The sequence below is a fragment of the Xiphophorus couchianus genome, chromosome 5 (assembly GCF_001444195.1).
Source record: "Xiphophorus couchianus chromosome 5, X_couchianus-1.0, whole genome shotgun sequence".
NCBI lineage: Eukaryota > Metazoa > Chordata > Actinopteri > Cyprinodontiformes > Poeciliidae > Xiphophorus > Xiphophorus couchianus.
Window position 1 is genome coordinate 27,114,995 of NC_040232.1, and position 72,089 is coordinate 27,187,083.

Consider the following 72,089-nt stretch of genomic DNA (forward strand, 5'->3'; position numbering starts at 1 on the left):
TTTATTTATATATTATAAACAAATAACTGCTGAGTCATTCATTTCACCCAAATTCTGTGTTTATACTGCGGGACCAGAAGTAAGCTAGCTTTAGTCAAACATTGAATCAAAGGGTTAAGAGAGGAGACCGGAAGGAACCTCGTAATTTTTCACAGGTAGCCATTTTGAAAAACTTGATCAGACATCACTAATCCTTTGTACAACGGTATAAGACCAGGTCAGATTAAAACTAACCTGTGTAATTCTGTTAACGTCACTAGAGTAGGTCACACTAGAGAACAAGTTAGTTAACTTTTGACCTTTTATTTGTGAAGTGGTCGGAATAAGCTATGCTAACCATGGTTAGCATTCACACTTTGGCCAAAAGCTTGGTCACAAATTCAATACAGTTAATATTTTGTTATGGTGTTATATATTACGTACAGTGTTTCTGTAGCACCTGATTTTCCATACTACGTTTATATTTGTGTTCTGCCAACCTTTGTACGGAGAAATAAGAAAAAAAAAGAAGATTAATCTGCACAACAACATCAAAATCAATACAAAAATAACAAAGAAAATGGCTAAGTCACCACATTAACCATAAAAACCTCGAAGAAATTATAAATCAATTCAGTTCCTCCTCCTGCTGTCTTGATATCTGCATATTTACTAACTGCATCCAGTTAGTAAACTCATCCCTCTTATCCAATGTTTTCCCTTCATGTTTAAAAAAAAAACTAAGAATCTGGACACACTTCGCTAGAAGCATTTAATACCTGTGCAAACACAATTTGATTACTACAACCCAATCTGACAGATTTTTTGAAAAGGCTCTCACATGTCGCTTCCACCACTGCTGCTGCAAAATCAATGAAATTACGACTTAAACACTGAAATAATGATAACATTAGTTATCACCATACTATGCTATGCAGACTGTTTACTCACCTCCAGATGCTGGATACTTGAAAGTGGAACTGAATTGCTGTCAGATTAATGTGGCTGATAATTATCAGATCATAATATCACTCAAACATAGTCAGCTTATGCTTTACGAAGACATATTAAATTGGGTTGTTTTAAAACAGCGGTTTCCGGTCTGGTGTGCTATAAACTTACTTGAATTTTATTTTTTATTTTTAAACAGACTGAAAAAGTCCAAACATGGCTGCTGATACCTTCTGAAAGCCAATCTCCACAATGAGGCATTTTATCAGGAGCGAAACAGATTCCTGCGACTTTAGTTTCTGATCCGGAATAAAGACTCGGTTTGTGTTGACTCTCTGCCAGACGCTGTTTGTTTAGTCTGAGGTTCTCTGGGTATTAAGCCGTACGTTCCAAGCTTCCCAGACACCAACGTGAAGCTTTCGTCTTTCTGCTTGACACGTTATCACGTAGCTACAACCCACAAAGAACAACCAAAAACACACAAACCCCATAACTAAAGACCTTCTAGGGAAAGGTGTCCTTTTTGAGGTAATACCAAACCTTTAAAGAGGGACCTCAGAGAGGAGATCAAACATCACAAGATAAACACGCCCTCTCGTTTGTCTTTTTTAGCCCTGCTCCTCTGTGAGCCCCAGTTGTAAGGTGACACCTCTCCATCACGGCCTCCAACAGACTAACACCTGTTCTCGGCGTAATGAAGTGAATCAGAGCGCCCGAATTAACGTCCGCGCCCCGGCGTCACCGCGGCGCTACCTTCGACAGGAGCAACTTACGCAGGTTGTGGCTCCCACCACCAGCCCAGGTGATCGTTGCTATTCCGTTCGTGCCCTCTGCCTCCACCACCCGCCCCTGTCTGCTGTAGCCTACATAATGGTCCCAACCCAGGGAGGAAGCAGGCATTTACTTATACAAAACCTAGAGGAAATCCCTACCAATCCTCAGGGCTCACGTTCGCCGGCGCCCAAAACACAAAGGCTATGCAAATCTAACCCAGCCTGCGTTTATCTACCCTCGGTTTCCGCTTGCACCACGGGAACCAGCATTGTGCCTCGCGTGGCGATTATCGCATGTAATTTACATAGAATACGCGCAGGAAACAGCGCGCTGATCTCTAACAATGCAGGAGGAGAGAGAAAAAAAAGGGGGAGCCTCTATCGGCTCAGGAGCTATCTGACTGCGCAGCAAAATTACAGGTTTTAGCTGTGGGGTATTAAACCTACAAGGTGTCTGGTGTTCAGGGAACACTACGCCCCCCCCCCTCCTGCCGCCAAAAATGCTGCTTGTTTTTCTGCCTTGTTTGTTTTAGAGCCCGAGTCGGGCGGCCCCTCCGTTCCGGGGGAGGCTGCGTCTTCAGCCGGGCTAATCTGCCCCTCTGCCTGTGTTTCCTTTGTCACCGAAGCCGTGTACCAACACAGCGAGGTGCAGCCAGATTTGAGGAAGTGTTTTGGTTGCCGCACAAAGACTCTCATGCTAATATGCGCGAGAGAGCGCGCGCGCGCGAGCTTGTGACTGACATGAGGCCGTGTTGTGATCGCGAGGAATGGCAGTCATAACACTGCGGCATGGCTTCCTCCGCACAAAGGCCGGCACTGTAAGTTCTCTGTCAGGAACCTGAGACATAAGGGCGAGATGAGAGATCACATTCCTGATGTGGACGCTTCACCTGAACAGGGGAGACTGGCTGCCTGTACCGCTCTCTGGCCGGGGGGAGCAAATAGAGGTCACCGTGCATACCTTCTGCTCAAACAGCAGCTGAATGTTAAAGGCCCCGATGTGGATTTAATCCCTTCAGCATTTAAAAAATATATAGTAATAGTGTGTGTGTGTGTGGGGGAGGGGGGAGGGGGGGGGGGGGGGGGGGGCATAAAAAAGCCTTATGACCAAACAAAAAGACTGAGTGGAAAACAGATTCCAGGTTTCACTTTGTGCAGACGTTTCTTTACCTTTGCATAGCTTCCCTCCCAACGAGGTGGAAAGGATTGAGCTCAATCTGGGAATTCTGAGGAAATTTTTCAAAGGAGCGTTCTTCCTTCCTTTTTTTTTTTTTTTTTGATGATTCAGATATTTGTCTCGGATTATTGATGACGCAGTATGAAATCGCACAGAGACAAAGCTGTTGGCACCAAAGGTTGCGACGTGGACCAAGGTTTAAATTAAATGTGGCTTGTTACAGTTGTGTAATTGGACACTGAACATTTCTGAAAATGTATTCAGTGAGTGTCGTGTGTAGTTTGGACTTGTTGACCTTGAACATTTTGTTGTTGTTGTTGGTTTGTTTGTTTTAAGGACTATTACGCATAAAAGATGGTTCCTTGATAGAGGTGGCAGTTCTGAATCCAACTGAAAATGTAGGCGGCACAAGATCGTCCCAGTTTATGCATATGCATCTGTATCAAGCTTTATCTGATTTCCCTTAAACTTTTGATGCATTTAATTAATAAAAAAAACCCAATTAAAAAACAGAATAGAGTCCAATCATAAACTAGATCCAAGCAAGGGGGAATTGTCAGGTTGTGATCACTCACATATTAAGTTGTAAGTTTTTAGGAAACACTTGTGGTGTTTCCTAGAAGTTGCTGGGAATTTAAGTGTCTGCAGATGCAGACAAAAAATATTTTAGCTAAAAAAATCTCTCATAAACATATAGGTATGGTAAAATTGACACATATATTGTCATTCGGATACATATTAACCTCAGTCCAGAACAGCATAAGAAGTGAAATTCTGGAGAGATTATGCAAAGATCCTTCTCTATGTAGCTTTTACATTGTGACAGTTTGCATAATCACTACTTGCAAAAGAAACAATTCTTCCAACACTGATTTAGCTAAAAACATGTTTCCCCCCCCTACTATATAAATGCTTTTATTGGATGAACCGAGCTGGATTTTTCTTTTTTATTATTATTATTTTTAATGAGATTATGCTAAAAAAAAAAAGTAGAAAAAAAATACTTTAATGTCTGTAACAGGGGTGCCAACGACTCCGTCTGTATTTGTTGAGATCGTCTTTAATAATAACATCCTTATTGCCAAGTCTGTCTTAGGCAGACACCCCATCTGATTCTATTCTAAGAAGAAATGCAAAAGTACACAGCTTTCATTAATACAACACTGATTCATTTAGAATGGCCCTCTGAAAGTCAGTCACAAGCCTAGCATGGGTTTCTCAGAGTACAATAGGCCCCCTTACAGGCTTATCATCCTCCTCACTTTTATCATCATAATCATTGGCGGTATGATGCAGCTCCGTCATCAGTTAGAAGTATGACACTAATGACTTCCCCCTCTTCTTTTCTTTTTTGCTATTCTAGCCACAAAAAGAAAAGAAAAACAAAATCTGGCTAAAAGTTAAAAGCGGCAGCAAACAGGGGGGGGGGGGGTCCATTTTAAACGGCACCTCTGCAATGCCCGTGTTTTGAATAACCATGAAAATAAATCCGGTTACACTGGGTTAGCATTTGACATGGGACGTGAATGCTTTAATTTGCCCGAGAGCAAATATCTACAAAGCTGAGATTTATTTCACCACCGTTACCAAAAGAACACACAACCACAAATATCTGACTGTTAACAACTGCTTTGGGGTTTATTTTACAATTGAGAAAGAAAAGGAAACAAACTATCTGGTGCTAAAAAGTTTGTTTTGTTTCTTCTTTTTTTTTTTTTTTTTTTTTCCTTTTTCTTTTTTACAATATTGTCAATAAAACATCGAAATGTATAGTCATTGTGCATCGCTTATTTATTTTTCCACACCATTTCATGCATCAAATTGGATGCAAGTATAATTAAAATCATTTCTGTAAACCGAGCCAAAGTAGCTTAATTCGTATTTTTCTTTAAAAAATGACATTTTGTAGCTCTACAGCATATATTTGTGTACACCATCTGTTTTTATGCTATTTTTTTTTTAATCATTTTTCTATATAAAATGACAATATAAAAGTTAGAGAATGCACACACCTTAAGATACAAAGAATGTGGAGCCTTTTTAAATGGTATAAGATATGTCTCATGGAGCACTGACATTTCACTGGTGGTCATTTACATGTAACGGACTGTTCTCTTTACAGCTGAAGAAAGCGACACAATTTAGAAAGAGAAACTCGTAACAAACCATACAACTGGAAAATTGTTATAAAGTGATGCTTCACAGCAAGGAAAGTTTCTTTTTTTTTGTCAAGAGCAAACTTTGCATACCGATGGCTGTTCACTTTCACCGATTGACTTGTAACCAAGAAGCAGCATTTTAATTTTCCAAATTATCTTTTTCTTTTTTGTTTTTCTTTAAATACACCAACAGATTTATGAGCAGGCTATTCAATGGTAAAAAAAAAAAAAAAAAGTGGAGAAAAATAATATTAATAACAAGGAGAGGAGTTGGGAAGGTGGGAATGATAATCCTCGGATCTTTCCAAATCAGATTTTAAGAAATGCGAGATATTTGAAAACACGTCCTCTTCACAAATTGAACTGTCTAAGGTGCTACTGTACTTCAGTCTTTCAGGGTATATCCTCCTTTCATTCTTTTGGCGTACACATTTAATGTCCCTCGTCTTGATATCAAGTATTACACAGTCCTGACTTCCACCAATTTATGCCACTTTCGCCATCGAAGCAGTAGTTGTATTTTTGCCATGAACAGATTCAAATCTCATGTTTAACCTTGTTTCACTAAAATACATGCACAGGTCAGACAAATAGCATATAAATATTTTACAAAATAAGTGTAAAAAAGCTTGGCAAAACAAAACAAAACAAATTAAACAACATTGAAAGAAATGGTCCAGTCAGGCAGTCGTCAACTAAAAATAGTAAGACTGATTTTTTTTTTTTGCGTTTTTTTTTTTTTATCCTTTCTTCTGGCGGCTCAGTTCGGCCCAGTGCAGTAACTGTGAACAATGTCATTTTAGTGCAATGAAATTCTAGTCAGTTCCACAGCTGTCAGTCTTTTCCCTCAGCAGCTCATGGATTTGCTTGATTAAACTTTTTCCATTTTGTCGAGCTTCTCCAGTTTCTCCAGAGCAGTGACAAACACCAGGTGGTCCTCTGGAGACTTGCCATGGGTCTTGCTGAGGTGCAGTTTGACTGCGTGTTTGCTGACGAATGTCCGATTGCAAAGTCTGCACTGGTACACAGAGCCCGTGTCGTCCTCCGGTGTGGTCAAGGCTGACAGTGGGCTGCCGAATGTCATTTTGTCTGTAATCACCTTTGAGGCAGCCTGCTGCTCCCGTAGGTGCTCTGCTGACAGTTTGGACAGGTCCTTCAGGCTAAAGCCCAGGTGAGATTCCAGGTGGCCGATGTAGGAGGAGGGAGTCCTGAACTGAGAGGCACAGTCACCACAGAGGAACACGGGCTGGCATGAGTCCATGTTCTTGAGAAACTTGGTGCCCCCAGTCCGTCTCAGCTGATACTTCACATTTGCCAGCCAGTGAGATATGGTGGTCATTGAGAGCCCTGTGAATTTACAGATGTGGACCCTTTCCTGAGGGCCCAGGTCAGTCATTGCGTAACGGCCCTCTGGGGTCTCCCTCAGGCTAGAGGCAAACTGTGCTTGCAAGATGAGAAGATGCTGAGGATTCCAATTGGACTGCCTCCCTTTCCTCTTCTGTACCGGTGAGAGGTCCTCCAGGGCATCCTCGAACGCACTGCCATCGGCATCAGACTTCTCTGAGATGGAGGAGGGAGTTGACGATTTGGGCGTCAGTCGTCCTGTGAGGTTCTTCACCATATCTGAAATGTCCATTAGAGCATTCTCTCTCAGAGGAGAGGAGACAGATTCAGGGAGGGAGATAAGGGGCTTGTTGCCGTTTACACTATTGTTGGTCAACAACACGCTGCTGCTGTTGGTATTGTTACTGCTATGAGTGGTGGCCTTATTTTTACTCAGGTCTATGGGCTGGTCGTTACTTTCATACAGCTGAAAGTGGTTAACGGGCTCAGTCGCCTTGCTTTGAGGAGTTGGGGTAAAAGCTGGTTTGTCCATCATGCTGTTGCTGATTTTGTAAAGCATGGACAACGGATCCGCTGCTGGACTCACAGGTTTAGAAGCCTTTCCCAGATGCGTGTTCATGATTGACTGGAGTGCACTCAGAGGGTTGATGAAAGGACTTTCAGGTGAGTGGTCCGTGATGATGCCAAGACTGTTCCCATTTGTTACTGGAGACTGGGATGCCTCTGAGCCATTTTTTGAAGTGTTGCTGTGGCCATCCAACAGACTCTCTTTGGGCTCCTTCTTACAAATAAGCTCAGAGTCTACACTACCTGGGCTGATACTTCTCAGGCCAGACAGTTTACCTACAGAAAGGTCGTTTGGAGACGGTAATTGCTCCTTCTGCTCTCTCAGTGCAGGAGAGGGCGATTTTACTAATGACGGTGGCCTACAACGCTCTAGACTGACCAGCTTTTCCTCCTTTTCTTTCTTCACGGTGGCAGTTTTTCCTGTCACTTTCTCAACAAGCTCCTCCATGGCAGTGACGTTGCTCCTGAGGAGAGTCGGGGAGGAAGGGCTACGAGGGGAGTGGATGACGGAGTTGGAGTCACTCACAAGACTTCGTAGCCCACTATTAAACATTGGCTGCATCTGAACACTCTGGACGGTTGGGGGAAGAACAGTAGCTGAACTTTTAATTGCACCTTGCAGCTGGTAGGCAGCATGAATGCTAGGATAGCCACCCCATGTGGGAGTGCCCGTCTGGGCCTTGCTGATGGCACTGGATACAGTGTTTTCAAGAGACTTTAGTATATCTAAACCCTCTTTAGGCGTTTCCTCCAGATCTTCTTCTCTAAGGTATTTATAAGATGTAGTATCAGTTTCTGATTTCTCACTTGCGTCATCTTTCTCCTCCTTGATTTTTTTCTCAATAGGCTCACATCCTTCAAGTTTTTCGTCCTCAAACCCCTCCCTTTTATCCTCGGAGCCAGAGGAGAGGGCAGGGGATACTGGTTGGGATTTTACAGTACTGGGAACAGGGAGTCTGGTGGTGGTTGGTGGTAGTGGGATTGACTGAATCTTTTCTTCTACCACTGGATCAAAGACCAGTTGTTTGCCTTTCTTAGATGCAGAATTTGTAACCTTCAAAAAGTGACCTGTAACCATCATGTGGGCAGTCAGCTGTTGGAGTGTGTCATGCGAGCTCCCGCACTCCATGCATTTAAGGATCTGCGCCTTGCGAGCCTCAAACTGCCATGTGTAGCTGGCACCATTTTGGTAGCCATAGCGGTTGTTCGGCGTCACGTAGGGGTTAGCGGTAGCTTTCGAGTCTTTGCCCATATCCCCAAGAGACACAGAACCACCACCACCACTACCAGCATGGATGGAGTCTGGGGAGCATGGAGAGACTATAACATCTTGAATAGCACGTTTTTTAGCTGAAGTTGGCACCAGCTTAGTAGCCAGGGCTGGCACGGGTTCTTTGAGAGGCACTTTCTGGTAATGCTTGGTCTTGATCATATGTACGCTGAGATCTTGTAGGGACTCAAACGAGTGGCCGCAGTACATACACTTCAGTACTTTCTGAGCATCCTCCTTCCCCTCCATTTCCATCAAGGATCGCTTACGTGGTTTGGACCAGCGCTTGCCCTGGTCCTCCTCTTTGTCCTTGTTGTCATCGCGATAGTGGCCCGTCTCATTCATGTGGACTGTCAATCCCACTAGCGTGTCATAAGCGGCACTGCAGTCTTTGCAGCGAAACTTGCTTGCACCAGTAAAAACAGAGCCATAGAGCTTGTTGTTCTGCCGGTAGAGCTGCACTGTGCTGAAGAGGCTAGGCTCGGGTAAAAGGTGGTATGGGGTCTGTTGAAGAGTTTTGGCAAGTGCTGCCTGGTGCCAGTCGTAGGCTACACCACTTCCGTTGCTGGCTCCACCGGCACTGCTTCCACTACTGCTCGTCGCACTGTGGCTACTTGCGGAGCTAGTTGTCGTACCATTGGTGTTGGCACTCACGTTGCCTGTGTGGTTGACAGTGTTGGTGGAGCTTCTACCATTGTGGTGACTGTTGGCCATGTTCACCACACTGCTCTTGTTTGTGGTTGTAGTTGGCGAGACAGAGACAGCAGAGACAGGCTCTGGAGTCGTGTGGGCAGCGTTGACACTGCCAGCTGCAGCAGGCTTTGATTTCATGATGTCCATTGTGATGCTAGACCAAGAGGCATCTGAGATGAGGTTTGCATAGACGGCTTTCATCTGTGCCAGGCTGTCCTGGAAAGACAGGCCGTTGTTGGGACGGTAGGGTGGAGCAGAGCCTTCCCTCTCCTGACCATCCCTGGAAGAGGTGCTCTTGATATCTGCAAGTCTGTCGCTAGCATCACTGAGTGGAGACCCGTATCCGGCGTCCGGGTTAGTACCATTGCTAAGTGGAGAGTCTCTGTAGCTAGGTGGCTGGCCTCCATCTGCATCCTCCTCTTCATCATTGCACAGGAACTCTGTGTCCTGTCCATCTAAAGAGAGGCCATCATCCTGCAGGTGCTCTTCCTCATCATGAGTGCTTGCCTTAAGCTCATCCTCGGGCATGTATGCTGGAATGCAGAAAAGAAAGAGAAAAAAAGAGGTCAGCTCGGTGAAATTAAAAATTAACGCCACGCTAACAGGACCACTGACAAAATAACAAGGAATGAATACTCAATGATGGAAAATGCAGGCTTTTATTCTCATCCAGAGTGTCTGTGTGTGTGACTGTATGCAGGCGTGAGCTTGTGTGTATTTTACACACATGTGGCTCTGAGAGGCAGTGGTGAAAAAAGCCTCCGAGGGAAAAATAAATCGCTGAGCTTCTGACAGTTGTCCTTTTCCTTCTCGGCTATCTATTCTTCCACACGTGTCTCATGTTCCCCAGGAAGACACTGGCTGTTTGGCCTTGTTAGCCCAGCTGCATGCTCGCATGCTCAACTCCTCTTTCACTCCCCCACCCCATTCTTTCTCTCTTCTCCAATGATTTTACTTCGTTTTATTCATCAGGTTTCATAAAGTCCACATCTTCACACACTTAAGTTCCATCAGAAATTGGTAGTTGAAATAAGTAAAATTCTACTTTGGAGCTAGTCTAGCTTTTTGTAATTCACAAATTGTGAGTTGATTTTTACAGGTGTATCAAGAAGTGAGTTAGAAAATGTTCCACTTTATCTGCCCTGACCCGTAGCTAGTTTTTTTTTTTTTTTTGCTGACCTGTAAATGCACTTTACTCAAGTTCTACCAGGATGCACAATCTCTGGTGTGGAGACTCGCACTTTTACTTTTTTACCAAAAACAGGAGAAGTTAAATGTGTATGAAATCATTTGAAAGACAGCTATTTCTAATTCATACACTCATTCACAATTCATCTTGATTTAAACAGGGGGTGAGACATCACAAATGATTAGCCTACCCTTTACCACGACCAGAACTAGAATTGGCTAAAATCTGTATCTGCAGGTTAACGTTTCACAAAAAACTGGTCAAGGAAAACAAGTCTGGATTTGTAAATCTCAGCTTGAACACTGAGGTCAAACTCCTTGTTTGCACACACAATCTTGGTCTCTAAAGCTAATCCTGAATGCAGAATACCTGCATGTTGTCAGGCGTTGCGGTTGTAAAGTGAATGAACAACGGTCCTCTGGGTGGAAGCTGTTACTATGGGAAAGAGACTCAAAACTAGTTATTTTTAGAATGAGTGAGGAGTTTTAAAATGAAGTGAGATGAAGCACAAAAAAGTAAGAATGAACGTGCTGACATCTTAATCAGCAGATGACAAGAAGGGTAAGAGTAAAACAACAAACTTGTCCTGTTTTATCCTTTTAAGTCTTCAAAATGTCTTAAGAGTCGAATGAGTCTCCTACATCTGAGTCAAGGTAAGATACACTTCTCTGACTAAGAGTTGTGAATGCTAATCAGGCAAAGCGTAGATGTTAAAAAATAGCTCAAAATGTAAATTCTGTAACCGGAAATCGGCCACAAAACCCGTCCCCGCAAAAGACGTGTGCACTCACATGCTTGTGGTAGTTAGCTAAGCATCCTGTAAGCTACAGAGCAAGAAAGTGAGCGAGTAAGGAAGGGATAAGTGAATGAAAAGATGTGGGGAAGAAAGGAAAAGTGAGCAGGAGGAGGTGGTGGAGGGAAGGGCTGTAGAAGGGAGAAAAAAAAAACATAGGGAGAGGAGTAAGTGAGTGAAGCAGGGAGACAGGAAAGACAGCCCCCTAGCTTCTTCCTTTATCTCCTTCCTGCATGGTGAGATGTGCGTCCTAGATGCCAGTATCAGTCTCTCCTGATGAAACAGATGTGCTGTCAACTTCAAACGGCACGCTAACCTGTCACATCATAATCTAAGTGGACATAATACCTGATATATATACACTGGCACCATTTACTGCTGCCTGAGAGGAGATGGGTGGAGGAGGGGGGTGGGGGAAGGTGAGCAGCTGCACCATCAACTGTGACTGCATGATGATGATGATGCGCATGTGTGTGTGTGCGCGCGCCTTTGTAAGTGCGAGTTTGTCCGCACGTTTACCTTCCCGTGCATATCTGTGTATGCACTTTTTACACTTCATACGTTTGCTTGTAGAGCGCGAACCCAGCAGCCACCAGCCATAATGTTGCCTATAAGTCTGAGTTCGCCGGGTACCCAGTGATACATCCCTCCCTCAAATGAGCAACATACTCCCCTAACGCCTGACAAGATTTCTGTGAAATGAGAGCACTACAGGAGAACCTGGCTGCGCTTCAATCCAACTGACAGACTGAGACCGAGACAGTTTCTAAAACTCCTGAAAATCCCTAACACAGCAGATTAGCATTATGTGCTCTTCTCCCTACAACACATCTGCAGAGCGTCTTCTGTTCCAGTACCTCTCCTCTCCCATAACACGTTGCCAGAGAAGCGGGCTATCAATACGCATCAGCCATTTAAAACAAAACAAAAAAAAACCAAAACACAAACGCATTCCGGAGAATGGCTGTCCGCTCTTCACGAGCTCGGCGGCACAGTGGAGACATGCGATAGGAATTACCTACGTGAGCAACTCATGTCTGCTGTAGCCAAAAAGAAATAATTAAAAAAAGAGAAGCTAAAGCCCAATATTTGGCAGTGTTTAACACACACAGAGAGCAGGTTGAGAGGCAGCGGATCAGAAATATCCCTGGGTGAGTGACAAAAAAAACAGAATGCGCCAGGGAGGGGCTTGCAGCGATGAGCAGGTCACCAGGGAACCCTTTGACGATCCCTGTCAATCAATTCCTGTCCTGCCATGTTGTCATGGAAACAACAAAGAGAGGAGATATCAAAAGCATGCAGACAAAAGACTGGCAGCAACCGACATCTGTAAGAATCACAGGCAGCAAAGTGGGCGGCTTTGCATGCCACCAGCGAGCGATATTAGTGATGAAATGTGGTTAGCGTGAGCCTGATCGCTTCATCTGCATCTGTTCGGACGGGACGATGAAACCCAGCACGTGATGAAGAGAGATTATCAAAAGCTGCACATCAGCTCAATCACTGCAACTTGGAAGATGCATGCTTCTGACTGGTGAGCAGATTAGGCTTCTCACTCCCACCCCTTCTTGTCTGGTTCTGGGCGCACATACGCACAGCGAGCATCGGCAGCGACGAGGACGGGGCTCAGGGAAGGGGCACGGGGCTGGCAGGGGCCGTCCCTGATGGTTTGGTTTGCAGAGCGGGTGATGCCTGTGAGCAGGGCCATCTGCACGGGCGCCAAAGCGCCTGTCACGTTTGCTGGGGGACACGCCGGCGTCAAGTAGACAGGCGGCAGTGCGGACGGGACGGCGGAATCGCTGTCAGAAGCGGCAGCGATCAAGGCCGCCACCAGCCAAGCCAGATCAGAACCATCACACACCCAGAAAATACATAAATATATACATATTACCACCCCTCTTTTACTGACCTACTACTAATGCTCTATTGACAAAGGGGAACACAAAACGACACCAAATTATTTTGTAGCCGAGTTTCTTGCACAGGTACTCACAGCCCTTGGTGTTTCTTCCACCTCACGGAACAAGACGTCTACCTCAGGGGCCTCCAAACCAGGTCCTCAAGATCTGCTGCACTGCTTAGTTTAGATGCAACCCTGCTCCAACACAGCTGAATCAATTAATGGCTTGTTAGAAGGCCTTGCCCAAACTTCATGGTATAGCTGACAAGGTAATGCAATCATTTGATTCAGCTACGTCTAAACCCTGCAGGACAGTAGATCTCAAGGAACAATGTTGGAGAGCTGCGGTCTACATCCAAAGCAAAGTTCATTACCCTAAAAAGACTAAACGTCCCTATGTACTTCAGTCAAAGGTGAACAGTCGACAAACGGTAACGCGGTTTGGGCATGTTTGTTTTTGGGCACAGCTTTCACACAACAGTGCAGATCACCTAGGAGACGCCCTACCCTCCACCTTGTTTCAGTATAAGTCACGACCCTAACCCACAAGATTTCCCAGTCTCTCCCTAGATCCTCTGTTCTGCTTTTTGTATTGCCACACTGTTCTCCAGACAACCTTCTCTGAGCACAATGATGATTAAATTTTAATCCTGGGTTTTTAGCCATTTGACGTTCTTAATATTACAGTAGTTATTTAGTGAAAAATAAGAATCGTACAAATGGCTCACTGTGTCAAACAAACATTCATCAAGATTACTCATGTCTAGATACAAAAACCGGATGGTGGAAGTTGACTAGTTTATGATAAATATGAACTTTGCTGTGCGTGAGTATTTCTGGAAAAAAAACAACACACACACAATAGCAATCTTCTGACCAATCACAACACTTTGCACATAGGTCTGTGGAAATAGTTTGACCCAGGTCTGATGTCGAATAAAGTGACAATTTTCATCACTTGAAAATTGATGAATTTGTCCGTTTCGACACTTCGGAGGAAGTGTGTGGGAGCTTTAACCCCACAGTGAAACATGGTGGTGGCTGCATCGTGCTGTGGCGATACTTTTCTTCAGCAGGGACAGTGAAGCTGATCAGAGTTGATGGGCAGATTGAAGCAGGCAAATGGAAGGCAATTCTCCCCTTCAGCAGAACAACCCTAAACATCCAGCCAGAACCGCAGAGGAATGGTTCATGGCAGAGAACTACGTGTTACTGAGACCCAGTCAAATACCAGTTGAGAATCTGTGGGGGGAAAAAAACTGAAATGGATGTTGCAAACGTACATCTTCCTTCCACTTCACAATGACACTCTACTTTGTGTTGGTCTATTACATAAAATCTGAATAAAACACATGAAGCTTTTTGAAAAATGTCAAGGTCTACGTATGCTGAATATGCTATAGAGATGTCTTAAAATAGCCTACCACACAATAACAATGACTTGCAAAGGTTTCTATGTCTCAAGCTACATAGAATAACACCGATACAGCCACCTACTACCCTACTACCTTGGATAAGAACTTTTAAAAGAATCCATGTATGTGTGTGGGTCCTGTCTTTATTGTTATATAAATGAAAGTGTTCCAGAAGGACTACTTCAAAGGAGGTGTATAATTGTAAAGTGCAATGTTGTTTTCACAAATAAAAACGTAGTTCTTATTGATATTCAGACATTTTCAGCATTGCCATGCGTTCTCAGTTGGATGCAAACATGCTCCATTCCATTGTAGCTTTGGCTGTATGTTTAGGTTTGTTGTTTTACTAGAAGAGGAACCTCCAGCCCAGTCTCAAGTCTTTTGCTTAACATCTTTTCTTCCAGAACTGCCCTGTCTTTACCTTTGTTTGTCTTCCTAGCAACTCTGACCAGGCTCCCTGTCTCTGCAGAAGAAAAGCAACCCAATTCGAGATGTTGCCACCACCATGTTGCCCCATTGGCAGGATGATAGTTTTCCACCAAAAGCGAGGACGGATGAGCAAGTAGGCAAAGAAACATTCTTTTTCCATACTGGAATTTAATCATCAGATTTTTAATGGCTGAAAAGTCTGAAAAAATCTCTTTTCTTCTACTCTGCAATAACACGCAACTTTATCAACATGCAGGATTTTGGTTGTGAGACGAAACGTGGAAAGGTTCAGCGAGTACCAACGTCTTCGCCGGTTTGTTTTTGACGACGCTGAACGGCTTAGAGACTCAACCAATGGCTGAACCTCGCACTGGAACACGATCCAGTTCGGGTCCTGTCTGCAACACTCCTCCTCACGCATGCCGTAACTCATCGGACGTCTTGGATTTTGTAAACACTCCGAATGGAACAGAACCAGCAGACATGTCAGCCTCTTGGCAAGAAACATATCACTCCTTTTCAAAACTTCGCTATCCTCCACGTCCTCCTTGGCTTTATTTTTTCTCTGTTGCCTTCTCCCTTTTCTTTGCTGAGAGTCTGCTGGTTGTTAAATCAATATAACTCTCTGTCAGGCCCGAGGAGCTTCACCATTTGGCCGCTGTCAAAGCCAAACAAACCAGATAAAAAAGGCAGAAAGGCGATGAGACGGGAGAAGGAGGGAGAGATAGGGGATGAAACGATTCGGCTTCCCCCCCACTCCTCCACCGCCGGGGCTCTGTTTCCCCGACATTCCCCCCCTCCTTCTATTTATTTACACACATTTCTTTATTTATTTGATGTGGGTTCGGGAAGAGGGGGCAATCACTGCAGTCATTTGCGGCACTAATGTCCAATCACGCACCCCTTCACTCATGTGATTTAAGCAGTGCAGGAGTGGGTCCGTGGCAGGGGATAGTGGGGAAGGTGGTGGGTACAGGTTGGGGAGGGCCGAGGCCGTTTAGGCCGGGCCCCTAATAGGAAACTGGCAGTCTTATTCCTTCCCCAGATTCTGTTTGTCACCCCGCTCTCCATTACGTGCCTCTCAGCCCTGATGGCTTCGGACAGGAGCTGATCAAAAAGCCATCGCTTGACCTACACGCCGTGGAAGAACGCGGCCCACGCCCGGCGCAGGCACGGGGCGAGATGAGACGGAGGCTGGAGAAGGAGGAGGAAGAGGAGGAGGAGGGTGTATGTCAGCGCATGGTGCAGAGCAGAGAGGGGGGCCAAGGGAGGAAGAGGGGGGTGCGGGGTGGGCTGATAGCTCTCGGGCCAGGACAAGAGGGCTGTAAATAAAATGACATTATTATTTCCTCTGTCCCGTCATGTAGAAAAGCCAATTATGGTAATGCCGCTGCCGGCGTGTCGGAGGGAATGCTGGGATGTGCTTCCCGTGAAGCGGCTAACATGAGAGCAATGCCCCTGATCAGGAACGCGGGCCCCATCCTGACAAGAGACAGAGCAGATAGGAGGAAGAAGAAGAAATAAAGAGAGCGAGAGAGAGTGAGAGAAAGAGAGGGGGAGAGAAAGAGATATGAATCAAACTGCAAAAAAGCTGCGTGTGGGCCTTGTTTTCCTGAACGGATAAATATTGAGCTATTTGCAGCAGAGAAGCTGTTTAGTCTGATGATCCAGAACTGAAGGAGAGCAGGAGTTTCGTCCCAGTCAGAATTCAAATGGAGATGCATTGATCCGATTGTAATATTTGTATCAATCCCAATATTGACAAAAATTGTGGATATTGGGTATTGATGACAATGTGCCCTAAGGGGCAGATCTATACAGTCTAATTCTATAGTTTGTGCTCTGAGTGATAATTTATTGTTTATTTTGCATCATATTTAAAATTCCTAATCAGACTTTCTGAACCGTTGGAAAAGTTTCTTGCAGTTTATTTTTTACATGTTTGACCAAAGCACTCAACTTATTGTTTATGTCAGTTTCAGTATCTTTATTGTTTATTTTACATTGGCTGACACTGCACTGACTGAACAAATAAAAGTTGTTTTTACATGTTTGACCGAGCTTGTGATATATATTGGTATATTGAAGTGTGTTGTACTGGTGCAGAGTTATCAAATAAATATGTATTTCGGTACAGTTACCTATGTGTTTAAAAAGATGACAATTTAGCAATGTTTTTCTGTATCGGATCGGTATCGGCCGATACAAAACCTCAGATATATCGATCGGTATTGGCAGTGGAAAAAAAATGGATCGGTGCATCCCAACCACTACAAAAAAAAAAGAAAACAAAAGTTCACAGGATATCAACAAGTATCAACAAAGTTCATAAGGAAGGATTTCATCCGGACCTCATTATGTCCGGATGAATTATGCAAAGACCACGGTGAGCGAGCCGGATACGCAGATCGAAGGTGATCATTTACTTTCCCAGCTAATTCGTTCTCAATCTCATCCGAAGGCCTCTCCCTGCCTACAATTCCTCGTGTGCTTCATAGGAGAGCTCTCCTTAAAATAATTCCTCAGCTACCTTCCTCCTTTTCACTAACCCTCCCTCCCCTCCTCTGTTCAGCCTCACTCATTCGCCCACATGGGCCCCTCCCAAGCGGAATAATGGGAGCATATGGCCTAGGCAGCACCTACAGGGCCTTAAATAACTACTGCAGCATTCCAGCTCGCTGTACCAATTTATCTCACCACCCCTCCCCGCTGTTTCAAAAAAAAAAAAAAAAAAAAAAAAAGCACCCCTAGCTCGAGTTTGAGCCGGGGCAGACGGCGACGGATGGGACACGTTGCTCCTCAGACACACAGCTGCTATTATGGACTGATGCAAAGAGTGGTGTGAAAGTGAATAAGTGCTGTGCAAACAGGATTAGTGTGGAAATGCTATTTTATTGGCAGATATTCAGCGAGCTAACCGCCGGCTTTCCTGGTAATCGTTCGCGCTGGTGGCTCTATGCAAACGCTTCAAGTCATGTCGAGTTACACTTGGCCTGTGGCATTATGGAAAAATCATGCTGCGGATGCTTCCGACAGCAGACTGTGTGTTTTCGCCTCGCGAGCAGGTAGGGTGACGAGGCGGCAGCAGCAGCAGCCTGTAGAAGTTTGCTTCAAATCTGGAGCGGCAAATTCAACGAAAGTCGAGGGTAGAAGTTGCCATTGCTTAAACTTCACAAATGTCCCTCACAGATAGGTTTCAGATTGAATGTAGTTAAAACTCTTTTTTAGCAATATTTACACAAACTTCAGTGTATTTTGTTGGGATACTATATGGTAGATCAACAAGAAGTATAAATCTGAAGAGGGAGAAAAAGGACACATTCAATCTGAAAAGTGTGGCATACATTTGCATTCAGCCCCATCGAGTCAACACCTTGGACAAGCACCCCTTTCGCCCTAATTTCAGCTTTGTGCATCTAAGTAATGTTTCACAAAAAGCTCAGGCAGGTTTTCTAACAAGTGTCGTTTCAGGTGTGTCTTGGATTTAGCTCAGCATGATTCTGCCACCACCTTGTTTTATGGTGGGAATGGAGAGTTCATGGTAGCAGTTCACGGCCTATTCTTGAATAGTGGTTTATCCAATCCAGAGGATCAGTCATACACCCATTCAAGCATTGATTTCCTGGGACAGACTAACAGACTGCCATACAATCGTAACCATATGACCCTGTGACAACCAGGCTAGGCGACTGATGTGCCTTGCTCGGTGACACAACAACTGTGACGGACAGACAACGAACATCTACCTCTTGAGCTACCGTTGCCTCTTCAGATTTTACTCTTCCTGTCACTTTAGGTGGACTATAATCTCTTGGCAGGTTTGTAAATTGAGCCATACGCTATTCAATGTAAAATAATGGCTGGAGCATTATTTTACGTAATGTTCAAAGCATCTTGTAGACGTTTAAGCGTCTATGAGACGCTTAAACTTCTCTAAACAGCAGACCTGTTTTCCTCAAACACACCGCCGAGGCTTACGCAGAACAGCTGGATATGATGACACATGATTTTATTTTGGGGTTTTGGAATAAAGTTGCCAAATACAAATGCACGCCACACTTTTGAGATTTTCATTTGTACGAAATTTGAAATATCTAAGCTTCAGGTCCACGTTGTTGTACTGAATAAACTTATTCAGTACAACAAATTCAGTCATGCTGAATAAATTTGGATGTGCTTTCTGATGAGGCTCATTTGTCATATGAGAAGTGCCTCTTGGAAAATAACCCTTAAGCTGGAATTAAGCTTTTTTTTTATTATTGGTCTAATGTCACATTCTAATTTTAAATGTCATGTTTGCAATACCTTAAGCAGAAAATCCATCTACCACACACCAGACTTTGTGTAGTTCATCTGTATAATGTGCTTCAACTAGTGACAAAGTTCCTGAAATAAATAGACTTTTCAATAATATTCTGATTTACTGAATGGGTCTATCAGTAAGACACACAGAAGTTTGTGATTAGGATGCGACACGTCTGGCATAAAGCATATTTTGAAATCTTGTGTCAGACATCTGTTGCCCAACCAGAACAAGGTCGGTCTGGGTCACGCACTCGTGTAAACACGTCAATACGTCCGAAGACTTGCGATTCGGTGACCTTTAGAAAAATGACGCGGGGATGAATGGCAGAGTATAGACGGGAGCATTTGTCTACATGATCGCGTCCGGACAGGTGTGAGAGCCATTAAGTCAAAGGCCTGACCCGAGTGTGTGTGTTAGAAAGAAAGAGGGAGAGAGAGGGCGTGAGCGCGTGTGGGGGCGTGTATGTGTGTGTGACTAAAAGGTGCTGCTGTTTTATTTATAGAGTGAGCACTATTTATACCCAACTCAAAGATCAGTTCAGAGAAGCTGCTCGTGGGCCAGAGCCAAGATCACTCTCCATTACCGAGCACGCACAACAACCCACACGAACACACACACTAATAACGCGCTCACACACTCCCTTATAGCCCCCTGTATGATCTGCAGCCTCCGCGTCCAGCGCGCCGTATGCACAGCGTAAGCATGTGTTAATGGGTGGAGGGCTTTCTGACTGAGAGTGCCTTCATGGAGTACAGCAGGCTTTAACATGTTCGGGGATCAATAGAGTGAACCAGCGCCCAATCGATTGCAATTCATCTGTCTCTCTTTATTTATTTATTTTTTCATATTTCACTCTCACGCGCTGCACACTGAGCTGCAGCTGTCCTGCGGGGCAATGCATAAATAAACGGACACGCATTTGCATACATAAGGGCGCGCGAGCACGACCATGCAATACACGAACACACACGCGCCTTAAAAGGGACGCCTCCTCTGCGTATAAAAAAAAAAAAAAAAAGTTCAATAAACCCGTACGGAATTTATTTATTTTTATTGAGCATATCACCTTATCCTGGTCCTCTCTGCATAACAAGGCCCGTATAATTAAACCATAAATTTCAGCGCGCTCCTTTAATTACCACAGACAATGTCAGGAGGCAGCAGAGTAAACAAATGGCTTTGAAGTGAGCAAGGGAAAAAAAAAACAAAAAAAAAACGCTTCGACACAGCAACGAAGAAGCTGCTCATTTTTGGTTGGGATGTTGTTGCACTTGAAAAGGATGAAATGTTCAAAAGGGTGTGCGTGCACGAGGGGGGGTGGAGGGGGGGGGGGGGGGGGGGGGGGGGCACTGGAAGAGAAGGGAAAGGGAAAGGGGGGGCGGTGGGGGACTGTATAGTTTTTCCTCCTTTGGCTTTATCTAAGAATGCTTTTGAGGGATGCGGTTTTACCTCGGAGTGAAGGGAGGGAAATAATCAGCGTATCAGCGCAGGCGTGACAATGTGAAAATATTTATACGTGGATGGGAGTTGAGTGCACTTCTAATAAATATGTGTGAGTGTGCACTGTTTTTTTTTTTTCTTCTTCTCCTGAACACGCAGAACCCGTGTTTGTGTTTGCATGTAATTTACATCGACTCTTGTCCCACTTGAACGCGACTGCAGATGCCTTGTGAAGTGTTTGTCTTATTTAATATATGTGAGCAAAAAAAAGTGTGTGTGTGTGTGTTTGTGCATTGTTTGTGTGTGTGTACGTTTTAGGTCAAAGTCAACACACGTCAACGCCGCTTCTCAGCAGCTTAGCTAATTACACGAGAGCCCCGAAGGCCACTTAGAACAGGTTAGCTAATTAACAAACAGGCTGATTGCAGATTAATTGAGAGGTGTTCTTAATCTTCACCCCTAACTGCAATGACAAATGCTAACTGGCGCTAATTAGGCTGGTATGGGGAGCAGAGAGTGGAGGTTGTATTTACAGTTGCTGTGGCTCATATGGATGCGTTCGGTTCCCTCCCTCAGATCTGCTGACAGGTTAAGCAAATAAAACCTACGTAAACCGACAGGCTAAAAAAAAACAAATAGTTGAGGCGAATATTCAGGACAAAAGCTTTAGGATTTTATTTGATAAAGTTTGTTATACTCAACCCTAACCCGTAGTATTTGTTGTACATCTCTGTGGCGTTAGCATGAGACATTACATTAGGTTCATGACAACAACACGAGAGAAGATTTTGGCAATATTTTGGGAAAAACTTTGAACTCCACATACTTTTGCAAAAAAAAAAAAAAGAAAAAAAGTCCAGGTTTTATTTATCCAGAGTTTGCTTTTTGATGCACTCAAAATGCTTATGTTTTCTGTTTTTACAAATAAAACCTAAACTTTTTTTAAGATCTCAAAACTGTGTTTTAAAAAAAATCTATGGTCAGACTAGAATTGTCCAGTTCGGGTTTGATTTAAAACGACAGGTTGGCCTGTCATGACACCAAATCTTACTGGACGATAAATTGTCCCACAAATTATTGCGATAAATAATAATATTGTTGTTTTGAAGCCATTTTCCAGTAATATAATAAAAATGTCATTATAACGCTCTCTCTACTTCTAGTAAATTAAATTTTATGCTCCATATTGGAACTGTAAGACGTTAAAATTTCAAAGTAAAACACAACAACTAAAATAAAGAAATAAAAACAACACACAACCTTACACAAATTATGATATCACTCTAAATAAAACTGCCATAATTATAAAGGAAACTATCAAGCACATTTTAATTTATCAAGCGATTAACTGAGCTATTGCTACTTGCGACATGCTTAGCGAGAGGATCAAACGTAATCCAGACAAAAACGTTGAAATAGCTTTTTAGTTTAAGCCACAAAGCAGACGCCACTTTTATAGTTGTTAGCTGCTAGCTCACGGATTCTTCCTAACCTGTCAGTCACTGTCAAAATTTCCGTTTTCTGCTGAAAATCCAGAAATGCCAAACAATTTAAGAATGGTGAAGGATCCCTCAATTCTTCCATAACTGTTGTCTCTCCCAGTCAGTCAAGCAGGCGATAGCAAGCTAACTCTGTCAAAACAAGTCAAGATTTACTTTCTCTCTTCCTGTAGGATGAGAGTCTCAAACATAAATACAACAGAATAGCAGCTTTAACCTCCTTCACCAGATGATGTCACACGATGACAGCAACTAGACTTGATTTAATGGAAAATGCAGGGCCATTTCAATACTATAAGGTCTTGTTACGGTTCTAGTAAATAAGTTATTTATTGTTGTTGATCCCACCTCTCTTTCACATCTGGAAACCCTCAACCAGGTCACCTGTGACAATTTCCTGCTCTTCTTTGAAACTTCCTGTCTGATTCCCAGTAAAAGCACACCGCTGTAAGGACATAATATTTGCAGCTGCCCTTTTGGTGTGTCCTTACTTGTGTGTGTGTGTGTTTGTGTGTGGGCGCTGATATCTAATGGTTTTTGTAGAACACGAAACCTGAGACGATGTCAACACAATGGGTTACCGCCGGATTACAATGGCAAAGTGAAGAGGGAGCGGGCCCCCTCGGCAGGGATTTGAACCAGCATCCATCTGTGGCCGATCAGCTGCCGTAGGAAATGCGGCTTGCTCTTCTACGTACACACACACACACACACACAAGGAGAGAAACCAAATCTTGCAATTTTCACTGCCGCGAAAACTACTCCCCCAAGGTTCGACTTCTTAAAACTTCCATATGGCCGGATGAATTTATCATCCAGCTCCTCTGTCTATCACCACACCTGTGCCTTTTAAGCCCCCCATCTCCCACCCCCGCCTACCCACCCCAAAAAGAACATACACTCAGACTCCACCTGGCCCCTTTCAACCTCTGACCCCGCCCTTGCCAAAGTTTGTCTCCTTCTGATAATCCTTACCTCCATTGACTAACAGGTCTGTGTTGCTCCTACCACCTGTGCTTTTAAATCCCCGCATCAAGGCAAACACACACTCGCACGCCGCCAATAAATACACTCCACCCCGTGCACACGTCCCCGCTCAGGTCACAGGAAACACACATAAACACAGGTACGTACACCCCCACGCACACGCGCACCGTCCCCGACGAGACAACAGCAAGCAGCAGCTGCTTCCATCTCCTAGCAACAGCAAGCCTGATAGATGACCCTACGATGGATAATTACCGTAAATCACCGCAGCTCACATACTAAAGGCAAGAGACGGCCGAGAGAGCGTTAAAAAACAAGGAGAGAGAGAGAGAGTAAAGACAGGAAGAAAAAAAAGCTCAGAACTGGAGGGCTGGGACTTGTCATGTGTGCACTAATGCACTTTGATGAGCTGAAATTCAGCTGTCTTTTAAAGCTCACAGATGCTAAGTGTTGACTGCACAAATGCACATATTACCGCATGCTTACATATGTGCAATTCGTTTCACACTGAGACTACAGGCCACGCTTGGAAACAGATGTGCTTTTTTTTTTTGTTGGTTTTTTACAAATAATTCAAATCTAAGACACATAGAAAAGAAAACAGGAAGATCCTGTGGAACAGATCTAAAACATCACAATGTAGAATAACATACAGCACTCCCCACAGGTATTGGTATCTCTGGAAAAATCTCTGCAGTAACATCTAAAAATAAAATATTTTGTTGGAGTAACAGAATTTCACACTTAAAACGCCAGAAAACCTAAATCAAACCTTTGATTTCAGCACCTTTACATTATTTTCAACTCTAATAAACCTTAACGCATAAATTAAGTCAATCACCAAACTACGGCAGCAATCTGCCGCTATATCTGTGGGATATAAATATGACATGACAATGTAAAAACGGAACAGTCAAAGGAACACACCATTCAGGTAATGTAGATTACCTGAATAGTGTGTTGATCTTCATAAGTCGGGAGGTGGTTTTAAGAAAATACAAATGGTCCTCAGCCGTTTCTAGTGAATTAGGATCAAAATGTTTAAAGCAACTGAAACTGTGACAGACATGGCAGGATAGGAAGACAAGTTTATCTCACCATCACCATCCACAACAACAAGGATACAGAGGAGCCAGGTTAGGAATAAATCTCCATAGCTCACTGTTAAGAGAACTGCAGCATTGGGGGGGAGATTATGCCACTGCAGTGAGAACTAATCTATTTTGAGACTTTATATGCGTCGTTAGTAGGGTGGTAATAGTTCTGGAGGGTGCTGCATCAAGGGATTTAGCCACCATAAGGTTGTTAACCAGTTCAGTAGGCCTTTATGACTGATATACAAGAACATACTTGAATGAGATGGTGGAGAGTTGCCTAAAACCTGGTTTGTCAAAACGTTTCTCACTTTGATGAGACTAAGCTCATAAATATTAAAATAAGTTTTCAAGAACTGCCATAAGGATCTGGATGAAGCACAGGCAATATTATCAAAAATAAAATTGTGAAAATGTTTGTTATTGTTTCATGAGTAAATTTTGATGTGCTGAATGTGAAAAACGCTATGAAATTGTCTTTTGTTTCTGCGACAAAAGGGAGCTACAAACCAGACTCTAATTTTAGCATAGTTAGCAGCTAACAGTAGGCCTGTCACTGTATTAGCGTAGTTTTTAATTACGGTAATCACTTGTATTGCATCTCTCACATTCCTTTTTTAAATTCCCTACTGATTAATCATAGTGCCTGATGTCAGAAATTTGGGTGGAGACGAAGCTATATGAAGCAAACTGCAATTTCAGCGAAGCTAGCTGCTAACAGTAAGCGAGGCCTTGTACTCACAGTTTTTTTTTATTTGTATTTTTCTTTGTGAAATACTGCTTAAGCTCAAAGTAAAAAAAAAAAAAAATTCTTAAACAAGTTTTAGGTATCTGTATTAACCCTTTAATTCATGGACTGAATTATTCATGAACGTGAGAAGTTGTGTCCCGCTGCTATTTAAAATATGCGTTGCCCACTTGGTCGGACGGTTTGACGACAGCGTTCTATAAGTTCTGCCAGCAAAGCAGCAGCACATCAAGCTCCCTCCAGAAGTTCCAAATAATCACGCCCCAAAGAAAGTTTACCCCGGCAAACTCAATATATGCACATGCAGCTGCTCTAATAACTTCATCTTCATTTTCAGCTCTCCCACACACGCAATCTGTCCCAGTCCTTCCCTTCTTTCTTTTAAGCCCCCCCTCCTCTTCTACTTCCCACCCCCTGCTCTCCCTCCCTCTGAGAGTCCTGGCTGCTGCAGACATTTGATCTGGCTGCCTTGTGATAGATTGACAGGTAATGAGGAGGTTGAAGGGGCGTTGGAGACAGAAGCAGGTGTTCAGCACAGTCTTTTTGGCCAGCGCTAAGCTGCCATGTCCTTCACTGCCGTACCGCACCACTCCGCTCCCTCTCTTGCTCATTCTTTCCCGTCGTCTTCTTCTCCCCCCTCCATCCATCTCCTCCCCTTCCCCCCCACTCTTTTCTTCCTGAGAGAAGAGGACTATGCAATCCATCACGGGGTGACACGGTCAGACATAGTCTGTCTTTATATGGGGAAAAACGCATCGGCCGTGGAAATAAATAGAGAAACATCAAGTCCCATGTTGGCAGCAGCAAACTGTGCCTCGGACGGATCAGTCAAACCCCTTCCAGGACAGGAAGAGACTGATTTGGCACATGCTACATATAAGAAGACAGATATGGGCTTCTCGGGTGCCTAAGTGACAGCTAACATCATTTCTATAATGTTGAAATATTTACTGTTCTTCTAGGATCAGTTTCATCCGCTGGATTGTTTCAAAAGTACCCTTGAAAGGGAAAACAATGAAATCTCCACATTCAGACAGTCAGGGAACTCTTCCTAACCGTGCACACTTAGCAGCTGTCAAAATGACATTATATTAGAAGTGGGCCGACTTACAGCCTTAACAGTATGTGGTATATCTTTGCAGCCTTATGTGAGTCACTCTGTATTTTGACCCGCTCGGTCCTGCTGACGCAGCAAAGCGCGGGCTTCGGGCCGTACATCAGAACAAACGAAGGAGAGAGGTGAAGACGAGAGAGGACTGTGATGAGTGGGTGGAAGGGGCAGAAATCTCAGGGGGGAGGGAGCTGAAGTTAGAACAAGAAGGACTCACAGTAGAGATCGATATTTTGAAAGTTACTTCAAGGTGTTAATATTGTTTTATAAACATTTGAGGTGGTTTTGGTTGGATTTCTCTAGTTTAATCTCAAGTAATTCAAGGAGGAAAACAGCAAAACACGCCGGAAGAAAGGAAGAGTTTGTACCATAGAACTTCAAAATTTAGTTCATTTTTGCTCAAAAGGCCTAATTTGGCTGTAGTTGGACTGAGGTCTCTATTTTTAACCCAAACGACTGTCCTCTGTTGTAAGAAACTTCTTTGTTTGCTTTCTGTGTGGCCAATTCCCACCGCAGGTCTACGTTAGACATGGGTCATGTACTAAGGTTTTTTAAAAAAGTCACGCACAAAGGAAAGAAAAGCACTGAAGAGCTTCTGTCACATCTCCCCCACGGTCTGAGGTACTTTTTGTGAAATGCCACAGAAAGCACAGATGTGACCACAATTTCCTCCAACTAAATGTAAAACCAAAGCAGCACTGCAAGGCCTCTCTCTCCCAGCAGTTGCTGTGCTCTGATGGCCATCTGGGTGAGAGAAAGGTAGTGATCTTTTCCTCTGCATACAAGACATAAAGTTCAAGATATCCAAAATTTCTGGTCATAAAATACACGGACAGTTATGTGGAAATCTCCTCATAACCTGCAGTGTAGAAACGAAGCCCTACGGTTGGGAAGCCATGGGAGGCTTGCCTGCTGGTCACCCAACTCCATGTTTTACCCAAGTAGACAGTTGAACTAATTGATAAAGGTGCAGCAATCAGGATTCGGAGATCAAGGCATGTTTTCAAGAGAGCAGTCATGGTAAAACAGGGTTTCGTTATTATCTTCAACAAACAAAATCATTATGGAGTTCACATTTTAAACTGACCAAAGTGTCTTCTTTTACTGAGTACTGTGGTTAGCTTTACAAACCGTAGAGACAACAGGGTCTGACTGTAGAACATAGACTCTTTCCAAAAGATGTCTAAATCCAGAGCTAACGTGACCCCCAATTCATGATATTACAAAAGGTTAAAGATTCAAGGGGAATCTCGAGCCCAATCTTTGGCCAAGTTTAATTTAAGGTGGAACCTTTGTTATAATCATGAGGGTGATGAGGCAAGAGTTACTCAGGGGAGAAACAGGGATTCAGACTATACATCCACCCCTCCAGCTTACTACACAGCATTATAGAACATGTTCCCCTTTTAAATCAGGGCACCAAGAAGAAACCCTCAGGCTAAATCAGGGAGCATCTGCATAGACCTTAAAGCAGCCCTGAAGGGAATCAACAGCACTACACTTCAAATAATCACATGAAAGTTATCCAAACCACCCATCTAGCTTTACCTGGACAGTCTTGCAGACGTTGGAGTTATTTAACCAAACACTTGGAAAATGAAGTGTAGAAATAAAGAGGACGCCACCAAGCTTAAATTTAGCCTTTCCCAATTGTCACCCGACTCAAAGAGAACCTGTTTCCCAACATCAAGGAAAGAGAAAAAGTCATTGACGTGCAATCACATTCAAACGCTTTCGCCTGTCAGTTTATAACTCTCCTGCTCACGCACACACGCAAAGACAAACTCGCCGCACGAGCAGACCAAACGCCGTCCAACACACACACACACATACACCCCCACACAAAAAAAAAATCGACACCCACATGTATACACACTTTTTAAGCCCTCGGCTGGCATCAGCTGTCACACAACCTGTCTCGGAGAACTAAGCGGAGACAGACGCTGTCAACTTAGAGTGCCTCAAATGCCCACATCCAGCCAGGCAGAGGAGAAATCAAGCCCGTCTCCCAGTATAATTTGCGTTAATCCTTCGCAGAAGATAGTGAAGTCTATGGCATATCTGCCTAATAGCATCAGTCACTGGCAGGTTCTAATCTCATATTTAGACCTATTTCCATCACGGACTGACGACAAAAGCACCAGCACAAAGTGTGATTACCTTCTCTTTTTTTTTTTAACGTTTCTGCATGACTTGACTCCTGATAATAGTGTTGGTGATGGGGAGGGGGAACTTTGAAAAGCCCTAACTTTAAGGTTCTTTTCTTAGTCCTGCAAGAAGAAAGTCATTTCAGGCGATTACAGGAGACAGGTGGACACAAGCTGTATCAAGAAACTAAAAAAGTGGATGTAAAGTGAGTGAAATCCTTTCAGTTCCAAGCTTGCACCCTCTCACTCTCGCCCATGCACACACACACACACACCCCACGCACGCATCCATACCCCCTTCACACACTCAAATGCAGACACTCCTTTTCAAAGCGTTTTACAACCAGTGGTGTTTGTCCTGCTCTGCTGGCTGCTTCACCACGTGCATTTGAATGCTGACTGGAGTGCATCCCTCTCTTTCAGACAGCGCCATAAAAGACGACGCACACAATAAGGGGGCTCTTTTCAGCCGAGTGGGGCTGCCTGGGGGCAGGGAAGCACCTCCGAAAAACCGCCGCAGCGCCTCAACTCTCGAGTCACAATGAGGTGCTAAGCCCTGACGAACAATGACAGATTATTTATAAGGATGACAAACAAGAACTGAAACAAACTATACAAAGTGCCAGAATGAAAAGTACTTTAGCTGCAGGTTTCCCTGAAGAGAGAGCGCGGCATGTTGACCGTACGGCTGGCTGTGCGTTTTGTCTGCAAATGCGGCCGCACAGAAGGAGGCAGACGCGTACAAAAAAAGAGAGGAAGGATGGGAGGTAGCGCAAGGATCCTAATGAAGCCGTAAATCCGAGACCGGTGAGAAGAGGGTACGGAGAAAGATCGCATCAGTGGAGACCAATGCAGACAGACACACTCACACACCGATGAGAATATATATATATAATTAACAGCAAGATGCAGAAACATTACCAACAATAAAGGCAAAACTATGTGCCACCTAAAAAAAGGTGCCAAGTCATTTTGTCGCTTTGTAGTTTTGGTCGCTTGGTAACTTAAGGAGACGGGTCCATCATGGATGTTTTGTTCAGTCTGCCAGTCAACTCTTACCCAGAGGCAAGATATTGTTGCAACCAAATTTAGCATATACAGTATATATATACTTCTTTATCTTCAGCTGGATTCAGTACTTTCACATCTATCTAGGAACTTGCAGATTTCTATTTTGTGCTGCAATTCTGCTAAGAAGAAACGAACAGGTCCGAATCAGAATCGACAGTACTGACCTTAAGGAAGACTGGAAATCAAAATGGACTAGAAAAAGCCTGATCAGAAACTGAGCGGAGTCAAAAGCTTTCAGAAAATACTACAAACTTCATTTAGATGATAGGTGAGATTTGAGCATTTTTATGAGGATTTATGCTCATTATTCACAAAATAAAACTATAAAGGCCCCAAAAAGGAGGTACTAATTGTGGAAGGGCCCCTAGAAACTCACACGCACTCATCTAGAATCCATCAGCCCCCCCAGCCCCCACTTCCCCACCTCATCAATAGGCTTAGGGTCTCACTTCCCTGCTCATTGCTGCTCATCTGAATAATATCTACTGTGATGAATGGCACCATAACTCTGATACCCACAATCAATCTCTGCTTTAAAGAAGCATCCATCCCCTAAAATGCTGAATTGGTAGAAGGTGCTGGTGGTGGGGGAGATGTTCAGGTGCTCTCTTGGTTTGGGTGGGAGGAAGGGCAATTGATGGCCTAAAGGTGCTGACAGAGGAAAGGGCATGATATGATGGTTTTTGAGCGATTGAGTGATATCTGTCAGTTCATATTTAGCTGCAAACCTGAATATGGGACAGATTAAAAAAAAACAACTGGTTTTCCTCTTTTGCTTTCTACTTTTCTGGTGTTTACCCACACAGAATGAGACGAAAATTGCATAAAGACGGTCCGAAATAAAGCGAGGAGCGGAGATGAGGATGAATACGTTGAGCCAAAACAAAGAATCTACCAACATTAATGCAGATGACTTTAGGTGATTGCTCGTCCAACCAGAATTGAGTCATGAAATCAACTTGCGTCTGAATGCTGGTTACCGAGCGAAGACCTAAAATCTGTCACAGTGCGAGTGGAAACACCTTCTACAGCACGCAAAGAGGAACAGTGGGGGGAAGGGAGGAAGTGTCTAAAGAGCAAACTATCCGCGACTTGTTTGAAGGGTCACTCCTCGGTGACGCAGCTGCTGAATATTCCCCTTAATGATGAACCATGTCTTTTAACCCCCACAGAGAGAGCAAAGAAGCGTCATACTGTCAGTAGGGCGCCCCCCACCCCCACCTCTTCTTCTTCTTCTTCTTTCTCACCTCTCATTCACTTTCCCCGTCTCCCCTCCTCTACCTCGATCTGCGCCGTGTTAGATTTTGAATAATTAAATGGAGAATTCCACCCAGAGAGAGCTCCTCTGCTTTTCTTGAGGCTGTCTGGTCTGCCAGGATGAGGCTGTCTGCACCGCAAAACGATGTGCTTTCTGTTTAGAGATGAATAAACGTTTGCAATTGCCATCACGAGGTAGCATAAAAAGGGGAGGGGGGGCAGGACGAATTCCTGCAAGCTGCATCTCGACGGTTTGTATCGGAAGCCCCCCACCCTGACTGTTCATGCTGCATTGATTGTTCTTCTTAACCTTTAGAAATGTCCCTGCATTCAATACTGAAAGTCGCTGCAAGATGTTTGTGGTAATAATCCCGGTAAAAGCTGTACAACTTGTGATTTATTTAAAATATAAGTATAACAGCTTAAGTTAGCTGTACTATTGTGGATTAAGGTTCCCAGTAGAAACGATTTTCATTTTCACATTTGATGTCGGAAGTGCAAAGATAAGTTTACATTTCTGACGTATGTTTTAATGTAGAGATTGCGTCCTGCTGACTCTTCTTCTGATAAAGTTGCTTATGTGTAGCAGTAGTGGGGCCCTCAACAGCGACCCCTTCTGTTCAGGAGAATTACTGCAGTATGTGTAATGCACAGGTGTAAACAGTCACTCCACTATTTTGGTGTAACAAGCAGCTTAAGCTTTCAAATGTGCAGCTTTTTTTCAGTCAAGTGAAAAGACTTTAATGTATTACTTAGTGACAAAACTTCAAACAAACTCTAACCAAAATAGTTCAGCAGCTGTCAAGAGACTGAAAAAAATAAGAAAGAAGCACAAGCTAACCCCCCCCAAAAAATGTCAACATGAGGCAGCATCTAAATTCTGGAAATGTTAAGTCAATGGATGGATGAAGGTCAAGCAAAAAGAAGAAGGAGCCAAAGCAAACTTTACAGTTTCGACATAAAGGAGAAATGTATGTGGCAGTGGATGATTAAAAACAAAGTTGAGTGGATTGAAATTCCTGTTTATCCATTTTCACAAACACAAGTAACATAAAACTACAACTGCGATTTGAAGAATTTCTTTTCAGTGCAAAAAATCATCCAAAAATCATCTACTTGAGTTTGCAGTTATTAAATGCAGTTCAAACCCAATAAAAACAGCAAAATATCCCTTTTGTTGAATGCTAGCAGAAAGCTCTAAGCTAACAACAAACTTTTCCATTGTTAGCAGCTCGGGTTAGAAAGTCATGGTAGTCTTAGTGCTTATGTCATCTCTTGCCAATCATTCTGCCACCATGTCAATTTTTAACTCAATTCTCTAAATGCTCCCAAATAAGCATTTTGAACGTTGCACAGACTATGTGCTAGCTAGCCTGACTATGTCTTGATTACCTGACTCTGTCAGCATGGCACCAAATCAACAAATGCTTCCTTTTTTCCTTCAAAAAAAGAATCTCAAACTTACACAATGTGACAAGATTAAAGCACACGATGGTTGTTTAAACTTGCGTCACAAGACAAAGACAAATGCTAACAGCAGCTTAGCAAGGGAGTCTTTACTTTGACAACAAATACGGTGCTTTTGTCCTACTGTTCCACAAAATCTTATCACACCCCTATAGATTATTAACAAAGCCAGCCTGTAGAGGTGTTGATTCTGCAATCTTACTGTCACCTTCTGAACTTTCTATTCAAGTAATTATCTAGTTATTTATCGCAGTCTGCTATGTGTTGCAATTTCAGTGAAAAGAAAAAAGGTGTATGTTGTGACATTACGCCATGTGAGCGTGGTTAAAAATTAATCAGAAAGCATCACAAGCCCGTCTAGACAGATGGCAAAACAGTATGTATGCTTTGAGCAATGCTTAAAATCTTTTTCTTTTTTTTTAATAAATAAATAATGCCCATACCTGGTGACAACATTCACAAAGAATATTTCCGTGAAGGAAGAAGCAACATTAGAGCGAACAGAAACGACAACAAGGCCTATTAACAAACAAAGGGGGAGCTCATGGTGGTGAAGGGCATACAGGTAGGTTAAGTCATTCATTCAGGAAGTGGCCAGAATGGAGTCTACCCCAGCTGAGGCCGGGTGTGGGGGTGGATGAAGGCCCGGGATAAAAGGTGAGCCGATGATGGATGAGAGGAAGTCGGGTTTGGAGTCGGTGCGCTGAGGTAAGACGTCGGCAAAAAAGAAGAAGAAGAGGAGGAAAAAAAAAAAAGGCTGGTAGACAGACATGCCACGACTGGACTGACGCTGCTTTATATTGTATGTGGCACATTGTATACAAAATGCATTCCTCTGCTCATTGACGTAATGGGCTGTTAAATCAGGGGCTGCGGTATCTAACACACCATGAAAGCTGTAGCCTCTCAGGGAAAAAAAAAAAAAAAAAAAAAAAACTCTTGTAACTTTGTTCTAAGTTGCAGTGTGTAACTCTTGGCTGATGGATGCAAACGGCGATTCTTTTAAACAGTCTGAAACCACAACTGAAACAGCCAGAGCGCTAAGATCAATGCTTTGGTATACGGCCATGTAAAAGTATCAACTATTTGTCATGTTAAAAGCCACAAATTTCAATGTATTTTGGGGGGAGAATTTATGTGCTAGACAAACACAAAGCAGCTCTTAATTTTGGAGTAGAAAGAAATGAAAAAAAAGTATTTTCTTAGTGTAACTTGTGTTTGTATTCAATCCCATTTACCCCAATTAGAAGTCAACTAGTTAGTAAATAGAGCACATTTCTGTGAAATTTAATCTCAGTATGAGTCCAGCTGTTCTTTGAGGGACTCAGGTTTAGCAGAGAAAAACAGAATCGTGAAAACAAGGTCTGAAAACCTGGACATCAACTTCCACTGGCAAGGAGAGCATTAAGGAGAGAAGTAGTCAAGAGGCCCTTAGTAACTTTTGGAAGAGATATAAAAATCTGGCTGCCAAAACAACTAGTAGTAGCAGCAACAAGAAAGCAAAATAAGGAGTTCCGTTTTCCACAAAGCATGTGGGAAGAAGACGTTCCGGTCAGAACATTTTGGCCAACATGACTTATAGCTGTGCAAATTACATTGCGGCCCAAGCTGGTCAGAGATAGAGTTAACAACAGGGCGGAAAATCCTGGATCATGGAAGACTTGAGCCTGAGGTGGAGGTTCACCTTTTAGCAGAAGAATAAACCTAAGCATTCAAAAGCACATTCATGTGTTAGAATGTCAATGTCCAGACGTAAAATATAAACCTATAGCAAGACTTGAACATTGAACTTCATGGATGCCAACCAATCTGATTGATGTTGAGCTGTTTTGCATCTCTAGGTGTGCAGACCTGGTAGAGACAAGTGGTCCAAAACACTGGCTGAGGATAGACGAATACAAATGCATGCCAGACTTCAAAAATATTTTCTTACCCAATCGCTAACATTTGCCCATGACATATGCACTGCGCCAATTTGACTCTATGAAGCTTACCAAAAACTGCCTGCGCTGTAAACAACCAACCTCCACTGAAGGGAGAGAAGAGCCCAGCTGAACGAATGGCTGCTGATGTTAATTCAATATTTGGAAATGTGGCCAACATGGACTGAACATATTCATTCACTTCCTTTGCTGGAATTGCTAAAACTACAGGCAGATTACAATTCTAAAACAGCGCAGAAAATCAACATCGTTCACAACTGCTTCTGTTCGCTGGTTGGCCCGGTAGAAATTTTACCAGAGGAATCCACTTCAACGGGAAAAAGCCCAGACCGAGCTGTGAAGCGAGATTAGAACTGGGCGGAATAGGCGATGGCCAGGCTACAATTATGCACTAATGTACTTTGATCTGTCATAAAATACCAGCAAAATGCACCGAAACACGTTTTGGTTACAAATCTAACAAACGTTTAGGAATTTTAAGGGGTATAAATACTTTTGCAACCCACTGTAATTGCTTTTATTTTTAACAGCTTCAGAAAGATATTTAGTGCATCAGGTCGAGGTGTTTATTAGCGCTCGCTTAACCGACCAAAGATCCTCTTCCCGTCTCTTTTTCTCTGCCTCAAAGTTGAGCAGAGTTTGGCTCTAAGGTGCAGCCCAGCTCTGAACTCAGTGGGGGTAGCCCTGCATACACACAGAGACACAGCTGCTGTGAAGACAGCAAATATTACAGGGCCCTTTTTTTTTCCAGCACCAGGCGAAGTGAGTGGGTGGGTGGTGATGTCGAGAGGGGGAGAGAGGGTGAACGAGGAGGAGAGTGAACAGTGGGGGCGGGCTAAAGGAGTGGAGATGAGGGGAGGGAAGGAAAAAGGGAGGGTTGAGTGTTGGAATGAACTCTCTCAGGCTTTGTGGTGCACGTTTCCCAAGGCCCCCGCCTGGCCCCTTTGATAAATGACACATGTCATTCTGTCAGCTTGTGACACTGCAGCTGGGAGGCCCGGTGATATATGGCTCTGCTGAAAAAGGAAATCAACTTTTTTCCCCTTCTCCCTCTCCCTCTCTCCTTCGGATTCTGTCCCCCTTCTTTCTTCTCCCCTCCCTCCATTCCCTCGGCCCGGGCTGAGTGCATGGCCTTTTTATATATAAGGATTTAGGTTTCCTCTGGTCCACTGAGCCCCCCTCCACACACACACACACACACACACACACACACACACACACACACACACACACACACACAAAACGACAGACGAGCTCGCACGTAGACAGGTTGCGGCTGGTTTGTTCCCTCTTGCACGCACGCACGCACACACAGTCGCCGTGACGCAGCCCATTATGATCGCGTTCAAAGCCATAACCTGAGGAAAAGAGGGCAGCGCCACATAGGAGGTGGATCCGGGATTTATGGCAAAAAGCCGAGGAAGTAAACAAAGAGCACACTTTTTAATAGGCAAAAGGGAGGAGGGCAGAGGGTGGAGGGGGGGCTGGAGGGAGTGTGGAGAGATTCCGGTTGGGCAGGATGGCTGGTGTCTCCCACTGGGTCATCTGTCATCCATGTGTCTGACTGGAATAGGGGAAGCACACACACACGCACACACGCACACTCACAGAGCTCTGGAAATGTCGAGCATACACGCCCACGGACACACACTCGCGCTCCCACAGGAACTGGGATGGACTGAGAAAAGTATGCCACACACACAGCCAAACGAGCAGATACGGGGTATGAACGTGAGCGGCTAAATATTCACACACTCGAGGAGGAACTTTTCAGAGCAAAATGCCTCCACTATCAATCTTGGAGCGGTGAAAGAGAGAGAGAGCGAAAAAGAGAGAAAGAAAGCAACACAAAGACACAGTGAGATTTTATTTCACAGGGGCAAATGAATCTAGCCAATGAGCTGCTCCCGTGAGGCCTGCCCTAACCCTCCCTTTCCTGGCAGATTAGCCTATCACGGCATCCTATTGACCTCTTCCACTCCGTGCACCGCCTACGCTACGGGTGAGCCAACATAAAGAAAATCTTTCCCTTTTTCTTTTTTCTTCTCCCTCCCATCTTGCTTACACACTTTCTTACTCTCAATAATCACATCCTGATTCTTCACCCTCCTCGCCTGCCCTCCCTTCATCTGTATCCCTTTCACTTTTCACCACTCCTCCCTCACCCTCTTGTTTCGCCCTCAACGGCTGACCTGTTATCAGCACACAGGAGCTTTAACGGTCAAAAGAAGAGAAGAAAAGGAAGGAAAGAAAAGGAAACACGAAGGACGGATGGCATCCACTAAACCGACTGACCTAACATTTTGGAGATTAAATATTTCCGTCGTTTTCTGCTCAAGGTGGTCAGGTGGGAGAGAGAGAGTGAGAGAAAAAGGGGAAAATAAAATCATGACAGTCCCATTGGCATAAAATTACAGCAATGAGGAGCAGGATTCATGCCATTCAGCAGCTTGCATACACAGGGTAATGAGTAAGAGTTCACCATGTGTTGCTATGGGGACCAGGGCTACTTTTACTGAAGGCGTGCAAAAGAGACAGAGACACAGAAAAGACAGGGAGGAGAGCTCTAGGAAGGATACAGAATAGCGAGGCAGGAGAAGTTTGTGATCTGACGGAGGAGGAGTTACCAGTAGCTAGTAACATGGGGGTGTAGAGGACGATACATGATAGTGAGAACAAAGTGTATTTTAAAGAATCTGTAATCAGTGTGCAATATTAGTCTTTTTTTACTAGCCTGAGTCATTTTCCCATAAGTCCCAAATGCCAAAAAGATGAAAAATGTATGCGAAAACTCTGTTTTTGTGTTTTCCTAAACTGAATAAAGCATTCAGGAAATCAAAACTGTATTTACTGTGGAATTTACAAGTTCAAGTTAAATGTCTCAGATACTGACCTAAAGATGATCATATGCAATCCAGACCCATTAAAAACTGGGAAACAACCCTTTAGTCTGACAATTAATAGTCACCTAAGATGTAGATGCTAACTTTAGCATTGTTAGCACTTAATGATTAGCCAGTCTATCCTCACAGTGCTTAGCTTACAACTCGTTTGTGTCTTGTCTCTTCATTTTGCCAGCAATTCTCTTGTCTTCAGAATTCCGAAGGTTGCCCTGTTGTGTTGCCGCTCATGACGAGCAATGCAACAGGGCAACTCAAGAACTCCTTCCTGTCTTAAAACACATACGCCGCACGAACTGACCGAGAAACCTAGTGCTTGGTTGTGCTTGTTCTCGACACATCAACTGGGCAGAGCGTTTTTCTCCGTTGGCATCAGAGAACTATTCTGTGATTGGTCAGAAAATTTCAAATGGGTTTGGTCGTACAAAAAAAGAGAAAAGGAGTGATGTTTTTATTCTCGCTTTACCGTGGGAAGGTCTTCCCAGGAGTTCTGTCCTTGAGTTTGTTGTGAAGTATAAAATGTCCTGGCCGGAACAAACTACATTCCTGCCACCTCAAGTAAACAGAGATTTTTCTCAGTTTTTCCAGAGTATATGTAGAGCCATTTACTTCAAAATAAAGTGTCCCAGGTTTAAAGCACCAGCCATACCACCTTACTTCACCTTTCAAATCAAACTAAAACTTTGTATTTGATTTGTTTTGAACTACAGATTACCAAATGTGATCCAAACTTATTAAAAACGATCAAACAGCCAATTAAGTAAGGATCAGAAGAACTGGTCTAAAAACGATAATCATTTATTGCCTTTAGCAACATAAAGGAGCAACTCAAGAACTCCTTCCTTTCTCACATCAAAATAAGAGTTGTTAAATACAGAACATAACACGTGTCATAATAATAGCCTAAACTTTCATGCAGATAAAAGCTTCACTAGATGAGTATTGCTTAGACGAGAAATATTGTGGTACCCCATTACACGTACGGTAGAACGCATTTAAGGAAGAGCCACACTGTGGTACTTTCTGTGGAAATAAAGGAGAAAAACTACACTGTTTTGTGGCATGAAAACTGTTGAATTACCACCATGCAGAAACCTCCCAGCTGTGAAACAAAGGTGTTATATATATTTTTTTTTAACATTTTTTTTTTTTTAGAAGGACTATCTGAACTGGAATTTCACCGGATTTCTGCGGCAGGGCAGAGAAACAACAAAAGAGAGCAAACAAGGACCCGCGTAGACCAGACTGCGGCCACCTGGGGGTCACGACCTGCCCACGACCTCGTCAGACGAGTGCGCCGGCTGGAGGGTGCATGCAGGAGAGGCAGGGAGGGACAGGGGACCGCTGGCGGTGGGGGTCTCTCTCTGCTGCAGGGTGGACACATTTATAAATGCCAGAGGGCCTTCACTGTGCCGTCACCAGCACCGGTGTAACAACTTTGTGTACGTACGTGTTTGTGAGTGTCTGTGTATTTGGCCTGAGATGAGTGTTGGGGGCGGGGGGCCGGGTGGGATGAACCGGGTCTGGTCGGAGCCCCCTCTCCCTCCCTCGTTAACAAGCTGCCTCTGTAACCCACAGGATATTGCTGTACACATGTAAACAACAAACAGAGAGCAAACCCGCAGCGCCGCCGCCGCTGGAGGAGCATTCCTACCTCTGATGTCCTTTAAGCGCAAATAATGAAGCCACTGTGGCCATTTTGTTTTTGTTTAGTCTTTCCCCTGCATCCCCCCTTTTTTTTGGTGTAAAAAAAGTTGGACTTGAGTGGTTTGATTTTGCTACTTTTAATGACAGCTGGAGCAGAGGAGGAAGGAGGAAATGAAGGAAGCGATATGACAGAAGGGGCAGTGTGTGGCAGGCTGGATCCGCTGTTTGTATGGGCCGATTTCTTTTTGTTTTTTTTGGCCGGGAGTAGCCAAGGTCAGCTGATAAACACTACATTCACGAGTCAGGATTGCAGGATGGTGGACATTCTGAAAGCCACCACACACACACACACACCCCTCCACAAGTGCACACACAAATATCCCAAGCCCCATTCAGCCAGTCAGAACCCGGCATTCGCCTCAATTAATCACTGGAATTGTTACACCATGGTAATACAGAAAACAATCTCCATGATCACACGCACAAACAAAATTTCAAATTGCTATCATCCATCTCACCTGCCCCTGTTAAAAGCAGAGGAGTGGGTGGTGGGGGTGGGGAGGGAGTGAGGGTGGATGATGGCTGAACCATTCGTTGGCCTCCCTCTCCTCCACCCGCTCCATTTCTGTTCTCCAGACCCAGCCGGCGAGTTGATGGTGAAAAATTAACGGCAGGCGGCCAAACAAGTAAAGGCACCGGGGCGACGGTGTTGAGTGGAGGAGGTGGCGGAGGGGGGATCAATGTGCGGCATCCGTGGCGGGAGCAGCTATGTAAAACACTCGCCTTAAGTCGGCTGCATCCGGTTAATATTTAATCCCTCCATCCATCTCCACAAAGAGCGTTTCCCTTTTCGCTTTAGCTGCCGTTTACTTTGATTACACAAAACGGTTCGGAAGGGGGTTGGCTGGGGTGGGGCGGGGGCAGATAAGAGAACACGGTGAGGTGATTTGCATGGGGATGGGAAAAAAATATATATTCTCAGGTTTGATAATCGCTCGGAGCGGCATAATGCTGGAGTGAGACTGAATGGAGGCAGGCCTGAGGAAGGCATGAAATAAAAAGAGGAGAAGACGAGGTGAGGAGGGGAGAGAAGGTGGGAGAAAAGGCCGAGAGAGATGATAGTTTTGTCATGATGAAAACGACCGTAGCTAAAAGAAAAAATATATATATATAGAGAGAGAGAAATCTCTCAGAGGGTTTTTCTTATTTAAAACAAGTGATATGCAAATAAAGCAGAAGCAGGAAAACACACACACACACAAAACAGTGATATCATCTTCCCCGGTTATTTTTTTGGCAAATGATTTCTAGGGAGAAAAAGAAAATCCAAAAGTCTAACTCCCAAGTGAACATGCAAATCCATCTGTGTGTTCCTGGGGAGCTTTTTTTTTTTTTTTTTTTTTACTCGCTCACTCTCATGTTGCTTTTTAAGCGTTGCTGTTTTTGCTTCCTCCTTCAGCCGATTGAAGCCTTCCCCGTGTTTACTCTGCGGCAGCAGTGAAAACTGCATTCATTACAGAGTCTGAGCAATAAGTACAGAGTCAACGGCATGACACATCACCATAGAATCAGTAAACATGATGGTAAATTCCATACTGTATGTAGAAAATATAGGCTCTCCCTCTTTATTCCTCATGCCTGCAGGAATCAATGTCCCGCTGACTTAACCATTTCCGCTAAGCTTTCCAATCAAAGAAAAAAGTTCAACTGCATACTAAAGACCCTCATAAACTGAGACAAGTGGGTAGGCAGATGCCAAATAAATTAGCGTTTCACTTTCTTGCAGTAAAACCATGAGACGGTTGACTAAAAATTCACCGATCACTCGACCAGACGTCGGAATCAGACAGATTTTCTGTTTGATTGAAGATCAACAGATCAAATGCGGAAAAACCTACCATACTTTAACTCACTATTGGATTAAAAATATTAGCATCTTTCAAAGAACCTGTGGTGTATTTTTTCTCTTTTAAGGGTTACAACGTTAGACCACAATAGGTGTCGCAGGGAAAAGGCTTGATTGAAGCATCTTTGCTGTTGATACTCAAGAGCACATTTGTCAGTTGGTAGGTTTGCCAAAGTGAGCCATCAAGATGTGCAAAAAGTTTGCAAAAGCATGTCCATCAACTCGTTCGATGAAAGCCAGTGAACAGAGGGGGAACCAACAACTCAAATCAGTAAGTCTGTAGACGGTACTTTGCAAGGCAAGTGCAGCACATATCATGCACGAAATGGATCCAAGCACTCATACAAGCACAACCAGAGATGAAATGAGGCTTGTTATACCGCCATGTCTGAGAGAGCTGAAAGATTTATATTCAAAATAGCTGGTGTAAGGCAAGGTACTGCTTCTTGGGTCACCAGTTCTGTCTATTTGGGTTGCAAAGCAGGAAGTATTTAGCAAGCAGTAATACCAGCACCCTGGTCGTCAACAGATGTACAATAATCGCGATCCTGGATGCTACCATCGATCAAGAGATGGGGAAACTGAGAATCCGAGTGTTATTTCTCTCACAAGTCGACAGCTGGACCTAGGAAAGGGGGTGGGGTGGCGCACTAGAGGGACGGAGGGACGTGTGAGTGAGTCCGGAGGGGCGCTCGGCCGGCCAGGCAGTAATTCTTAATTGACACCTGTCAGGATAATGGCGGCAGTCGCAGCTGTTGTGGGAGAATTTGTCCATCGTCCCGTTCATCTGTCAGCTTAAATATCCTTCCTAAAAGCCTCACCCCACCACTCCTCCTTCCCACGCAAAAACAAAAACAAAAACACCACACCAAGATCGTCATTTAGCCGGTACTCCCGAGCACCTTGACATCATGAAAACCAGATTTTACTCATCGCTTAGTGTTACCAAAACATTGCTTGGATAATCTGTTATTTGCAGGGAAAAGCAGCTTAAAACTCAAAAGACCGCCCAGCGGAAACTCCCTCTCTATCTCGCCTCGACTTCTGCCTGATGAGACACAGGAGGGAACGGGAAGTGTTTTGCCGTAAACGAAAAGCTCAAAAGTAAAGTTTCTCTTTGGTTCCGAGGGAAGAGAAAGGCGCATGAGAGGCAGGAAAGCGCGAAAGAACGCGGAGAGGGAGCGCTACGAAACGGGAGACACGTGAAAGAGATGGAGAGGCAGAGATGTGAGGAGGATCCAAAGTAGAAGAAGAAGAAGAAGAAGAAGTGGGGGAAGGGAGGGGTAAACAGGGGTATGGTGTCCCTGGATAGGGCTTTGGTTCTTCTGTAGAGGGCCCCGTCTTGTTTGTCTTGTTTGTTTGTTGGCATCAAAGGGCTGCCTCTCACTCCCCCTGCTAACTGATGTAATGAGTGGGTAAGCTACATGTTTTTTTGGGGGTTTTTTCTGGGCTTTTTTCAAGCGCCGAGGAACTCATATACTTATTAGACAAAATATTCTGTAATTGCTCATCTTTTATTGATAGTAGTAACATGTTAAATTTGGCTCTGGCAGACTTTCTCGCAGCCTCTTGAGGAGGCACGGCGCTGATCAAGAAAGCAAATTTACCCACAGCTAATGTAATACTTTACTTAAGAAAATTTGAGATATCAATTTTTGAGCCTTAAATGTTGCATGACTAGTTCTCTCGAACATTTCCCCTCTTATCTTCCTCATGTCTCCAACTATGTGCCAGACGAGGAAGGAAAGAAAAAAAAAAACAAACATATCAACAGTTTTCTATTAATGAGCTCTTAAGTCTTACATCCCCGCTGTGGACCCTTAACAAAATGTAATTACTCAGCACAACACCACTATTACATTGTAATTAAGCACACTTCGTGGAGAGCTGATAACAGTGACAGGAAGCAATTTATCAAAGCTTTTTTTTTCACTCCTTATCGGGATTTCTCAACAAAAAAAATAAAAAAAGTTCAGAGAAGAGTTTGTTTCTGCTGCTGCAATATTTTTAAAAAACGGAAAGAGGGGAAAAAAATACTTTATTTGGGTGGAAATTGCTTTTCTACGGCAGTCAGCAGTAAGACTGCTTGTCAACCCCAGTCCCAGAGGGCTGCTTTCTATCTGTTTCAGACTTGATTTTCTCAGACTTGGATTTCTTTTCTTTTTTTTTCTTTTTTCCTTTTCAGATCCCATGACTTGCTGCTGTTTTTATGTGCTGCAAGGCAGGCAACAAAGCACATCTGGCTGCTTTAATGATATGATTTCCCATCATACTAAGCCACCTCCATTATGACCTCCCACAGAGACATGCTGGCTGCACTTAAGCACTAGGTATAGGTGTGTGTCTGTGAGTGTGCGAGTGTCTGACGGTGTTTATGGTTCACGGTGTGCATGTGTGTTTTTAAAGTGCGGCGAGGGGCAACAGACTGCGAGCGGTGGCGGGAGCGTGCCCGCCCGGGGGGGGAAAGGATTTTTAGTGAGAACACCCCGAAAAAGAATTGTAAAGGAATAGAAAAAGAAAAAAAGACAAAATCTGGTGTTAAGATGAAAAAGTGAAAACTAAAGTGAACGGAGAAACCTCAAGATTAGCTGTTTTTCCCGTTTGATTATTTATCTATGCTGACTTTGGGTTAGAATGAAAAAAGCAAGCCTTAGAGTGAGGCACGGGCCGATTACCGATAAAATAAAGTTTGTGAAAAATCACAACCATTTTTCAACATGCCAAAACTTCGAGGAGGAAGTGCAGGAGTTTTCTCCCTGTCTCTGTAGGTTTCCAGTTGTGTCATCCTCCATCTTTGGATGATGAATTGAAAAGTGCTCTGAGGTTTAAAAGCTTGGGACGGGTGAAGATAGCAACAAAACTGCATCGTTGACTCCCCCCCCTTTTTTTTTTCTTTGAATCTACAAGATCAGCTGCCTCACAGAAAAGTGTGATAAAATGTCACACGTTATATGACATTTTATCCGCAACAATTGGGATTGGAAGGACTAAAGAACAATGCATCATTTAAGTGTAATTACACATAAACAGGGTGAACTTTGTGGCAATGAAGGCCACACATTTGCTATAAATGCCGCCTCTGAGATACATCTGAAAGCTGATCACCATTCGCCAAGGCAATGTTCTTGAAATCTTTCGCTAGTATCCGCGCTGCATGTAATAGCCTTAATTTAGTGGTTTGCTAACAAGAAAAGCTCCGACAAATGTTAACTGAAGTGGCCTGTTATCAACTAAAAGCGAGGTTCTAGAAAGTTAGCTTTGATTTTTCCATTACGTCATTCCTAAAGTTCAAAATCCTGCTAATGAGATGTCAGCGTGAAGTTTTCCTCGAACTGGACGGAGCACTAATCGCCTCCTTTCCGTTGTCGAAAGGAGGCAACAACGGAACCATATTTGGTGGAAAAGAATCCGTCGTTTGTCACTTCTGCTAACATCCGACAAGACACGAGCTACATATCTGTAAAGCAGCGGAATGCAGGCCAGTGGCCTTTAAACATCAAGGTAACAATGAGTGTATTATATTATGACTTTAATAAGCACTATGTTATATTATTTAAGCAGGTGTAAAAACAATTTGCTTCAAATAAAATCTTTGTGTAAGTGCTGTGATACTGTGATATTTTTACTCAAGGTTGACACACAGCCATGATCTCATTCTAGTCCACGGCTTGCAAAGGCACATGTGGTTACTTGAGGCATTAAAAAGGAGCAAGCTGAGCGTGTTTGACCTCCGACCTCCCAGAATCCCAGATGTAAATTTAAACTATCGTTTTCAGAGGCCGGTGCAGGAGAAAAAAAAAAAAAAAAAAGGCTATTGACCAGGTCAGCTGAAGCCCACCTGCTAACTACAGCGCCGCAAGCTCTCGCTGTGCCAAACACACACGCCCACCCACGTATACACTCAGAGGGTACCGGAAGCCTACAAACCGAACAGGCAGCAGGGGGATCAATAGGTGGTCCCAGTTTTTTCAAGGCTTTTGATTGGAAATGGCTAAAAATATGCTAGACGAGAAAAAAACCCTGACCCTGTTCCAGCTCGTTTTCCTGCTCCAATGAGGCGGCGGCGGTGGTAGTGGTGGTTGGAGGCAGGAGGGGGGAGGGCGGGGATGAGAAGCGAAGGCTGGCCGTGCTAAAGAGGATGACTAAGTTGGCGTGGTCACCGCTGCGCTCGTTTGAGTTATTCATTCCAGGAAAGCTGACACCGGTCAGCACTGAGGTACACACACTCGTGGTCTCGGCTGTTTCTGCTTCTTTCACACACACCCCCACATATGCGCACACTTTTCCTCTCTTTTTTTTAATTTTGGCATAACTCAAACACCAACAGTTGACTCAGACACTGTGAAGCCTTTGAAATTGTAAGTCCCTGCAGATTCCTTTTCAGATGGTTACAGGAAGTAGTTGGTCAAATAAAAAAAAAAGCTAAACAAAAACAGGTATTTAGAGGGATTAAATCAGAAAGGTGGTGTGTGTGTGTGTATAGGGTGGGTGGGCATAAATCTCTACCTGCTGATTATTTTGAGGGGAGGACTATCACATAACAGCGTCGTCAACCGGGAGCACAAAGGTCGCCATGTAATCTGATCCGCCCCGAACATGCAAAATCATTAATCCCTGGGCACTGCGATTCTCCGGGTCGGAATAAACTGGAGGCCTTCAGCGAGCTGGCTGGAGAGAGGGAGCTTGTGCGTGTGTGTGTTCAGCTGAAGAACATGGAAACTGTTTTGATTTACAAGCAACACATGTGAAAAACGTAAACGCTCCCCCACAGGATGTCTAGAACTTTAAGAAAAAAAAAACAACAACATAAAACACAACTCTTAGGATCGCTTTGGCGAGTTGATACACCGAGCGGCCTGTGCCGTGTCATTGACAAATAATGATACCAATAAATATGGAAAACGTCCACGATGGCGATTTAGAGGAACTTTTCGAGGGGGGAATTTTTGTGGAAATCGACGCGGCATTTAAAGAAAGAAAAAACAAAATCGTATCTAACGTGCAAACAGGAAAAAGGGTCGGGACATGTCGGAGCAGGTCCGGGTTCTCTTATTACGACCTTATGAGAACGGTGGGAGTAAAAGACGGGTGGGGGGCACGCCGAGGTCATTAACTGGCATTGTCTCCTGACGTGATTAGTCAGGTAGCAAAGTCCATTTGTCACCTGCACTGGTAAATTGAGTCGGTGCTGCACTAGGGGCTACGGGGACTGTATAATATCAACTTGATTACATCAAGGCAGCTGCGGACTTGACACCTTACTGAATTTGTCAGCATTAATCGTTAGGGCCTGTCACAAATCCATCAGCTCCGCAGATAATTAGGGCTCTCTCTAATGAAGCCAACAGGAAGCAACCTTACATCCAACAACACCCCCCTCCAAACACACACACACACACAGATCCCTCTACTTCCCTCCGTCTCAGCAGCACCACAAGCACCCCTTATCCACCCTCCAAGCTGAACACACACACACACCCCTACACACACGCTTGTCTGTCTTATAATTAACCAGCGTGTTTCAAAAGACGAAGCAGCGACTATCTGATCCGAGCCGATCCGAGAACCGCCTCGGATGAAAGGCAGAGCCACTCCTTTTTCCGTCCTCCGCTCGTCCCTCGTCTTCGCCGCCTCAAAGACAAAGTGGTTCGCCGGAGAGGGAGGGAAAGACGGAGGGGAGGGGAAGGAGGGACGGCCGCAAGGTGTCACGCGGAGCAGGAGGACGACACTTCCGGGATCGGAGGGTCACAGAGGTAACGGAATGCGTTCGGTAAAAACCTGCGACTGGATCCGGCGAAAACGAAAGGCCCCACATGTTCGTTTGTTTCGCCTTCCTTTAACTCCAAAGCGTTGAGACACAAACCCTGAATGTTTCAAAAAGTTTTGTAAAAAATATAGATTTCTTCAAAAAACAAAAAAAGTGATGCAAATTTCTTGTTATTTGATATTTAGTAAGAAACTATATTTGAGTTGTAGAGAAAACGCAGAAAAACATAGTGTAGTAAATGTATCTACTCATAAAAGTTTCATCAACTTGACAGTAAAACGTTAAAAATCTTTTCTGTATGTAAATACCATCTTAATATTATTTAGGTAGGTGTGAAATTTATAGAAATCGGCACCGAAACTCTTTTTTTGTTTGTTTCTTTCTTTAAATCATGTGACGTGTGATTTTCGCCACCGATAGCAGTTTGAGATGTGGCACACAGGGAGGAAGCTACAGGTCAGTGGCAGCTCCCAGTAGAGCATCAGGCCAAACTACAGAGTGTGTGTGTGTGGCAGTGTCGGGGTGTGTGTGTGAAGTACAAGTGGAAGTCCTTATCTGGACTCTCGTTTTCCTGGGAGAACGGAGGAAGACCCTCCGTTTGATTGACCGTCACGAGTCGTGATGTTCGCGGCTCCCGGCGGACGCTCAGCTGGATCGGTGGCGTTTGTGTGTGCGTTTTCGAGGTGAGGAAAAGAAGAGGGCGGGGAGGTCACGGCAGTGTCACGTCACGTACGCCTCCCTCTTCATAACCCTAAAAAAAAAACGCACGGAAAAGCACAGCGAGCCCTGCAAGTGGAAATCCGAATCCCCCCGGCTTCCCAGTGTGGCCCGGCGATTCCAGGAAGACTGTTCGGTTGGAGAATCGTCTCCATCTCACAGTCCCTCTCTTCCTCCTCCTCCTCGTCAACATCATCACAATGATAAAACCCGCTGAGTTCAAAGTCCTCGGCAGCCGGGCCTCCCGTTCGACCTGCTCTGCACCTCATGTTAAAAAAAATAAAAAAATCTCTTTAAAATTCTGTAACTGTCTTTTGTTCGCTGCAGTTGTTAATGCCTAACTTCAAAGGCTCAGCCTCATTAGCACAGAGGTAGAAAAACCCCTGTCACTCATTTACATTTGTTTAAAGGCTGCAGATGGGGTGGGTGGGGGTGATGGTTGGTGGTGGTGGTGGTGGTGGGGGGGGGGGGGGTTCAGATCCAAATCCAAACTAGTACATGTCAACCTTGTGGGGTCCTTTTTTCCCCAATAACTGCTTCTGTCAGCTGGTCACTTTGCTAAACATCACAGCATACAGGTATATCTGCTCTAGAGGGGAGCGTGGGATAAATCCGGAAGAGAAATTTCTTATTTGTGTCTGGAAAGAAAAAAAAAAAAAGTAGACGTAGTGCATACACCCTACTGTACAATGTGCTGGCCAATCACAGGAGAGAAAGAATGATTCCACTTAGAAGCACCAACACAACGCCACAGGAGATCTTTCCTACCTGTGGCCATCAAAGTGCAGAACCACGACCACAACAGACTCCAATGTTATTTTCTTTTATTTTTGTACACACGTGCCACCTTCGGATTCATCTAATGTTGCGTTAACTGAGATTGCACCAAGTATCAGGGATTTATACTGATACTTTTTCTACTCTTTTTCTATTTTAATATTTTTTTTGTTGTTTTTGTCCCCCAAATTACAAATATTCACATGAACAGAGCGACTGTAGCAAAATTATTTCACTCTGTGGTTCAGTTAGTAGTCCTACACTTACACATGCACGTCAAAATAAACGAGCTGATGCTTCTGGCCCTCTTTTTTTAGACTAAGTTCCCAACTTTATCGAATTGTTTTGACCTAAATAAAAAAACTAAAAAATAAAAAAATGCATGCAATAATAATAATGACGACGATAAAACTGAAGGGCTTCACGTGGGTCTGGTTGGCCAACGCTGCAGCCTTCACGGAGGGGATTTATTGATGTTTATCGGGGATGAACAGATCAAAGAGTGCCACATGACAGGCGATCAATCACGCATCAAATCAAGGATGGCAATCTTCTAATAAAACCAAAAAAAGAGAGAGAGGGCGGGGGGGGGCAAAAACCGACTCTCTGTGTCAATTATTCATCATTACTCACTCACTCACTCTCAAAACCTCTAAACTCTCCTCCCCCGCTTTTACCCCCACAACAACATACCATTTAGTTTATCTCACTATTCTTAAAAGTTTCCAGTCGGGAGAAAAAGTGGCCGGATCCGTGCGTCTTTTGCGCAGTTTGGGTCACTTTATCCAAACTAATGTGAGTCACGGGTGACAAGACGGAAGGATTAGAAATGTGTTGTGATTTTTTTTTTTTTTTTGTTAGATTTTTTTTTAAAAACAACTAATAACCTACTAAAACGTGGAAACAAAAATGAAAAGTGACATGTTTCAGAAAGAGGAAACGTTTAGAAGGGAAGGAGCGGGCTGTACCTGCTGATCGCCGCGGCTCTTGCTGCTTTCTCCTCGGCATAGTGACCGTCACCTTCCACGGAGCTTCTCATGCAGGTATATTTATTTAATTTATGTATAAAAAAAAAAAAAAAGAGGAGTCAAAGTCTGATCAGATTTGAGGAATCATCCCTTTTCTGAGGCTCAAAAAAAAAAAAAAAAAAAAAAAAAGCGCCAGGCTTCTCGTTTCTCTGCTGGATGTGGATGATGGCTGGTGGTCGGCTTCAGCGAAACTGAGGGTTCGGCCAGCTCCCGAAACCTCCGTGTCCATCAAATATCATCTTCCTTCATTTCTCTCCTTGGCCGGCAATAAAAAAAATTAAACAATTACAGTGTTAATAATAAACAAAAATAAAGCACCAAAAAATAAAAAAATAAAAATAAGTTTTCAGTTCACTCCTTTTTTTGTGTGTGCAAAAAATAAATCCCCCTATAATAATCTCTAGTCCCGGTTGAAGGGGAGGGGGAGAGAGATAGTTTTGCTGCGCCTTTTTACGCACGCCAAAACTATATATATATATATTTTTTTTTTTTTTTAAAAAAGGTGATTTCACCAAACAAATAAGGTCCGATGTGAGGGAGCAGTCTCCACTCCTGCTCCCGTTTCCTTCTTTTCTTTACCCAGACTCCTAAAAAGAAAGGAAGAAAACAGACAGAGAGCAAGGCGTTAAGATGGGTTCATGTCAACCCCGTCCCCTGCACACCACCTCAGCCCGGATCCAGCGTCAGCCGTCCGGCGGAGACTTTTCCCTTCCCCTCCTCTCCCATTTGAGAGAAAAAGAAGAAGGGAAAAGAGAAACAGGGGAACAATAAACTGAGACATGCACTCTCGTTTCTCTCGTACTTACGCTTTTAAGAGTGGTGCGAATAATTTCCACGCCTCATCTCGGACAGAGTCGGTGTGGCTTTTCTTTATTTTAAGGATCTCAGCTTCATGCGGTGAAGAGGCGCATCCGAGCTTCGCTCCCCCCCCCACCCCCAATATATATATATGTATATATATATGTAAAAAATAAAACACTCGGATCAGATCCGATCTGATCGGATCACATCGACAGGAGAAAAAAAAACCGTATGCGTCTTTTAGAAAGAAGAAGAAGAAGGAGGAAACTCCAGGGGACTGATCCGAGGTCGCTCTCCCGAAAGGAGAGGAGGTGGGAAAAAATGGGGGAAACGCGGTGGATCTGGAAGCTGTTTCAGACAGTCTCAACTGATAGACAGACGCATCGAGTGGCTTTTCCTGCTACAGTTTTTACTCCTCCCCTCTCCGCAAGCGTCACCCTTGACAGAGGAGCCTACCTGTCAATCTTTTTAATTGTCTTGTTTTCTCTCTCTCTCTCTCTCTTTCCCTCCCTCTCTCTTTCTCTGTCTCCTCTTGCTTTAAAAACACTAAACCTCCGTTTTAGAGACAAATGGAAGTCTTTTGGTACCCAAACTTACATCCAGGCAGGGGTGCGTCCAGAAAGTTTGGAAAAGGGGCAGACAGAATGGGGGAGGCACCCGAAAAAATAGGAATTTTATTGTGCTGCTGCTGCTATATATATATATATATATATATATATATATATATATATATATATATATATGAATGTTGCAACTCATTCAAACTTATCTCTTAAAACCATAGACGCAAACAAACGCAACAACACTGTCTGGACAGGGGGGTGAACAACTTTATTGTGCTTGGGGGGCAGGGGGCGCTACCGGAGATTCATGGAAGTGTTCTCATCTTGTCCTGCCAGCTGTGTTATCGTCTGACTTATGCTTATAAACTGTGTTTTTTTTTTCTTTTTCTTTGTTTTAAATTGTTCTAAGAAATTTCGGATTGCTAAATTCTTTTGTATCACTGGGACGTTTTGACGAGGTAAGGGGGATGAGATGGAACCCTTAAAAATCTAAAACAGTAATACAATTTAGATAACGCTCTGCTGCGATAACTGCCAGAATAAATATGCTACAACTATTTAAAACATGTCTTTTCCTAGATTAAATTCACATTTAGAAAATTTACTATGCGTAAAAGACGGTCTGGAGAATGACTGCCAGATCATTTATAAGGATTTTTAGGCCAACCAAACGTCCAATATGGAGGCTATAAAACACTAAGAAAGTTGGAGAAATGAATCAGCTATTAGCAGTCCTAATGGTTTACATCTATGGTTAATACAAATAATATTTAGTCGTTAATGTTTTAAAAAGATGCTTCAATGTTGTGGGTGAAATATGAGATTTGCGCTAGCTCCGAAATCCTCGTCACAAAGCATTTAAGGGGTTGAGAAAGCATATGCTAACACATCAAAACATCTGATTTTTGTTACATAGAGTTAAAAACGTAGCTAAATGTATTGGGTTTTACTTTAAAGTGTAGCCCTAAATCAACCGTGTTTTTCAGCACAGTCTAAAGAGGTCATTTAATTTTCTATGTTTTTGCACAGTAACAGGTTTTGTTACTGTGCAAATGTTGACATTTTCATGTTTAATTCTGCATTGTTTTTGTCTAAAACCGTCTCAGGAGTGGCCTCCTGAGGTCAGACAGTGGCTAATGAGTTTAATTCTACCATTTGTTTAAACCAGTGCTCATGCTAGCTCTCGCCGCTTATTCTCCACAAAGAAGAGCTGCAGCTGAATTGCAGAACGTTGTCCATAGAAGTCTTTAACACAGAAAAAGTCACTAGATTTGTCACTTGTTGGTCTTTGATTAAAAAGTCACTAGAGGTGTCTGGAAAGTCACAAAATAGTGACAAAGTTTATAAGTTAGCATCAGTGCTAACTGCACTTACCCTCCACCTTGCCCCTCAAGTCTCATTTGGCTCCGCCCACTTTCTGGAATTATTTTTTTCTACATTTGTTGGAGCAGAGTCTATGGTTTCACATGGGAGGGTGGTTACACTTTAATATTTGTCGTAACATATTGATAGCACTTCTCCAATTTCATTGTTCCTTCTTCTTGCATACACATCCCACCATCATTTTGCCGGACTTCCGAGAGAGAGAAAGAGAGAGAGAGAGAGAGAGAGAGAGAGAGAGAGAGAGAGACAGACAACAACCCCATTGCTTCCAGAAAAAAAAAAAGATCAGATGGCAGCAAAATGAAAACATGCAAATTCCACGAATCGCCAGTGAGAAAGCTCTGGTTTACAGGTGTACCCACACAAACTGACGATCAGACAGGCAAAACTGGAATTGCATATTCTTTTATTATTATTTTAGATGTTACAATGAATTTGTGGAGGATGTGTGTGTGTGGAGGGGAGACGTTGGGATTTGTGTGGATTGATCCGTTTCACCTTTGCATGTACTAGGAAGTGAATGCTGTGTGTGTCCGGGAAAGGGGAGGGACTCCGACGACAAGTCAGGGACGCCGCTGCGCCTCTTCCCCACTGAGCTGCGGCGGTGCTGCGTTTTAATCCCAATAAATACACACATACACATTCAGAGCGTGGTTTTAGCTGTAGACACTGCGTAACAAAAGCGTTGTGTTTTTGTTTTTTTTTTACTCGTCGAAACGCGTTTGTTGCGGCTCGGCTCGGCCTGACCCGGTCTGCGCGCGCCGCGCAATGCGCAGAGGGGGCAGAAAAAGAAGCCTGTAGCGCAGGCTAACGGCAGCAGGGCTCATTACTGGCAAGTTTGCTCCGTGAACTTTGCCACCATTCGGAGCCATGCTCAGCCCGCCGCCGCCGCGGCTGCTTTTGCTGCTGGGGAGGAGAGCCGGCGGGTCGCTCGTCGGCCGGGACGCGCTTTCCGGAGTTCGCCCGACGGTTCCGAGGCGCTTCATCATCGACACGTCCTACTCGGCGCACTTCATGGATTTCAAGGGCTCCTCCATACCGAGCGGCATGAAGAAGCTGGTCGTCACCACGCTCAGTCAGGATTTCAGAGAGGCCGTCAGCGTGCGGACCGTCGCCGTCCCGACGCCCGGAGACGCAGAGCTCCTCGTCCGGAATCGGTGAGTTGTTGCCGGGGGGGAGGCGGGGTGTGGAGTGGGGTGGGGTGGGGGGAAGGTGGGCTGAGGGGTTCGGGGGAGATGACCGATACGGTGTCTGATCTATCACTGTTGTTGTTGGGGGGAAGTTACAGAAAGCTCTCCGCTTACCTCAAATCCGGCGACCGCGATCATCATCAGCACTATCATCATCATCACGAGATGGGAAAAAACAAAAAAAGAGAGAGAGAGAAAAACACAGTTACTCCCAAGTTCCGCCCTCCCTGCATTTGTCTATCATTCCATCTCTCCCTCTCTCCTCTTTCGGTCTCTCTGTCCTCCTGTCTCCCTACGTCACCACAGAAAGTCGGTGGGGGGGCTCAGACTGGCATCAGGAGATGATGGAGAAGGAGATGCGGCGTTACGTGGCGCTGGAGCTGCAGCATCATGTCTCCCATTCAGAGCAGCAGCAGTGTGTTTGGGTGGAATCAGGCACATGTTTCCCCACAGACCAGCACCGATTGCACCTGAATGCACAAGCAGCATTAAACTAAGCATTTGTCTACTTTGATGTAGGACTAAAAACATACTTTATAGTGCTTGATTTCTTGTATTTTTCCTCTTTTTTTGATTTACTACCCCACTACCGAATGTGCGGGGAGCCTGATTAGGTTTTTAATGTTTGTTGTTCTATTTACTCTCCATAAAAAGCCTTTTTTTTTCCACATTAGGCTGAACATAAACGAGTGTGAAATGTTCTGCATTAGAACCTGGTTAGCTTGCAAGCAGAGATGCACCGATCAGGTTTTTCCTGCCTTTATTTTTGACCCAATCCGACCTCTTTTATTCTGAAGATTATAAAGACAAAATTGCTGTCGCTTCCTTTATGCCTATAGAAGTTTTAAATTCAACAGATGTAGGGGTTGAAAGCTCTAGATTTGTGAATCAACAAGGGGAAATAGGCTGATTCCACTCTTCTGCCGATTGATCGGCTTGTGAGGTAGAAATTGTATAAAATTTGAAGCAGGTGATGAATTTTTAAAGGGAGAGCTTTCATCGTTTTCATAGATTGCCTCTGACTGGAGTTGGAGAATCAGCTAAATGTAGTAATTATGTAGTAATTTTATCTTAAATATCACAGCCAGTGCAGCGGGATGTTTTTAATCTGCAGCGATCTCTACCGAGTGTGTGTTCGAATCGTCTTCGATCTGTGCACACAATTTGGTGGAGTACAAACCTAAAGCAATGATATGAGCAAGAAAGAGAACGGTGATATTAGATTATGAATAAAGTTATTCCACATACCCCACAAATTAGACTTCTTTTTTAATTCTTAATTTTTCTTTGTTTTGTTAAAGTTCTGTTTATGGAAAGATTTTTTTTTTTTCTGTAAGATATCTAAGCAGTAAATGTGACAACGTCTAATAAAATTGAAGTGCACTTTTCATTCAGAGGTTCTCAATAGTGTCGCACTGTTCTGGTTTCTGTGCACAATGCAGAAAGATCGGGATACAGTTCTCGGAGATAAGAACTCTGGTCATTTTTATTTTGTTTTTTTCAGTTTTACTTATTAACTGATTTGCTTCAGAACAAATCATGTTTGCCCATCAAACAGAGTAAGCAAGTCTGTCTCGGACTAAGCTACAACAGATTTTTTAGCTAACCAGTAAATCAGCAAAAATGACACGTTTTGAATCATATTTCTTTAGCCTCTGTTGCATTTAAAACCACAATCGCAATCAAGTGCCATGAAATCCTATTCATGTCTTACAGTCGTAAAAAAACAAAAATGGAATTGCACAAAATACAAATCAGACCTAAAAGTAAAGTTAAAAGGTGTTATTGGCCTGCAAAAAGCATTGTTACATCTGTATTCTTTAGGTTTTGATTTTGCCCCCCAAAACACACGTTTATACCAAAACTGTTCCTGAAAGACATTATTACAGAGTTCACTGTCATCAGTTTTTTTTTTCTGATGACATGTTATGTCTGATGTGTAACGGTGTTATTAGTTTTATTGTAGTATATAAAAGATATTTTTTAAAAGTTCAGTTTTCAGTGCATCTAAACATCTAGCTTTGGCTGTTTCACACATTTTAGGTGTAAGATTCTGTGGATACCATTACCTTTGATTGAAAAAAACGCCACAGTTTCACTTTATCGACGCAAAGAATCAAACTAAAAATCTGTATTAAAACGTGCGATATCACAATAAAAGTGATTTTTGCTCGACTTTTTAGTCCCCACACCATGACAGTGGTTTTTTTGCAACTGAAAATATTTCCGAACATATCTCACAAATACACTAGTCTATTTGACAGGTGTCTACCAGCGTGCAGCAGCAGGTGAGGGAGGGGCAGCACTGTCTTCCTCCATGCTCACTCCATTACTGCCTGGGGCATCCCATTCAGAAGCCTTTAAATCCTAGAAATGGCTTGACAGAAGTTTTGCGGTTTTAAAACCGTAATTTTAACGTGTAAATGATGTTTTAGAACATTTTGTGTTTTTGTTCTTGTCAGCAAACCTCTAAATGAACGCTATCGCGTTTGCCACAGAAAGAAAGAATTTTCGAGCACATTATCTTGCCGAATGCCGTTGAGCTTTCCACACAATTTCAAAGGCTGCAGGCTTAACAGATTCGGGCTTCATTTCCAAAATAATCTCTATATTTATATCAATGGGAACTTAAAAAGCTTCAGTATTTTCTATCTGTGTAAGTCCAAATAATTGTTCCTCTTTAATAAAACCACATTATGTCTGTGAGGCAGCTGATCCCACAGATATTAAAAAAAAGCAGTCGAATCAAGGCGTTTTGTTATATCATCTTTACCCATCTATAAACCACAGGAGCATTATCTACAAGCTCAAAGTACACATGTGACATGCACAGTAATGAGGCCCAGCATGCGCCGCCGCTCTAAAAGACAGTAAATGATTTATTTATACATTCCTTTTCTCCCAGATTTGTTCCCAGCGTCGCTACAAAAAGTAAGATGAAAACCACCGCCTTTTCGTGTTGAGGCATGAAGCGACTGTGTTCTGATTGAACACAAAAACCAACAAAAAAACAAAAACAGCACAGTTTCAGTTTTGTTGTGGGTGTCTCTGAAGACAATAAATTATGACATCATTTCATGTGTTTTATGATATGAGCCCTGTCCTGTCGGTACAGGACTGCTCTTTTCTAAGGGAAGAAAAATAAACGTTGTGGTATTGCCTAAACAAACCTGAGTGTTTTACCCGACCGAACAAGGCTCGAGTCTTAACCTTCACACAGGATTTCAAGAATTATATCCCTACATTTATGATCTAATGAGGCATTTTAGGTCAAGCTTTTAACTTGCCACACCAGGCTGCAGCTGTCTTTTGTTCTCACCTTTTACACAATAAACTTTTGCATCTCTGTGTTTCAGCTTTGTGGGAATCAACGCCTCTGATATCAACTACTCTGCAGGCCGCTATGACCCTTCGGTGAAGCCCCCCTTTGACGCCGGCTTCGAGGGAATCGGCGAGGTCATAGGCCTCGGCCTCAGCGCCAGCTCCCGTTACACCGTCGGGGACACAGTGGCCTACTTCGGCAGCGGCGCGTTCGCGGAGTACACAGTAGTCCCTGCCAAGGAGAGCGTGCCCGTTCCCTCGGCGAAGCCGGAGTTCCTCACCCTGCTGGTGAGTGGCGCCACAGCCTACATCGCCCTGAAGCGCCTTGGCGACCTGGCTAAGAGCGAGACCGTCCTGGTCACAGCAGCTGCCGGAGGAACGGGACAGTTCGCCGTGCAGTTCGCCAAACGGGCCGGCTGCCACGTGATTGGGACGTGTTCGTCCGACGAGAAAGCAGTCTTCCTCAAATCCATCGGCTGCGACAGGCCAATCAACTATGCCAAGGAAGACCTCGCCAAGACACTGAGGAAGGAGTACCCGCAGGGCGTAGACGTGGTGTACGAGTCCGTCGGGGGAAGCGTCCTGGAGCTCGCTGTGAACAGCTTGGCCACTAAGGGCAGACTGATAGTGATCGGCTTCATTTCAGGCTACCAGACCGCATCAGGTATCCCACCTTTCAAGGGAGGGACGCTGCCGGTCAAGCTGCTCCAGAAGTCGGCCAGCGTCCGGGGGTTCTTCCTACCCCACTTCCTCGGGGACTACAGGGAGGCCCTGACCAGCATGATGCAGATGTTTGCCAAAGGGGAGCTGGTGTGTGAGGTGGATTGTGGGGATATGGCGCAGGAGGGAAAATTTGTGGGGCTGGAATCAGTTTTCAGGGCAGTGGATTACATGTATGCTGGGAAAAACCTGGGCAAGGTCGTGGTAGAGGTCGCACCTCCAAATGTTGGAGATAGCAAGCTGTGATTTACCTTGTTGCATTAAATCCAATCAAACTGAAGAACTTTATGTGGCCTCAAAATTTAGATTCTATTTTCATAAGGTCTTTGATAAAGCTCAATAAAGAATGATTGATAAACAGATATTAAACATTTAAAAAGTTTGTAAGATTTGAACGGTGTTCAATCTAAATTCCTGTATCATTTTGTATAAAGCTAACAGCTGTGTAAAAGACAACCTCTTTTTTCATAGATATTAAATCATGCAAAATGTTTAACAGTCAGATTTACCAAAATTACATAGAGGTATACATCTGGATATTTTGAAGAAACACATTCCTTATGTGACATAACAGAAAATCTAAAAAAAAAAACTCAACCAAGTTAAAGGAATAGAAGTGTGGACCTCCACAGGTTTGTTCTGTGCTTGGGTGACGATGTCCAGATGCCTGAAAGTTGTATATTAATTGATTGAAACAATTCTGCGCAAGCATGAACCACAGGAATGTCCAGTCATCATACAGCCTGAAAGGAGATGGGTTCTGTGCCTCAGAGGTAAACATATTTAAAATAAACATGTTAACCCCCCAAAAATAGCAAAAGACCTTGAGAAGATGCTGGTTGAAAGGTGGTGAAACTCCAGCTCTGCAATTGTCCTCAGAGACAAAGACCTTAACTTTGTAGACACACATATTTTTACATTTTGAAGAAAGTGGGATCATGGCTGAGAAAGTTGTCCTGACTGTGGAGTATATGTGGTGGCATCTTGTGTGGGGGTTTTGCAACAAGAGGGACTGGTGCACTTCACAAATTAGATTACATCATTTGGAAATTATTTTATGCAACGTTACTTAACCAGCATCAGCCAGGAAGATAATGCAGGACGGTCTAAAAAATGGACAAAATAAGCAAAAGCACTTTTTTCATATTTTCCGTCGTGAACCAACTCCAGCTTTAAAGACATCCCAGCTGTTTATTGCTGCTGTATGAAGCTATAAAATGTCGTTGCACTGATTATTATTTACATGGAAAGCAGAGGTTGAAGGTAGTGCGCCAAAAACGATCTGTGGAATCGTTTTTGGAACGAGTGGAAAAGGACCCCAAACATACAATCTAAAATAAAATAAAAAGCATCTCAAGAACAACCAGGTCAATATTTTGAATCCGAGCGAGGCGGCCTACAAACCCGACTTTGCTCACTGGTTCTGTCAAGAGAAATTGGTCAAAATGGTTGTGAGAAGCTTGTGGAAGGAAATCAAAAATGTTCAACTGAAGTCATACAGTTTAAATGCAAATACTAAAAAAATAAAAGCTGAATTTGAGAAATTTCCAATTCAATATTCTTGCATTTAGCAAACAGAAATAATTTTACTAATCCCAGATGAACTAAAACTTGAAACGTTGAGTCAAGAGTTCAAGTCTGGCAGTGAGAATTGTCTTTTTCTACACTGTATCCAGTTTCACCTGTAGCTTTTTGAAACAAGGTCCTGAAACAAAAGCCCTCACGTTCGGCCTCTCAAAACATTTCCATGTTACAGACCCTCCCCCACAGTGCTACCTCTGGAATTATTTTATACCTGCTGCCGTAATGCGCTTGCTTTTAGCACTCCCAACTACTTTATCTGCCATAAATATTTTATGATGAACTTCACTGTTTTTGTAATGGCGGAGAGTGCGGGGGGTTGGCATCAGTGCGAGCTTGTCAAAAGCAAGTGCCGCTCCAGGTGCGCTCGGCATTTCATTGCCATGTTTGTGGCTGACAGAAACGGCGTTCGCACAATCAATCTTTTCATTCACATGCCCCCGAAGCCGCTCGCAATAACAGCAAAAAAAAAAAGGATAAATTAGTCCAGCTAAGCAGTAGTTGGACTAGAAAATGTCATTATTTTCTCCCTCAAACTGAGTGGGAAAACAAATCACTTAAGGTGAATGTTTTAGAAAAGGCCCCCTGACACATTTTGTTTTCTTTCTTTATCATTATTTTTTGTTTTGTTTTGTTTTTTGGGAGAGAAAAAAAACCCCGAAGGCGCACAAAATTACTTATCAAGGTTATTCACACGCCGTTGATCACGAAACGACAACGGTCCGTTTCACTCAAACGAAAGCTTTCAAACGTCTCATCTGATTGGACATTTTTAAAGCTATATAGTGACATTAGTCTTCGAATGTCAGAGCAGTCTGTTTCGTGTTAATGTGTTCCGCCGAAAAACAAACACCTGTTCTTTCTTGGCAGGGAGGCCCTGTCGTCTTCATGCTCTGTGATCCCGTTATTTCCTCATCCAGGTGGCTGCTCAAAAATACAACTCAGTGTGAAACGCGTTACAGGTGTGACCCCAGCATGCAAAAGCTGCCACTTTCAAAGAGACGGGAGCAGGAGAAAACAAAATGCTGCAGCACACTAGGACGGAGCCATTTTGGTTTGGAGAAAGTCAAAACACTGTTGAAATGGACCGTCCAGAATTTCCACAGTGTATAACCCATAAAAGCTTTCCAGTAGTTAATATCTTACCTGCGGTAGAAAACACTCTTGGTGTCTTCATTCAGCTGTAAAGTGACGGTGTAAATCCAGATGCTGGTCCTGGATGTTGGAGCTAACGGCTAGTCAGAGAAAGGCCCAGGTTAAAATGTCTGGTATGAATAGCAAATTACTTCTCTGTAAATAACAAATGCAAGCCACTTTTTTTTATGGAAATTGTTTTAGGATATTTGGTTTTGGGTCCCCTTTGAATCAGCTGTTAGCTTGATGGTGTTTATTCAACAGGAAATGGAGGTATGAGGAATTACGCCACTGTTGATATCGCTACGTGAAATCACGTTCTGAGACAGACCGTGTAAAGTGTTTCCACTGAGAAAAATTGAATTATTTTCCCAATTAAAAAAATAAGGCTTTATTTTAATCATTATATGGAAACCTCCATAATTTTTTGTGTACTTTTATATGAGGGCGTTACTGTGACTGAAAATAAATGCTTCACGTGTTCTGCAATTGTTTCACTGTGGACGATCAATGATGACGCGAATCCTCCAACCTCATTTTACCGTGCAAACAATCACTGGCTTCTATATAACTAATAGACCAAGATAACACCAAAGTAGTAAATGCAAATGTTTAGCACGATATAAATACACTAAGCTGAAACAAAAATGTTAATGAAATCGCTGTTGCTGTGGTATTTTTATATGTTAAAAACAGATGGATGATAGAATAGATGGTATAGATTTTTGGATTACTTTATTTTTCTATTAGATGCCAACATCAACACACTTTACATGTATTAGTACGTTTCACATAGGAAGATCGTTTTTGGCGCACTACCTTCAACCTCTGCTTTCCATGTAAATAATAATCAGTGCAACGACATTTTATAGCTTCATACAGCAGCAATAAACAGCTGGGATGTCTTTAAAGCTGGAGTTGGTTCACGACGGAAAATATGAAAAAAGTGCTTTTGCTTATTTTGTCCATTTTTTAGACCGTCCTGCAAACATCCACCTTCAGAAACACCTCAAATTAGCATACTTTTGTTTATTTTTTTGCCATGAGATACTGGTTATCTCGACTATAGAACAAACCAGGCTTCGAGCAACTTTTGGGACTAAAATGATAATTAAACTACAGCCTTAAGACTATAATTAAATGGAAGCACTGGGAATCACTCTGACTGCGCACAACAGGTTCCCTCTGCAACACCCCTGTTTGTTCAGGTGTTGGAACACAAAAGCAAGCTCCTACACGCCAGCCGCTCCGAGAGGTGACAGAGGTGACGATGCGCGCAGATGTTTGGACGGGTTCAGCCCGCATCCAAGAGCCGGACTGCGAAGGAGAGAAGAGGAGGAGGAGGCCAAGTTCTGCGTCTTCCACAATTAACAGGAGAGGCCTCGTCTCGGCGTCCTCAGGGGGCCTACCTGTACCTCCGCTGATTAGTGAGCAGTCACAGCCCCAATTAGAGAACACACAGCAACCTGAAGAGGCAACACTCTTTATTTAATTGGATTGTGTTGCCGCGTTCGGCTGCTAACTGGCATTGCACCGAATCAGCGTGGAGCCGCCGAGCGTAAACAAGACATTAAAGATAGAGAGGGGCCTTCTGAAGGTGTTGCTGCAGACTGCGACGGTGGAACAGGTGGAGAGATCTATGCCTATTATATGCAAATATGAATCGTTTCAAGATAACAAGCAGGCTGTAACGCTTAGCTCAATCTATTGCGCTTAAATGTGTGTGTGGTGCGAGGGGGGGATTTGCATTGGTCCCAATAAAGATATGTTGAGATTTACTTTTAAAGGAGATTTACTTTTAAAAGTTGTGAACTTTAAGTTTAAAATAAAAGAAAAGTGGAATTTTAAGACGTACACCGTTGCTACATTTTTACAGTAAAATGACCTCAATGTCTTGCAACATTACACATCCTTTGAACCTTTTAACATTTTGTCATATTACAACCAAAACCTCAACAGATATGATGCATACATATGCAAATATATATTTTTTTTCATACATCATATAAATATATATTTTGTATGCTGCAAAATATTTGTGAAGTGAAAGGATAGGAAGTGATATTCACAGTTCCTCCATTTAAAAATTTGAATAGCCTTTCCTCTGACACATTAAAATAAATTCAGTGAATGAGTTTTGCTAAACAAAAAGCATCAAGACGACTGAAAAAAAAAAAAAAAAAAACAGCTGACAAGTCAACAGAAAAACTTAAATGAAAGGCTGTGAGAAAATGCTTTCTGTGGCAAACAACAAACATTACACATTAACCTGAACTCACATGGGACATGGTGGCAGTATGATGCTGCGGGAAAGCTTTTCTTCCTACCCGATTGGCAGCATAAATTCTCAAGGTCAATCTGCAAAAAAGAATGTGGAAAAAATGTCAGTTTGCAAAACTGATGATGTACCAAAAAGATGTGCAGCCATAATTTCAGCAAAATGTGGTTCCATGTATCGATGTATGCCACACTGTTCAGAATTTTTTTCTTAAATGTTAAATGCATGTGGTTTCCTTTAATTTGAGAAATGTTCACGACTTTTTACTTAAAATTCCAATGAGACACATAAACATTTGTGTATTCTGATATGACAAAATGGGAAATAATCGAAGGGGTGTGAACGGTTTGGCATTCAACTTTCCCTTGGGTGTTGGCATCTCTTTGTATCGTTCGGTGAGCCCAGAGTTCAACTAGTAAAACCATAACATGAATATGTTTATGTAACTAGAGTGACGTTTCGTGGTTCTCAAATTATCAGTAACTTCTATGCTTTTTCTTATTCAAATTGCAGGGAAGTTTTTGAAAGATTCCCCCTTTTTATTCCAATACCCCCCTCCCCCCTTTGCTTCTGTATGTGTCACCTAACAAAGACATCACCCCCGTAGTGTGGCACGGTAGTCTACCTCCCAGGCGCCTCAGGGACACCAGCTTGCTGCCTGGTGCTGCCAGCATCCAGACAGTCCAGTTTCTTCCCCTCCGCAAGTCAGTCAAGACCCCTCTCAGCTCTCCAACTCCCTGAGCCCCCATCACTCCTACCCCTGCCTAATTACCAAACCTAAAACCCCACTCAACTAATTAGCCACAGCAGACCCAGGAGCTGTGAGTAAAGGTAAAGAGATGGCTTCATTCAGGACGGTGTATGTATGTGTGTGTGTTAGTGTGTAAAAAAGAAGAAAGGGAGCAGAATATTCATGCCTCCTTTTGCAAGCACATCTCTACATCCAATTAAAGTCATTTATTAAACAGTTTTTTTTTTTTTTGTAACAAAACCTGAGACGCGCGTGACAGAACGAGACAGGAAACGTGCTTGTTTGCGGCCGCACGCAAACATCCCCCGCGTGTCTCGGTGCGTCCTGGCAGTCTGACGTCTCTTCTGTCCGTCAGCGGCGCGAGAGCTCAGTGGGACCTAAATTACAATATGCGACGTGCGCCACTTGTGTGAGTCTCAACGAAGGGGGAGGAATAACTTTCTTAATCAAGTTCCCCTGATTAATTGTAATAAAGGTGTCATCTGTAAATGTGTCCTCCTGATTGAGTAATTCGGGGCTGGAGACGGTGGGCCCGTCCCCGGTGATTGGGGAGGGTTGGACAAAGCCGGGTGGAGGAGGAGGTGGAGGAGGTTTGTGGAGACACAAATAGCTCCTGGGCACAGTGGCAGCCTTCGCACAACTGACAGTTATGAAATACAATTATCAGTGTGATCTGCTTAAGAATTCATCAGCAGCTTTACCGGCCAGTAAAGAAGTTCGCAAAGAGACAGCAAGGGATGGTGGGAGGGTGGAGGGGCTGCGGTGGGGCTGTGGGCCTCGCTGATTAAATGAGGTTTTTATTTTTGTCCAACAGATTGCTCACATTATGCTACAAAGCTGTAAAAATAAAACTTCCTCTGTTAAATATCTGTTTTATTTCACCTCGTCCTAAGAACACTGAGCTCATGCAACTCGAGAGGCTGGCCTTCTTACTGTGTGTGTAACACAGTGCAGATTTACTTCTGCTTCTTCTGGCACACACATAAGCTTCAGATCGTCAGGCGTGTGTTTATGTCAACCAAAGGTCTTGAATCAATGTAAAAAGCAACTTTGAAATAGTAACTTCATTCAGTTTTAGAAAACAAAACCTGTCCAAACCAAAGTGTTAAAAAGTTACGGACTCTTTAACAGCTTTAAAAAAATAAAATAAAATAACTGCATTTTTTTTTTAAAGCTGAGTTCAGTTTCACTAGCCCTATGCTACGCTGATTGCTGCAAGATTAGTAGAAATCAAGAAATCACGTAAATACGCGTTTGCACGTGTACATGGGAAAACGGAGACTTGGGGTCTGTGACAAATAATGTGTCAAAATATCCACATACCTGCTTTGACACGATTCCCAATCGATATCATCTTGTGTTTGAATATCTATACATTCTAATACGCAATTTAAAAGTAGCTACCTCTACCAATCTGTCCACACAAATAAACCTCCTAGCGCCATGTTAAATTCCTAACAGGAAGTCACAGTTGTTGTGAAGGATTCTGATTGGTTGACATAGGTTTTAGCTTCGCGCTACACTGCCCCCTATGGGTTCGGCATGTTCAAAACAAGGCTCAGAGGTGGATTTGTGCGGGTTCGTGTGGACGATAACTTTTCTGGAAATAACGTGTACAATATTATTTTAAACAATGCGGTGGAGATATTCGTTTTATAACAGCGCGGCTGCATGTGTACAAGTTCGTAATAAAAGTGAAATTTAAAAATGTTTAAAAAAAACAAAAAACGACTAAGCAAATGTGGTAAGAAATAACATTTTGCCTTTGAATATGTTGAATCTAAGATAAAAACATTTCAACTTGACAGGTAGAAATCATATTCCGTGTCATTTATCATCTCTCTGTCGGCTGTCTCGGACTTTGGGACATTATTTGGACTTTTGAAGGGGGATCCCTCGGTGCATCTGTGCGGATGTAGATACATATTCAGGTGAAAGGCAAGGGCACCACTCACCAGCTCAGGATTAATGACAGCATTGTCACCATGCTTACCAAGGCTGCCTTCAATTGGCTGGATAAGGACGAAGAAAAATGGCGGAAAGAACAGAGGAGGAAATATGAGCGTCCCGTCGGCAGGATGACGGACAGGTCCTCAGTCCGGCTCCCTCAGGCCCCCTTCTGTCCTCATTCTTTACCGGCTCCAGCTTGCTACAGAGGCAGTGTCTCTGCGGCCAAGGACACGGGGGTGTCAGCAGCGCGTCTGGGTAACATCGTTCATCAGGCCGCATCGGTAATGGGGAGCTCTCTGTGACAGTGGTCATCAGGACACAAAAGCAAAAGGGCCCATAAACATAACATGACAGATGGCCTTGAGGACAGCTTCGGACAGGGAGGGAGGGATGAAAAGCGAGAGGTAAAGTGAGATAGAGAGAGGGGGACTGCGGCGGACAGAGAGATCTCAGCCGGGATTGTTAAAGTCTTTGGGAAAAGTCTTAAGCACCGGGTGGTTTATAGAGGTACGTGTTCAATGTCAGCTGAGAGTGAAAAGAGAGCGGAAAGGGAAAAACCGGAAGATCGCTAGGGAATTCCTCTGTGGCTGATGTCCAAAAAAAGGGAGAGAAAAAAAACAGTCCTAGAAGACTAAAGTCAGCGAAAATAGCATAATTAAATCAGTTGAACTGGAAAGATGAATGCAAATTATGTTGGGGGTTTTTTTCGTATTCCAGTGAAAATATATTCAGCCATGCATGTCTTCTCCAAATAAAACACCAGGTCTTGTTAAAAAAAGACTTAACTGGTTCAAATTATACATGATCTGTTGTCCTTCTTAAGCAAAGTTTTCATTTCCAGCTCTCCTAATTTCTTCATTTTCCAGCATCCCTGTTTGTTAACTACCTTTCATCAGCGACTGTGGCCAATTAGTGAAGTTAAACCTTTTAACCTTCAGCATCCTGCTGCACAGTTAAACTGAAGATCCAACATGAAAGATCCACTCGCCTAAACAGAGATAGTTAGGATAGAAAAGACACGCAGCCTCGCAAATGTGTTCATGCTCTCAGAGGTTTTAAACACTTTATTTCATTACAGTCTCAGACTTTTATGCATTTAATTGTGGTTTTGCGAAATGAACTAACCAACGTGCAACATTTATGTTTGTGGCATGCGTTTATATTTAGCCCTCTGAGTCAATACTTATAGAACGAGTTACAAGTCTTTTGGATTGTGTCTCTACCAAACAGGTTTTCTTACAGAACTGCCTTGAATTTAGGACTGAACTGTGAAACTGTTGGTACCATTGTTGCCTTGCAGAAAGACGGTCCTAGGTTTGATGTTTGTGTGTTGTTTGACCTATGTGTACTGTGTTGGCCTGTGATGGACTGTCCAAACTATGTCGTACCTTTCTCCCTATGACCGCTGGAAATAGACACCCTGTACGGACGAGAGGTATAGACAATAGATGAATGGAATTTCTTTGAATTTGGCTCAGTTAATTAAATTAGGACCAGCTTCCATGTCCCTGCTAAAGAAAAGCATGGTAAAAGTATGGATGGTGTGTTCAGGCTGACGTACACATTCTTCCCCACATTTGCCATCGTCTCCTATGGGTAAAGGCAAACTTTGTTTGCATAGGGTGAGGCGATACCTAAAACTCACAAGATGAGACACGATATTGAGTTCACAAGAACGAGACAAGATTTTAATGTCATTTTCAGGAAAACTTCAAAGTTCAAATTTATGCTTTTAAAAAGGTTATTAGTTTGGGTCAGCCATTGGTCGTTATAGCCATGCTTTCTACCTTCATGCTAACATATTGTTCGCGTCTCCTCTTTCACTCTGTTGCCATTTATTATTCCTACTGGGAGCCCAAACGTCTGCCAAACAGATGATTTAGGAGTAATAGGGGTATCTTCTATTTCAACTTCATCAGATAAAGTCATGACGACCGCAACTGTCTAGAGCTTGCGAGACAGCAGTCACCTCAACAAGAAACATTGTGAAGCTTCAATGTCGCAAGATCTTGTTATACTGTATTTGATTTGATTGTAATATGACAACGTGCGTAAAATTTCAAATATTGACGATCAGGGTAGATGAGGACTTAAATCTGCGTCACCAACAGAAAATGTCTTTATTTCCACTTCCAATATCTCAACAGACTTGCACACGACGTCGAAAGACATGCTAAAAATAAAACACCCCATAAGAACTCTGCATCGGTAAAAGTTAGTTCATAATTGTGGAAGTGACAGCAATGACAGAAAGTGCGAAACAGGTTGTGTGAAAAAGTAGAGGTGAGGGTGTCGGGGGTTGTCGCAGAGTCAACTGCAGAACCTGTTGGAGGTCCCTGCGGAGACGAGACGATTGTCGTGTTGGCAGCACCTTTATCACCTCAGGATGTATGCACCGTCTTCGCATGTTTACAGGAACGTCTTTTCCACAAATGAAAGCCATCCTGCTCAAAACACGGGAAAACGCAGCTCCGTGGCCTCCGCAGGTTCGGCCTCTCTCCGTCTCTCTTTGTTTTGTGGAAACAGACCGGCCCGTCCATTAATCGTCAGCCATCCATCCCTGCGCACCTGTATATAAAAGGGAAATTAGAATATCCATCACTTGAGCAAAACGTCGACATGATTGATGGGTTAGTCACAGGATCCCTTCAACCCCCCCACCCCACCCCACACACACACACACACTCACACACTCAAGTGTGTTTTTCAGGAGTGAGAAGTGAACATTATCTAGTGCCATGATCAGATTTAGTCCACGCATTTCCATCCGGGAGAGCTTTCTGAGTGGATGAGGCGAGCCGGCAGAAGGTTTGTGGAAATCTAATATCATAAGGCTTTTTTGGTTTGTTAGACTTGTTATTCGCAGAGTGGGCTGGTGACACTTCTGATATAACAGCGTAAGACAATCTAACAAGGCAGAATCTCATTTTGTTGAAGCGCTTCCGTCAAACTGTGGTCTGAAGGATGATGGGGAAAATCTGTGCAAACAGGTTTTGAGTGGGGTGTGCTAAGACTAAAATACCAACCGTTCTTGGAGAAAAGTCTTAGATAAATAACAGGAAACATCCTTGGAGAAGGTAACATCAATGCCAGAAAGCGCAGAATGCTCATTTGCTGTTTATGAAGGGAGACCATATTTAAACTAAAAAGAATAAGTAGATGCTAAAGAATTAAGCTTGAGATCAAGACTAATGACTGATGCATCTTTATGCACCCATCAGACACAATCACACAGGAAGTGAATAACACTGATTATCTCCCAATCATGCCACCTGTTAGTGGGTGGGATATGTTAGGCAGTGAAAGAAAAAAAATGTCTTAAAGTGAATCTGTTAGAATCAACAACAAAAAAATGGGCTAACATGAAGATTTGGCAAGATCCAAATCGTAATGTCCTGATGACTGGGTCAATGTTCAGTGATAAATGTGGTGATACTGTTTGATCCAGTCCAAGGGATGAGTTCGAATAGCTCAGATAGATGAAGTTAATGCCAGTTCTGATAGTAAGGTCTTAGAATACATCGTACATAAGGTACACATTAGATGCAGCTTTGTAAAACCCACCAAAAATTACAAGAAAATTTCCTTTGGCCAAGCTCAAAGTTGGAGCTAGAACTTTGGGTGAGGAAATACAAAGAACTACTATAAGCAATCACTGTCACAGTTCAGCACTGGAACAGGTTGGGTTCATGGACTTTGACACTTACCAGAGGAATGTTGTTCAGGCCACTTTCAGCAGGATGCCAGAAAGCGAAACAGGACTATTTAAATAAAAAAATGACAAAACTCACATTTGCAAGTGATTTGACGTTTCAAACGTTTTCTGGGGGTTCGGGATTAGCTTGAAGAGCACAATAGAGTCTGTCTTACATTTCATATTCCCCATATTTCAGTCCGGTAGAGCATCTTCTGTGGGACGGACAAATTTACACCTTAGAGGCTCCACCTCCAACTTACAGAAAGTAAAGTGTCTCCTGCCTATATCTTTGTACCAGATATCACTGCATACTTTCAGGACTCCAGTGGAGTCCATCACATGAAAATTTAAGCAGGTGGCCATAGTGTCTGAAAGGTGTGCATCTACAGTAGAGGCACTGGTATCTGCCCTCCGCTGTCTATTTGTTTGCCTGTTGGGGTGTGTGTGTGTGTGTGTGTGTGTGTGTGTGCTTTGATGGGCTGGAGACAGGAGCCCTAACACTGCAGGATGGAGAAAGGTGAACAGGAAACAGAAGGTGCCCATGGAGGAGGTATGTGACATCTGTCAGATCCAGTGTGGGTGTGGGGATTCAACGTGTCCCCCCTCCCCCTTCCGCCTGGCCGAGGGTCACGCATCGCACCGCAGTCGCTGAAGTTGTCACGACACCATGACACTTCCTTGGCAGTGGTGGCCAGACAGCCTCAGACGGCGAAGACACCACACGCTTTTTTTTTTTTTTTTGAGTAAATTTGTCTTAAGGTAGCGGGGGGTGGGGGGTTATGTGTACTGTTTGTTCTCTCTCGAAACAAAAACGTCTTGCTTATTCTTGTTTCTATTTTTCTTCTCCCCCCTTCTCCTTTCCACGTCAGGGTCTTGGACAGCGGAAGGTCAGGTGACATGGCAAGGTCGAGAAACAAACAAACAAACAAACAGAAGGAATTAAAACGGAGAGAAAACAGACCAGATGAAATGTGGCGGCGTGTTTTTTTAAGCCCTGATGGCTTGTAGCAGCCATTACTCTCTGTGGTGTCCTCTGCCCCCCATTGGTCGCAACAACACCTCCTGGCACGGCTGCCACTGTCACATCATCTCATATTTCCGCTTAACTACATGGACAATGAGGGCCATTTCACACCGGGATCGGTTCAGCGCTTCGTGCTCTTCAGGCGGCAGCGTCTGTTCAAGGTGGGAAAGGTCAGTCGCAGTAGATTTAATAAAAAATGCGTTTTCCTAAGCCAGCGTGAGCTCAAATTAGATTTAGTCATTTGTTTTGTCTTCGTGGAGACGAAAACAAAGAAAATACCGCGAAAATTGTTGAAATCATTTTTACTATTGCCTGGTTTCAGAGCTATGACTAACAGCCAAACTGTTTTTTTTTTTTTTTTTAATGAAATGACAATTTGGTTTTGATTGTCTAATCAGGCTGATTGAAGCAACCCCCCTGTTCTATGTAAATAGAAGAGGTCTGGTAACAACTTTAACACACATCCAGTGACAATCCCCTGTCAAACATCAGTCATTGTTTCAGTTTACACACACAAAATGGCTGATTGAGACAAATTTGATGGTGATGTTGGGAATCATTTAGAAACTGACGCCACAGGAGAAAGCACAGTCCTAATAACGTCTCGTGAACATTTAAGTTGCTGTACTTCCTTCACCCTTAAGTCGTTGGACTATTTTCTGTTTTTTTGTCAACATCATCTGGGTCATATTTGGAACTAAACTGGCTCAACCGTCGGGAGTGTTATCAATGACATTTTGACACAATTTGGTGTTCCAAGAGGAGAAAGATCAGACCTGTTAAGCTAAGTGTTTCAGTTAATGTTTGCCGTTTGTGATCAAAGATAGACATCCGCTGTTTAATTCACCAGTGCTGGGTGTCCCGTAGCATGATGCTCCTATCACCATGCTTGACTGTTCATACATCGTTCAGTGGTTTGAAATTATATCAGCACAGTATGGACAGAAATAGAAAAATAAAACCTTCATTCAAACTTATGTATCCAAATCTTGCTTTTAAATTTAACTGGAGATGCATTCTGTTTAATTCAACTAACCGATAATATAAATCATAGCTCAAATGACTCAAAGAGATTCTCTGACATTTCGGACCATTTATCTGTGTATGTGAACTTCTGACAGGAACCTGTGCACCCACCAGCTGGTGATGTCGCCGTTTTAATGATAAAACTCACAAGAAACGGCTTAAACACTGCTAACTTACGCAGATTTGAATGGGTTCAATCCAGCCTGCTGCAGGGGAAGCCTGGGCCTAAACATCTTAGATCTGTATGCAGAGTGTGCCTTTAAAAAAAAAACATGTTTCTTTTGTTTATTCTTTGCATTGTCTTTTCCTCTCTGTGTGGAGTTTTGACATTGGAGATGACAGGTGTCTGTGGAGTGGAGGAGGAGGAGGAAGAAAAAGGAAGAGATGCCGGGTAAGGAAAAAAAAAAAAACAATCTTTGAGTGCCTGTGGGTGAAGGCAGACTCCTCTAGGCAAGGCGGCCTTCAGCGTTTAGCTGGGGGCGCAGTATCAAAATCACAGCCACTGCTGTACCCCTAAGGCGCTAATCTCAACCAGTTACCGTCAAGTGCAGCTTCTTCTTTATATAATCCTTCATTCTCACCCCCCCACGCCCTCCGACCGCCTCTCCCTCTCCTCCCTCCGTCTCCGCCGTTCCTCCGTTTTTAAACCAGACCCAATCCACATAGGTGAGAGGATAAATGACAGGTCGGGAAGCTGCAGAGGAAGGAGGGCATCTTGAATCCAGCATCGTGTCTCTCTTTGTCGCCGCTCGCAACAAATTCCAAACTGTACAAGCCGTAGATGAATCGGTTTTCTCCTGGAATTGTAAAACCGTAATTAGCAGGGTTTTCTGCGTTTACCCGCAACAAAACCCAACCAGATGCCGAGGAGACCTCCGCCGTCGCTCAAGTCGGCTCAATGGAGGAGGGTTGTTGTTGTTTGATCGCTGGATGACTGCTGATTTAATAAGTGTTAACTATGGCGCAGCCAGGCGAATGAAAAGAAGGGAGGAAAAAAAAAAAGACGGAGAACTTAAAAGTAAAAAAGATGTAAAATAAAGCATAGAGATCAAACGATGACACGTTCAGCTGTGCGCATAATGTGCAGCTTATTTGAGCACGCCCATGCTGTTTGTCAATTATTTAAAAAACCACAGGAAATTAAGTCCAGGTAATCTCATAAAGTGTAACTAACATTCTTTCTTTTTTTGTTTTCTCTGTAGCTCAATTGAAATTACTTGATGCTGCTTAGGAACAAGAGTTTCACAGAACCAATAAGGATCATGAAGGGATCTTTGCTAAAGGGCTGAACTAAACTTATTTTCAAGCAAATCTGAATAAATCACACATGAAGACTGAAGACTACACTCGTGTAAAACATCACACGTATTCATAAGTCATTTTTGGAGTCACACAGAATACTGGCTGGGTAATAAAAATGGTGTAAGCCCTCGGCATGACACTACCACCGCTATGCTTCACCGTGGGGATGGTATGCAGATCAGGAACATAAAACCGCAGATGCAGCTCATGGAGAACTGTCTGCTGCTTGTATATCACTACCGAGTGTTTTGTGGGAGTATTTTCTGCCTTTCTAAAAACATTAGTTTTATCTTTTATGATTTGTGTTTTGTGGACTCAGCTAAACCCATTCAAATGTGACAGGGGCTTAAGGTAGGGTATTATTGGCGATTAATAATTTGGACGTAAACATGCACAATGTTTTCATTTAGACAGTCTGCTGTTAAGGCCAGATTTTTGACATGCACCACTTTGTGCACCCGAGCTCTCGATCTTTGCAGCTCCTCCAGAGTCTACGCAGTCTGTTTCTTCACTAATGTTCTATCACAAAGGCAACTGGTTGGACTGGATCCTTTTTTGGACTATCACATTAAAGGATCGTGAATGTAAATGCATGCCACATTTTTCGGCTATTATTATTATTATTATAAAGAGAAGAATTAGCAATGTGACCTTAATAAGATAAAATGTCCACAGAATACATCGATGTTTGTGGCTGTACAGTAACAAAACGAAAACTTTCAAGGGGTATGAATGCTTTTGCAAGGCGAGGTGGATGATGAAGAAAATTAATGTGAAAAAGTTTTTACCCGATCCTGAAATATACATGTGGATTCCCACTGAGTTTTTCAGAGACCCTTTTGATCTGAAAAGCTCCTTTTATGCGGAGTTTAGATTTATAGCCCAAACCCAACCCGAAATGCGGACCAGGTCAGGCC

The 72,089-nt window shown here is 43.4% G+C and overlaps 2 protein-coding genes across 2 annotated transcripts; one reads left to right on the forward strand and one right to left on the reverse strand.

The window, feature by feature from the left end:
* Window positions 1-4,493: 4,493 nt before the first annotated feature.
* tshz1 (teashirt zinc finger homeobox 1) lies at window positions 4,494-49,772 on the reverse strand. The gene is made up of 3 exons (XM_028017451.1): window positions 49,258-49,772; window positions 48,392-49,038; window positions 4,494-9,446 (listed from the first exon to the last, which is right to left on the reverse strand). The coding sequence occupies exons 2-3, from the start codon at window positions 48,429-48,431 to the stop codon at window positions 5,911-5,913; spliced, it is 3,576 nt and encodes a 1,191-aa protein (XP_027873252.1). The 5' UTR covers window positions 48,432-49,038; window positions 49,258-49,772; the 3' UTR covers window positions 4,494-5,910.
* A 1,919-nt stretch (window positions 49,773-51,691) lies between these two features.
* Window positions 51,692-56,880, forward strand: LOC114145297 (prostaglandin reductase 3). The gene is made up of 2 exons (XM_028018789.1): window positions 51,692-52,355; window positions 55,745-56,880. Exons 1-2 carry the CDS (start codon window positions 52,069-52,071, stop codon window positions 56,673-56,675), a joined length of 1,218 nt encoding a protein of 405 aa, XP_027874590.1. The 5' UTR covers window positions 51,692-52,068; the 3' UTR covers window positions 56,676-56,880.
* The last annotated feature ends 15,209 nt before the right edge of the window (window positions 56,881-72,089 follow it).

Excerpts from the sequence above, each read along its gene's own strand:
- tshz1 (XM_028017451.1), bottom strand. The coding sequence starts at position 48,431 with ATGCCGAGGAGAAAGCAGCAAGAGCCGCGGCGATCAGCAG. Across the intron at positions 9,447-48,391 it reads AGAGCCGCGGCGATCAGCAG|CATACATGCCCGAGGATGAG; the intron begins GTACAGCCCGCT and ends TCTGCATTCCAG.
- LOC114145297 (XM_028018789.1), top strand. The coding sequence starts at position 52,069 with ATGCTCAGCCCGCCGCCGCCGCGGCTGCTTTTGCTGCTGGGGAGGAGA. Across the intron at positions 52,356-55,744 it reads GAGCTCCTCGTCCGGAATCG|CTTTGTGGGAATCAACGCCT; the intron begins GTGAGTTGTTGC and ends TCTGTGTTTCAG.